Source organism: Phyllobates terribilis, unplaced genomic scaffold (genome assembly GCF_046119375.1).
Source record: "Phyllobates terribilis strain yellow unplaced genomic scaffold, ASM4611937v1 Scaffold_82__1_contigs__length_6685932, whole genome shotgun sequence".
Lineage (NCBI taxonomy): Eukaryota > Metazoa > Chordata > Amphibia > Anura > Dendrobatidae > Phyllobates > Phyllobates terribilis.
The window spans coordinates 1-54,508 of NW_027362842.1; the positions used below are offsets into that span (position 1 = coordinate 1).

General features: G+C 55.8%; 3 protein-coding genes across 3 annotated transcripts; 1 reads left to right on the forward strand and 2 right to left on the reverse strand.

Annotated features, from left to right (window-relative positions):
* Positions 1–14,793: 14,793 nt before the first annotated feature.
* On the reverse strand, positions 14,794–21,441 carry CCT7 (chaperonin containing TCP1 subunit 7). Its single transcript, XM_073662665.1, has 12 exons — positions 21,284–21,441; positions 18,676–18,829; positions 18,460–18,566; positions 18,257–18,382; positions 17,475–17,527; positions 17,230–17,401; positions 16,968–17,132; positions 16,701–16,889; positions 16,502–16,599; positions 15,899–16,031; positions 15,551–15,757; positions 14,794–15,372 (listed from the first exon to the last, which is right to left on the reverse strand). Exons 1-12 carry the CDS (start codon positions 21,395–21,397, stop codon positions 15,154–15,156), a joined length of 1,737 nt encoding a protein of 578 aa, XP_073518766.1. The 5' UTR covers positions 21,398–21,441; the 3' UTR covers positions 14,794–15,153.
* A 302-nt stretch (positions 21,442–21,743) lies between these two features.
* Positions 21,744–31,349, forward strand: PRADC1 (protease associated domain containing 1). Its single transcript, XM_073662666.1, has 5 exons — positions 21,744–21,922; positions 23,928–24,028; positions 24,340–24,449; positions 30,459–30,626; positions 31,007–31,349. The coding sequence occupies exons 1-5, from the start codon at positions 21,859–21,861 to the stop codon at positions 31,125–31,127; spliced, it is 564 nt and encodes a 187-aa protein (XP_073518767.1). The 5' UTR covers positions 21,744–21,858; the 3' UTR covers positions 31,128–31,349.
* Positions 31,350–31,479: 130 nt separating this feature from the next.
* GLOD5 (glyoxalase domain containing 5) lies at positions 31,480–36,787 on the reverse strand. The gene is made up of 4 exons (XM_073662667.1): positions 36,629–36,787; positions 36,304–36,453; positions 34,458–34,613; positions 31,480–32,009 (listed from the first exon to the last, which is right to left on the reverse strand). The coding sequence occupies exons 1-4, from the start codon at positions 36,665–36,667 to the stop codon at positions 31,872–31,874; spliced, it is 483 nt and encodes a 160-aa protein (XP_073518768.1). The 5' UTR covers positions 36,668–36,787; the 3' UTR covers positions 31,480–31,871.
* Positions 36,788–54,508: the final 17,721 nt, after the last annotated feature.

Consider the following 54,508-nt stretch of genomic DNA (forward strand, 5'->3'; position numbering starts at 1 on the left):
TCAGCCTCATCAGGAGCATGCCCAGGCGTTGTAGGGAGGTCATACAGGCACGTGGAGGCCACACACAATACTCAGCCTCATCAGGAGCATGCCCAGGCGTAGTAGGGAGGTCATACAGGCACGTGGAGGCCACACACAATACTCAGCCTCATCAGGAGCATGCCCAGGCGTTGTAGGGAGGTCATACAGGCACGTGGAGGCCACACACAATACTCAGCCTCATCAGGAGCATGCCCAGGCGTTGTAGGGAGGTCATACAGGCACGTGGAGGCCACACACAATACTCAGCCTCATCAGGAGCATGCCCAGGCGTTGTAGGGAGGTCATACAGGCACGTGGAGGCCACACACAATACTCAGCCTCATCAGGAGCATGCCCAGGCGTTGTAGGGAGGTCATACAGGCACGTGGAGGCCACACACAATACTCAGCCTCATCAGGAGCATGCCCAGGCGTTGTAGGGAGGTCATACAGGCACGTGGAGGCCACACACAATACTCAGCCTCATCAGGAGCATGCCCAGGCGTTGTAGGGAGGTCATACAGGCACGTGGAGGCCACACACAATACTCAGCCTCATCAGGAGCATGCCCAGGCGTTGTAGGGAGGTCATACAGGCACGTGGAGGCCACACACAATACTCAGCCTCATCAGGAGCATGCCCAGGCGTTGTAGGGAGGTCATACAGGCACGTGGAGGCCACACACAATACTCAGCCTCATCAGGAGCATGCCCAGGCGTTGTAGGGAGGTCATACAGGCACGTGGAGGCCACACACAATACTCAGCCTCATCAGGAGCATGCCCAGGCGTTGTAGGGAGGTCATACAGGCACGTGGAGGCCACACACAATACTGAGCCTCATCAGGAGCATGCCCAGGCGTTGTAGGGAGATCATACAGGCACGTGGAGGCCACACACAATACTGAGCCTCATCAGGAGCATGCCCAGGCGTTGTAGGGAGGTCATACAGGCACGTGGCGGCCACACACAATACTCAGCCTCATCAGGAGCATGCCCAGGCGTTGTAGGGAGGTCATACAGGCACGTGGAGGCCACACACAATACTGAGCCTCATCAGGAGCATGCCCAGGCGTTGTAGGGAGGTCATACAGGCACGTGGAGGCCAAACACAATACTGAGCCTCATCAGGAGCATGCCCAGGCGTTGTAGGGAGATCATACAGGCACGTGGAGGCCACACACAATACTGAGCCTCATCAGGAGCATGCCCAGGCGTTGTAGGGAGGTCATACAGGCACGTGGCGGCCACACACAATACTCAGCCTCATCAGGAGCATGCCCAGGCGTTGTAGGGAGGTCATACAGGCACGTGGAGGCCACACACAATACTGAGCCTCATCAGGAGCATGCCCAGGCGTTGTAGGGAGGTCATACAGGCACGTGGAGGCCACACACAATACTCAGCCTCATCAAGAGCATGCCCAGGCGTTGTAGGGAGGCCATACAGGCACGTGGAGGCCACACACAATACTCAGCCTTATCAGGAGCATGCCCAGGCGTTGTAGGGAGGTCATACAGGCACGTGGAGGCCACACACAATACTCAGCCTCATCAGGAGCATGCCCAGGCGTAGTAGGGAGGTCATACAGGCACGTGGAGGCCACACACAATACTCAGCCTCATCAGGAGCATGCCCAGGCGTTGTAGGGAGGTCATACAGGCACGTGGAGGCCACACACAATACTCAGCCTCATCAGGAGCATGCCCAGGCGTTGTAGGGAGGTCATACAGGCACGTGGAGGCCACACACAATACTCAGCCTCATCAGGAGCATGCCCAGGCGTTGTAGGGAGGTCATACAGGCACGTGGAGGCCACACACAATACTCAGCCTCATCAGGAGCATGCCCAGGCGTTGTAGGGAGGTTATACAGACACGTGGAGGCCACCCACAATACTCAGCCTCATCAGGAGCATGCCCAGGCGTTGTAGGGACGTCATACAGGCACGTGGAGGCAACACACAATACTCAGCCTCATCAGGAGCATGCCCAGGCGTTGTAGGAAGTCATACAGGCACGTGGAGGCCACACACAATACTCAGCCTCATCAGGAGCATGCCCAGGCGTTGTAGGGAGGTCATACAGGCACGTGGAGGCCACACACAATACTGAGCCTCATCAGGAGCATGCCCAGGCGTTGTAGGGAGGTCATACAGGCACGTGGAGGCCACACACAATACTCAGCCTCATCAGGAGCATGCCCAGGCATTGTAGGGAGGTCATACAGGCACGTGGAGGCCACACACAATACTCAGCCTCATCAGGAGCATGCCCAGGCGTTGTAGGGAGGTCATACAGGCACGTGGAGGCCACACACAATACTCAGCCTCATCAGGAGCATGCCCAGGCGTTGTAGGGAGGTCATACAGACACGTGGAGGCCACACACAATACTGAGCCTCATCAGGAGCATGCCCAGGCCTTGTAGGGAGGTCATAAAGGCACGTGGAGGCCACACACAATACTCAGCCTCATCAGGAGCATGCCCAGGCGTTGTAGGGAGGTCATACAGACACGTGGAGGCCACACACAATACTCAGCCTCATCAGGAGCATGCCCAGGCGTTGTAGGGAGGTCATACAGGCACGTGGAGGCCACACACAATACTGAGCCTCATCAGGAGCATGCCCAGGCGTTGTAGGAGGTCATACAGGCACGTGGCGGCCACACACAATACTGAGCCTCATCAGGAGCATGCCCAGGCGTTGTAGGGAGGTCATACAGGCACGTGGAGGCCACACACAATACTGAGCCTCATCAGGAGCATGCCCAGGCGTTGTAGGGAGATCATACAGGCACGTGGAGGCCACACACAATACTGAGCCTCATCAGGAGCTTGCCCAGGCGTTGTAGGGAGGTCATACAGGCACGTGGCGGCCACACACAATACTCAGCCTCATCAGGAGCATGCCCAGCCGTTGTAGGGAGGTCATACAGGTACGTGGAGGCCACACACAATACTCAGCCTCATCAGGAGCATGTCCAGGCGTTGTAGGGAGGTCATACAGGCACGTGGAGGCCACACACAATACTCAGCCTCATCAGGAGCATGCCCAGGCGTTGTAGGGAGGTCATACAGGCACGTGGAGGCCACACACAATACTCAGCCTCATCAGGAGCATGCCCAGGCGTTGTAGGGAGGTCATACAGGCACGTGGAGGCCACACACAATACTCAGCCTCATCAGGAGCATGCCCAGGCGTTGTAGGGAGGTCATACAGGCACGTGGAGGCCACACACAATACTCAGCCTCATCAGGAGCATGCCCAGGCGTTGTAGGGAGGTCATACAGGCACGTGGAGGCCACACACAATACTGAGCCTCATCAGGAGCATGCCCAGGCGTTGTAGGGAGGTCATACAGGCACGTGGAGGCCACACACAATACTCAGCCTCATCAGGAGCATGCCCAGGCGTTGTAGGGAGGCCATACAGGCACGTGGAGGCCACACACAATACTCAGCCTCATCAGGAGCATGCCCAGGCGTTGTAGGGAGGTCATACAGGCACGTGGAGGCCACACACAATACTGAGCCTCATCAGGAGCATGTCCAGGCGTTGTAGGGAGGTCATACAGGCACGTGGAGGCCACACACAATACTCAGCCTCATCAGGAGCATGCCCAGGCGTTGTAGGGAGGTCATACAGGCACGTGGAGGCCACACACAATACTCAGCCTCATCAGGAGCATGCCCAGGCGTTGTAGGGAGGTCATACAGGCACGTGGAGGCCACACACAATACTCAGCCTCATCAGGAGCATGCCCAGGCGTTGTAGGGAGGTCATACAGGCACGTGGAGGCCACACACAATACTCAGCCTCATCAGGAGCATGCCCAGATGTTGTAGGGAGGTCATACAGGCACGTGGAGGCCACACACAATACTCAGCCTCATCAGGAGCGTGCCCAGGCATTGTAGGGAGGTCATACAGGTACGTGGAGGCCACACACAATACTCAGCCTCATCAGGAGCATGCCCAGGCGTTGTAGGGAGGTCATACAGGCACGTGGAGGCCACACACAATACTCAGCCTCATCAGGAGCATGCCCAGGCGTTGTAGGGAGGTCATACAGGCACATGGAGGCCACACACAATACTCAGCCTCATCAGGAGCATGGCCAGGTGTTGTAGGGAGGTCATACAGGCACGTGGAGGCCACACACAATACTCAGCCTCATCAGGAGCATGCCCAGGCGTTGTAGGGAGGTCATACAGGCACGTGGAGGCCACACACAATACTCAGCCTCATCAGGAGCATGCCCAGGTGTTGTAGGGAGGTCATACAGGCTCGTGGAGGCCACACACAATACTGAGCCTCATCAGGAGCATGCCCAGGCGTTGTAGGGAGGTCATACAGGCACGTGGAGGCCACACACAATACTCAGCCTCATCAGGAGCATGCCCAGGTGTTGTAGGGAGGTCATACAGGCACGTGGAGGCCACACACAATACTGAGCCTCATCAGGAGCATGCCCAGGCGTTGTAGGGAGGTCATACAGGCATGTGGAGGCCACATACAATACTGAGCCTCATCAGGAGCATGCCCAGGCGTTGTAGGGAGGTCATACAGGCACGTGGAGGCCACACACAATACTCAGCCTCATCAGGAGCATGCCCAGGTGTTGTAGGGAGGTCATACAGGCACGTGGAGGCCACACACAATACTCAGCCTCATCAGGAGCATGCCCAGGTGTTGTAGGGAGGTCATACAGGCACGTGGAGGCCACACACAATACTCAGCCTCATCAGGAGCATGCCCAGGCGTTGTAGGGAGGTCATACAGGCACGTGGAGGCCACACACAATACTCAGCCTCATCAGGAGCATGCCCAGGCGTTGTAGGGAGGTCATACAGGCACGTGGAGGCCACACACAATACTCAGCCTCATCAGGAGCATGTCCAGGCATTGTAGGGAGATCATACAGGCACGTGGAGGCCACACACAATACTCAGCCTCATCAGGAGCATGCCCAGGCGTTGTAGGGAGGTCATACAGGCACGTGGAGGCCACACACAATACTCAGCCTCATCAGGAGCATGCCCAGGCGTTGTAGGGAGGTCATACAGGCACGTGGAGGCCACACACAATACTCAGCCTCATCAGGAGCATGGCCAGGTGTTGTAGGGAGGTCATACAGGCACGTGGAGGCCACACACAATACTCAGCCTCATCAGGAGCATGCCCAGGTGTTGTAGGGAGGTCATACAGGCTCGTGGAGGCCACACACAATACTCAGCCTCATCAGGAGCATGACCAGGCGTTGTAGGGAGGTCATACAGGCACGTGGAGGCCACACACAATACTCAGCCTCATCAGGAGCATGCCCAGGTGTTGTAGGGAGGTCATACAGGCTCGTGGAGGCCACACACAATACTGAGCCTCATCAGGAGCATGCCCAGGCGTTGTAGGGAGGTCATACAGGCACGTGGAGGCCACACACAATACTCAGCCTCATCAGGAGCATGCCCAGGTGTTGTAGGGAGGTCATACAGGCTCGTGGAGGCCACACACAATACTCAGCCTCATCAGGAGCATGCCCAGGCGTTGTAGGGAGGTCATACAGGCACGTGGAGGCCACACACAATACTCAGCCTCATCAGGAGCATGTCCAGGCATTGTAGGGAGATCATACAGGCACGTGGAGGCCACACACAATACTCAGCCTCATCAGGAGCATGCCCAGGCGTTGTAGGGAGGTCATACAGGCACGTGGAGGCCACACACAATACTCAGCCTCATCAGGAGCATGCCCAGGCGTTGTAGGGAGGTCATACAGGCACGTGGAGGCCACACACAATACTCAGCCTCATCAGGAGCATGGCCAGGTGTTGTAGGGAGGTCATACAGGCACGTGGAGGCCACACACAATACTCAGCCTCATCAGGAGCATGCCCAGGTGTTGTAGGGAGGTCATACAGGCACGTGGAGGCCACACACAATACTCAGCCTCATCAGGAGCATGACCAGGCGTTGTAGGGAGGTCATACAGGCACGTGGAGGCCACACACAATACTCAGCCTCATCAGGAGCATGCCCAGGCGTTGTAGGGAGGTCATACAGGCTCGTGGAGGCCACACACAATACTGAGCCTCATCAGGAGCATGCCCAGGCGTTGTAGGGAGGTCATACAGGCACGTGGAGGCCACACACAATACTCAGCCTCATCAGGAGCATGTCCAGGCATTGTAGGGAGGTCATACAGGCACGTGGAGGCCACACACAATACTCAGCCTCATCAGGAGCATGCCCAGGTGTTGTAGGGAGGTCATACAGGCTCGTGGAGGCCACACACAATACTGAGCCTCATCAGGAGCATGCCCAGGCGTTGTAGGGAGGTCATACAGGCACGTGGAGGCCACACACAATACTCAGCCTCATCAGGAGCATGCCCAGGTGTTGTAGGGAGGTCATACAGGCTCGTGGAGGCCACACACAATACTCAGCCTCATCAGGAGCATGCCCAGGCGTTGTAGGGAGGTCATACAGGCACGTGGAGGCCACACACAATACTGAGCCTCATCAGGAGCATGCCCAGGCGTTGTAGGGAGGTCATACAGGCACGTGGAGGCCACACACAATACTCAGCCTCATCAGTAGCATGCCCAGGCGTTGTAGGGAGGTCATACAGGCACGTGGAGGCCACACACAATACTCAGCCTCATCAGGAGCATGCCCAGGCGTTGTAGGGAGGTCATACAGGCACGTGGAGGCCACACACAATACTCAGCCTCATCAGGAGCATGCCCAGGCGTTGTAGGGAGGTCATACAGGCACGTGGAGGCCACACACAATACTCAGCCTCATCAGGAGCATGCCCAGGCGTTGTAGGGAGGTCATACAGGCACGTGGAGGCCACACACAATACTGAGCCTCATCAGGAGCATGCCCAGGCGTTGTAGGGAGGTCATACAGGCACGTGGAGGCCACACACAATACTCAGCCTCATCAGGAGCATGCCCAGGCGTTGTAGGGAGGCCATACAGGCACGTGGAGGTCACACACAATACTCAGCCTCATCAGGAGCATGCCCAGGCGTTGTAGGGAGGTCATACAGGCACGTGGAGGCCACACACAATACTCAGCCTCATCAGGAGCATGCTCAGGCGTTGTAGGGAGGTCATACAGGCACGTGGAGGCCACACACAATACTGAGCCTCATCAGGAGCATGTCCAGGCGTTGTAGGGAGGTTATACAGGCACGTGGAGGCCACACACAATACTCAGCCTCATCAGGAGCATGCCCAGGCGTTGTAGGGAGGTCATACAGGCACGTGGAGGCCACACACAATACTCAGCCTCATCAGGAGCATGCCCAGGCGTTGTAGGGAGGTCATACAGGCACGTGGAGGCCACACACAATACTCAGCCTCATCAGGAGCATGCCCAGATGTTGTAGGGAGGTCATACAGGCACGTGGAGGCCACACACAATACTCAGCCTCATCAGGAGCATGACCAGGCGTTGTAGGGAGGTCATACAGGCACGTGGAGGCCACACACAATACTCAGCCTCATCAGGAGCATGCCCAGGTGTTGTAGGGAGGTCATACAGGCACGTGGAGGCCACACACAATACTGAGCCTCATCAGGAGCATGCCCAGGCGTTGTAGGGAGGTCATACAGGCACGTGGAGGCCACACACAATACTCAGCCTCATCAGGAGCATGCCCAGGTGTTGTAGGGAGGTCATACAGGCTCGTGGAGGCCACACACAATACTGAGCCTCATCAGGAGCATGCCCAGGCGTTGTAGGGAGGTCATACAGGCACGTGGAGGCCACACACAATACTCAGCCTCATCAGGAGCATGCCCAGGTGTTGTAGGGAGGTCATACAGGCTCGTGGAGGCCACACACAATACTCAGCCTCATCAGGAGCATGCCCAGGCGTTGTAGGGAGGTCATACAGGCACGTGGAGGCCACACACAATACTGAGCCTCATCAGGAGCATGCCCAGGCGTTGTAGGGAGGTCATACAGGCACGTGGAGGCCACACACAATACTCAGCCTCATCAGTAGCATGCCCAGGCGTTGTAGGGAGGTCATACAGGCACGTGGAGGCCACACACAATACTCAGCCTCATCAGGAGCATGCCCAGGCGTTGTAGGGAGGTCATACAGGCACGTGGAGGCCACACACAATACTCAGCCTCATCAGGAGCATGCCCAGGCGTTGTAGGGAGGTCATACAGGCACGTGGAGGCCACACACAATACTCAGCCTCATCAGGAGCATGCCCAGGCGTTGTAGGGAGGTCATACAGGCACGTGGAGGCCACACACAATACTGAGCCTCATCAGGAGCATGCCCAGGCGTTGTAGGGAGGTCATACAGGCACGTGGAGGCCACACACAATACTCAGCCTCATCAGGAGCATGCCCAGGCGTTGTAGGGAGGCCATACAGGCACGTGGAGGCCACACACAATACTCAGCCTCATCAGGAGCATGCCCAGGCGTTGTAGGGAGGTCATACAGGCACGTGGAGGCCACACACAATACTCAGCCTCATCAGGAGCATGCCCAGGCGTTGTAGGGAGGTCATACAGGCACGTGGAGGCCACACACAATACTGAGCCTCATCAGGAGCATGTCCAGGCGTTGTAGGGAGGTTATACAGGCACGTGGAGGCCACACACAATACTCAGCCTCATCAGGAGCATGCCCAGGCGTTGTAGGGAGGTCATACAGGCACGTGGAGGCCACACACAATACTCAGCCTCATCAGGAGCATGCCCAGGCATTGTAGGGAGGTCATACAGGCACGTGGAGGCCACACACAATACTCAGCCTCATCAGGAGCATGCCCAGATGTTGTAGGGAGGTCATACAGGCACGTGGAGGCCACACACAATACTCAGCCTCATCAGGAGCGTGCCCAGGCGTTGTAGGGAGGTCATACAGGTACGTGGAGGCCACACACAATACTCAGCCTCATCAGGAGCATGCCCAGGCGTTGTAGGGAGGTCATACAGGCACGTGGAGGCCACACACAATACTCAGCCTCATCAGGAGCATGCCCAGGCGTTGTAGGGAGGTCATACAGGCACGTGGAGGCCACACACAATACTCAGCCTCATCAGGAGCATGCCCAGGCGTTGTAGGGAGGTCATACAGGCTCGTGGAGGCCACACACAATACTCAGCCTCATCAGGAGCATGCCCAGGAGTTGTAGGGAGGTCATACAGGCACGTGGAGGCCACACACAATACTCAGCCTCATCAGTAGCATGCCCAGGCGTTGTAGGGTGGTCATACAGGCACGTGGAGGCCACACACAATACTGAGCCTCATCAGGAGCATGCCCTGGTGTTGTAGGGAGGTCATACAGGCACGTGGAGGCCACACACAATACTCAGCCTCATCAGGAGCATGCCCAGGTGTTGTAGGGAGGTCATACAGGCTCGTGGAGGCCACACACAATACTGAGCCTCATCAGGAGCATGCCCAGGCGTTGTAGGGAGGTCATACAGGCACGTGGAGGCCACACACAATACTCAGCCTCATCAGGAGCATGCCCAGGCGTTGTAGGGAGGTCATACAGGCACGTGGAGGCCACACACAATACTCAGCCTCATCAAGAGCATGCCCGGGCGTTGTAGGGAGGTCATACAGGCACGTGGCGGCCACACACAATACTCAGCCTCATCAGGAGCATGCCCAGGCATTGTAGGGAGGTCATACAGGCACGTGGAGGCCACACACAATACTCAGCCTCATCAGGAGCATGCCCAGGCGTTGTAGGGTGGTCATACAGGCACGTGGAGGCCACACACAATACTGAGCCTCATCAGGAGCATGCCCAGGTGTTGTAGGGAGGTCATACAGGCACGTGGAGGCCACACACAATACTCAGCCTCATCAGGAGCATGCCCAGGTGTTGTAGGGAGGTCATACAGGCTCGTGGAGGCCACACACAATACTGAGCCTCATCAGGAGCATGCCCAGGCGTTGTAGGGTGGTCATACAGGCACGTGGAGGCCACACACAATACTCAGCCTCATCAGGAGCATGCCCAGGCGTTGTAGGGGGGTCATACAGGCACGTGGAGGCCACACACAATACTCAGCCTCATCAGGAGCATGCCCAGGCGTTGTAGGGAGGTCATACAGGCACGTGGAGGCCACACACAATACTCAGCCTCATCAGGAGCATGCCCAGGCGTTGTAGGGAGGTCATACAGGCACGTGGAGGCCACACACAATACTCAGCCTCATCAGGAGCATGCCCAGGCGTTGTAGGGAGGTCATACAGGCACGTGGAGGCCACACACAATACTGAGCCTCATCAGGAGCATGCCCAGGCGTTGTAGGGAGGTCATACAGGCACGTGGAGGCCACACACAATACTCAGCCTCATCAGGAGCATGCCCAGGCGTTGTAGGGAGGTCATACAGGCACGTGGAGGCCACACACAATACTCAGCCTCATCAGGAGCATGCCCAGGTGTTGTAGGGAGGTCATACAGGCACGTGGAGGCCACACACAATACTCAGCCTCATCAGGAGCATGCCCAGGTGTTGTAGGGAGGTCATACAGGCACGTGGAGGCCACACACAATACTCAGCCTCATCAGGAGCATGCCCAGGCGTTGTAGGGAGGTCATACAGGCACGTGGAGGCCACACACAATACTGAGCCTCATCAGGAGCATGCCCAGGTGTTGTAGGGAGGTCATACAGGCACGTGGAGGCCACACACAATACTCAGCCTCATCAGGAGCATGCCCAGGCGTTGTAGGGAGGTCATACAGGCACGTGGAGGCCACACACAATACTCAGCCTCATCAGGAGCATGCCCAGGTGTTGTAGGGAGGTCATACAGGCACGTGGAGGCCACACACAATACTCAGCCTCATCAGGAGCATGCCCAGGTGTTGTAGGGAGGTCATACAGGCACGTGGAGGCCACACACAATACTCAGCCTCATCAGGAGCATGCCCAGGCGTTGTAGGGAGGTTATACAGGCACGTGGAGGCCACACACAATACTCAGCCTCATCAGCAGCATGCCCAGGCGTTGTAGGGTGGTCATACAGGCACGTGGAGGCCACACACAATACTGAGCCTCATCAGGAGCATGCCCAGGCGTTGTAGGGAGGTCATACAGGCACGTGGAGGCCACACACAATACTCAGCCTCATCAGTAGCATGCCCAGGTGTTGTAGGGAGGTCATACAGGCTCGTGGAGGCCACACACAATACTGAGCCTCATCAGGAGCATGCCCAGGCGTTGTAGGGTGGTCATACAGGCACGTGGAGGCCACACACAATACTGAGCCTCATCAGGAGCATGCCCAGGCGTTGTAGGGAGGTCATACAGGCACGTGGAGGCCACACACAATACTCAGCCTCATCAGGAGCATGCCCAGGCGTTGGAGGGAGGTCATACAGGCACGTGGAGGCCACACACAATACTCAGCCTCATCAGGAGCATGCCCAGGCGTTGTAGGGAGGTCATACAGACACGTGGAGGCCACACACAATACTCAGCCTCATCAGGAGCATGCCCAGGCGTTGTAGGGAGGTCATACAGACACGTGGAGGCCACACACAATACTCAGCCTCATCAGGAGCATGTCCAGGCGTTGTAGGGAGGTCATACAGGCACGTGGAGGCCACACACAATACTGAGCCTCATCAGGAACATGCCCAGGCGTTGTAGGGAGGTCATACAGGCACGTGGAGGCCACACACAATACTCAGCCTCATCAGGAGCATGCCCAGGCGTTGTAGGGAGGTCATACAGGCACGTGGAGGCCACACACAATACTCAGCCTCATCAGGAGCATGCCCAGGCGTTGTAGGGAGGTCATACAGGCACGTGGAGGCCACACACAATACTCAGCCTCATCAGGAGCATGCCCAGGTGTTGTAGGGAGGTCATACAGGCACGTGGAGGCCACACACAATACTCAGCCTCATCAGGAGCATGCCCAGGCGTTGTAGGGAGGTCATACAGGCACGTGGAGGCCACACACAATACTGAGCCTCATCAGGAGCATGCCCAGGTGTTGTAGGGAGGTCATACAGGCACGTGGAGGCCACACACAATACTCAGCCTCATCAGGAGCATGCCCAGGTGTTGTAGGGAGGTCATACAGGCACGTGGAGGCCACACACAATACTCAGCCTCATCAGGAGCATGCCCAGGCGTTGTAGGGAGGTCATACAGGCACGTGGAGGCCACACACAATACTCAGCCTCATCAGGAGCATGCCCAGGCGTTGTAGGGAGGTCATACAGGCACGTGGAGGCCACACACAATACTCAGCCTCATTGTGACTTGTTTTAAGGACATTACATCACAGTTGGATCAGCCTGTAGTGTGTTTTTCCACTGTAATTTTGGGGGTGACTCCACATCCAGGCCTCCATTGGGTAATAAATGTGATTTCCATTGATGATCTTTGGGTGATTTTGTTGTCAGCACATTCAGCTTCTACAGAACAAAGTATTCACTGAGGAGATTTCACTCATTCTCATCTAGGAGGGGGGATTTCACTGTTCCCTTCAGCTTTTTGAGCAGTGTATATAGCAAAGTATTAGGATGAACTTTTGTAATTCACCAAATACTTATTTTCCACCAAAATTTGAAAAACAAAATCTTTCCAAATGAGACAATGTGATTTTCAGGATTTGTTTTCTCATTTTGTCTCTCATAGTCGAGGTCGACCCATGATGACAATTACAGACTGACCTCATCTTTATTAGTGGGAGAACTTGCACAATTGGGGGCTGACAATACTTTTTTCCCCCCACTGTATACATGTAGTAACCGCCCTCCTGCTACACAAAAGGGTTTCTATTAGGTTGGATGAAACCCGTTTTCCCTTTAATAATGCCCTTTAAATTCCACGTCATCAGCTGTAGCCCCCCAGAGCTGGAGGGTGGACAATCGGCCCCTATGAGAGGAGGTCCTGGATCTCCGGCAGGATCCACGGGTGTCACTGACATTTCCCTCAGACATGAAAACCAAGACCTCTTGAGCCTGAAGGGTGCTGTGAGCAAAATTCACGCTCTGCCCTGAGCAGGTAAGCGGGGGGAAGGCATAAGCCACGCTGAACTTCCATGGAATCGGGAGAGTCCACCATCAAGGGATCTTCCCTGGGATCCAGGGAGCAGAATGCTATTACTTTTCGATTTTGCCTGGTGGCAAATAGGTCGACCACTGGAAGACCCCACATCTGGGTTATGAGAAAATAAAAAAGAGTTGTTGATTCAATACCCCCTCTCCTTCCTTTAAAGGACAGCGGCTCAGGAAGTCTGCTTTGGTGTTTTCGCTTCCTTTTATATGTAGGGCAGTAAGGGAGCGTAGATGAGTTTCTGCAACAGCTTGTCTGCCCCTTTCGTTAGAGATTTTGATCGTGTGCCCCCCGTTGGTGGTTTATATAAGCCACGGCTACGCGGTGGTCCGAGAACACCCTGACGTCCTGGCACTGCAAGGATACAAGGCATTCACTTACTGCTTTATCTATCGCCAATAGCTCTTTGGTGTTAGAGGAGAATCTTTTCTCGCCCTCTGACCAGACCCCCTCGATTAGCTCTTCTCCTAGATGGACTCCCCAACCTGAGGGGCTTGCATCAGTGATTAACACCTGGGAGGGGCTCCCCAACCTGAGGGGCTTGCATCAGTGATTAACACCTGGGAGGGGCTCAGCCCCCGGGGCTTGCATCAGTGACTAACACCTGTGAGGGGCTCCCCAACCTGAGGGGCTTGCATCAGTGACTAACACCTGGGAGGGGCTCCCCAACCTGAGGGGCTTGCATCAGTGACTAACACCTGGGAGGGGCTCCCTAACCTGAGGGGCTTGCATCAGTGACTAACACCTGGGAGGGGCTTGCATCAGTGACCAACACCTGGGAGGGGCTCACCCCCGTGCACAGGTTTCTGTTATCCAACCACCACCCCCCAGAGATTGTGTCGAGCAGGGGGATGTTACTTTACCTTCCAGCTGTCCCCCTAGGGCTGACATTATATAATACATCCCACTGTAGTGATCTAGAATGGAATTGAGCCCATAAGACTGAGGGGAAACAGGATGTTAAGGTGCCCAGCAGGGGCAAGGCACTCCTGGCTTTACAGCAGTATGATTTTACCATTCAGCACAAAGAAGGTAGTGAACATGGCAACGCGGATGGGCTGTCCCGCCAGGGGGATGGGCTTGGGAGGACAATCTGTAAATCAACCTCCCATGCCACCTCTAAAAGTGGGAGGTGTTGTAGAGAACAATTAAAGTCCATAACTCACCCTCACATTGAACATATGGGATTATTTATAATTGGGTAAGTGACAAACTAAAATTATAACTGGGAGAAGTGAGCGGACACTCCAACCTCCATTGAAGCAGGGACAGTCTGCAGTGTCCAGGTAATTACAGTAGAGATCTGCTCTGAGAGCCAGACACTAAGCCTAGGATTCGTATACTCAGTGGCGGAGAAGCACACATCTGGGGCAAGAACTTCCTCTGTTCAAAGCACAGATTTTCTGGAGCCAGTGATGGACTGGAGGCACCGCTGCCTCCCCCTGCTCCTATCCTTGCCACTAGGGAGCAGACCACTGCAGAAAGAGGCGGGGGGACCTGCTGAGACCCCCACTGATTACAAGAACAGGGGTCCTTTGTGGACATTGGGCAAGCATGTGTACTCTGCTCTATTCACGGTGGTCAGACATGTGCCCATCCCTTGAGCGTTCGTGACCCCTGCTCCTGTAATGGTTGGGGGTCCCAGAAGTTGGGCCCCACTGATAACTACTTGCAGATGGGACACCGGCGCGGAGCTCGTTCCTCAGTGAAGGGCGTTTATTATCGAGAAGCTTCAGATCAGAGAAAATAAATACAGTAACAAAAAAGGTGGACGTCAGAAACCTCAGCGCCAAACTAGTGGATGATGGGAGTGAGGGTCCCGTCCTGCTGGGGGGGGGGGGGGGGTGTGAATAGGAAACAGCCGGCTCAGCCTCACAATGAAATGACGAGCGGCGATTCTAAACCACGGATCAGCCACCAGGGGAACTACAACTCCCAACATACGACAGCTTACAGGGAGGGCTAAGAGTTGTAGTTCCACAGCAGCCAGTGTGGTGGTCGCTGTCCTGGAGTACTCCCCCCATCCTCCTCTGCCGGTCACACACCTCTTGGTGAGGGCTAATGTTGGTGTGGTCGGCCCCGACCCCGGCCTCCTGGGGCCCCGTCTGCTGAGGAGCGCGGGTTCTTGATTGTCTCGTCTACGGACAAGATGAGGCAGGCGGCCTCGGAGGCTGCGGTCAGCGCGTTGATCCTCACGATGGACGGCTCCCAGACGCAGGCGTCAAAGTTATCGGCGATGTCTTCATTGTTCACGTCCACGCCGTACCACGTGCCACCCTGTGAACAGCCAGCAGACGCAGGGTTAACAGTAATCACTGGATCAGACGGAGCGGAGGACACGCGGTATGCAGGGGCAGGGGCGGCTGTATTATGGACAATCATCCCTCACAGGCACTGCATGGCGACCATAGTGAGGGGGACAGACCGGTCTGGGGGTGTCGTGGCTGCTGCTCACCTGGGCGTGCTTCGCTCTCAGCTTGTTCAGGATGTTGGTGGCATCGAAGCCGGCGTTATCGCAGAGCTGCCGAGGGATGATCTCCAGCGCCTTGGCGTAGGAGCCGATGAGCAGCTGCTGCTTGCCAGGAATGGTCCTGGAGTAATCGCGCAGGTACTTGGACAGCTCCATCTCAATGGCGCCTCCACCAGCGACCACAGAGTCGTTCTAGAGGGAGAGGAGAGCGGTTACAGCAGGTGGACGGCAGGGCGCGGACGCGACGGGGGAGAAGACGCGGCAGGGCGCGGACGCGACACGACAGGGCGCGGACACGACAGGGCGCGGACACGACAGGGCGCGGACACTCACCTTGATGGCTCTGCGCACAATCATGATGGCGTCGTGCAGAGATCGCTCCGTCTCCTCCATGAATTGCTCGGCTCCTCCTCGGAGGATGATGGTGCAGGTTTTAGCTTTCGGGCAGCCAGTGAAGAAGTTATATCTACGTGAAAATAATAAGTGAAGACAAAGGGACGAGCAGGACGGTAGACTCACTGCATGGCTGTAGTGAACCCAAGCAGGGTGCGGTGAGGATGGCAACAAACATGGTGGCTCACGTAGACTCACATTACAGGGTCTAGTTGGCCTCCAGCGGAGAAGCCCAGCCAAATCCAAATAAAACCGCGTCTGGCCGGTCCTGATCCGGGTGGTGTCACATATAGGCCGCCCTGACAGATGTGATGAGCTGCAGCTGCTCGGTCACCACGTGAGTGCCGGGAGCAGCGGCGCCGCCGCTCAGGAGGGCGCAGACATTATTTTATTTAAAGTTGTGTCCTGAATGGATTCAGCTGGTGTTCCCCTTTAAACAAGTACAGCAGTCTCCCTCTACACCTCCAGCACCCCCTGCTTGTTCGGTATCTCCTCCGGTGATTTCCATTCTGTCACATTTACACATTTTCTGGTAGCGCTCACCTTTCCCCACCCACCTGGGCCTCCTCAAACAGCGCGCACTGGCCCAGCACGTCGTCCATCAGAGCGTTCACACTGGTCTGAATGGATCCGCCGCAGGCCTGAGAGAGAAGCACCGGGGTGGGGGAGAGATGTTATACTGAGGCACAGAGGAAAGCCCCCACTAGCACAGCACCGCATGACCGCTGTAGTAGCCCCCTACCATCATGGTTCTCCTGAGGTCCTCCTCCGGGACTCTACCGGCACAGAACAGATCACGGTCAGCGAAGTACTGCGTGGCCACATCACCGATGGGGAGCTTGGAGAGGACGACTTTGGCTCCGGACTTGTAAATCTTATCCAGCTTGTCGTAGAGGATATTCCACTCTGCGTCCACGATGGCCTGGTACTCCTGTGATAGATGACAGACGTTGGTACCGTGGCCGCGAACGGCCTGCTGTCCCCCCCCCCCACCTCCTGCGGCCCTTACCTCCACATTGGTGACCCGGACTTCAGCGTTGTCCTTCTCGGCCTTCAGCTCCAGCTCCACATTCAGCAGGGCGATCCTGGGGGACGAGTACTTCTTGGGCTGCATCTCAAAGCCGGCGTAGGAGAAGGTCTTCTTGAACGCGACTCCGGCCACCAGACGAGAATCCTGAGGATATGGAGTGTTAGTGTCTGCGAGAGAGGCCCGTCCGCCCGCGGGGGAAGGAAGGGACGGAGCAGCCCGTCCGGGGTACGGCGCCACCCACCTCCAGAGCTCCTCCCTGGACCTTCTTAATGCCAATCATCTTCAGCTGCAGCAGGTCGTCTAACAAGGTCACCGCGTCCACAACCATCTTGGAGAAGAAGTCCTTCTGCAGAGCGATGAGCTTGGAGCTCAGGGCGGTGGCCGCGCACTTCTCCAGCAGGCGCCGCTGCTCTCTGTGGGGAAGATGGTGAATTTACAACATGGCAGACACCGGATCCCGGACCGCACAGACGGACGGACACTTACTCTTTGTCTTCCTTTTTCACGGTTACAGAAAGTTCCTTAATTTTACTGACGGCCTGAAAGCAAAACATGAAGATTACACTGAGACCTGGAGTCTGAGGGGCAACAGAAGAGCCAGAGCGCAGAAGCCGGCACTGATACCGGGGGGTATGCTGCATATAGCCCTGAGGACACGGCCCCGGCACTGGGGGGGGATAATAGTCCTGAGGACACGGCCCCGGCACTGGGGGGGGGATAATAGTCCTGAGGACACGGCCCCGGCACTGGGGGGGGATAATAGTCCTGAGGACACGGACCCGGCACTGGGAGGGGGGATATATAGTCCTGAGGACACGGCCCCGGCACTGGTGGGGGGGGATATATAGTCCTGAGGACACGGCCCCGGCACTGGTGGGGGGGATATATAGTCCTGAGGACACGGCCCCGGCACTGGTGGGGGGGATATATAGTCCTGAGGACACGGCCCCGGCACTGGTGGGGGGGATATATAGTCCTGAGGACACAGCCCCGGCACTGGTGGGGGGGATATATAGTCCTGAGGACACGGCACTGGGGGGGGGGATATATAGTCCTGAGGACACGGCCCCGGCACTGGGGGGGGGGATATATAGTCCTGAGGACACGGCCCCGGCACTGGGGGGGGGGGGAGATATATATAGTCCTGAGGACACGGCCCCGGCACTGGGGGGGATATATAGTCCTGAGGACACGGCCCCGGCACTGGGGGGGGGGGATAATAGTCCTGAGGACACGGCCCAGATCCTGGGGGAGGATCGGCGACTCACCAGCTGGGTGGCAGTGCGGTACGCTCGGATGATGACCTGGGGGTGCAGTCCTTCCTCCACGTAGGGCTTTACCTGCTTCATGAACTCGGCTGCCAGCAGCGTCACGGACGTGGTGCCGTCGCCCACCTGTTACGTGTAGAGGGGTCTCGTTAGAATCTTTGCCCACATGACGTACTAAGACCCCCAGCGCTGGTCTGCGTTACCTCGGCATCCTGGGACTTGGCGATGTCCACCAGGGTCTTGGCTGCAGGATGGACGACATCCAGGAGCTTCAGGATTGTGGCGCCATCATTGGAAATCGTGGCTTTACCTGCGATGTAGGAGATGGGGTGAGGGATATACGGAGACCCTCGGCTGCACAATGTCAGGGTCTACGTAGACCTGCTGGTGATGGTCAGACGGGCAGAGGGTGCACTCACCTCTGTCATCTACGATGAGCTTATCCATGCCCCGCGGGCCCAGGGTGGTGCGCACGGCCTCCGCGATCACCTGGCAGGCGTTGATGTTGCTGACGAGCTGCGGGACGCCCTGAGACGTGTCTGTGCCTTCCTTCAGGAGGATGACTGGAGTGGGCTGCGGGGGGAGACAACCGAGCGAGGGGTTAATGCCCGGTCACATGGTAAGAAGCAGACCACGCCCACAACCAGGGGGACAAATCAGCAGGAGCGGTGCCCACAGCCCGCAACGCACGCCACAGCCCGCAACGCACGCCACAGCCCGCAACGCACGCCACAGCCCGCAGTGGCAGCTTATTAGTAGTGTGAGTGGCGGTACTGTGTGTATAGTAACAGGAGTCCCTGTGCTGTCCCCTGCTGGACAAAAGCGCAGCTGACCCCCGGGCCGGTGTCTCCATGAATGTTGCGCCCCCTGCAGGACTCCACTGGGTGCTTTCCTGTGCAGTGATGTCGACACGTCCAGAGTCCGGGATCCACAACTGACAGAAATGACAATGTCTCGGCCCCCCACCCTGGCACATCTCCTCATTCTGCCAGCTCCTGCCCCAGGCTTGCCACTTCCGGGGGTCCGCTGTTTCCACGTGTGACACTGCTCCCTGTTCAGCGCTCTGTACATCGTACAATACAGCAGACCAGAAATATCCACTCGTGAAACCCCCAGACATAAGACGCCGTGCGCAGGGGCCGCCGACGTGCGCAGGGGCCCGAGGACGTGCGCATAACCCCTGAATGTAACAGATCAGCGCTCACCACCTGGACCACCGCCGCCGCTCCTCCGCCTCTCTCATGACATAAGCAACACCAGATGACCGCTGCTGCCAATCAGTGGCCGCCGTCACAGTTTTGCATGAGCTTAATAAGAAATACTGCCTGGAAGCCTCTTAGGCTATGTTCACACATGTTGGGTTTTTCAGCGGTTTTTGCTACAGATTTTCATGCACATTTTCGCAAAGCCTGTGAGAATCCAGAATCCTCCGTTCACACATCTTGTTTTGTTGTTGGGTATTCTGCGTCTTGGTTGGGTTTTTGGATAATAGAGCCGGTCACTTCTTTCAGCGTTTTTTCACCCGCAGGAAGTAAAGGGAGGTGATAGAAACGCTGCAAAATTTTCATCAGCGTTTTTTTCAGCATTTTTGATGGCAAAATAGAATGTTTTTTTTTTTTCCACAGAACTTTATCTACACGCATAAATAGAGACAGAAGGACAGTGAGAAAAAGCATCAAAAAACGCTGTAAAACCCAACATGTGTGAACATAGCCTAACATACCGCAGTCACTGAAGCCGTGCGCCCCTACCTGCGGTCAGTCCATGTGCCCGTCACCCCGTGCCATGCGACTTCAGGCTGATGAGGGGCTGCCATGACAGCTGGGGATCTAATAAAGACCCCCATCGTAGCCAAGCTGGTTCTCCTGTCATGGACAGATGGGGGCCGAGCGTCACAGGAGAGCGATACTGGACCCGATACAGAAGCACTAACGTACAAGTCGCATCGCAGGTGAAAACGCCAAAGTCGCCCGTCACAGCGGGGCCCGTCGCCCGTCACAGCGGGGCCCGTCGCCCGTCACAGCGGGGCCCGTCGCCCGTCACAGCGCACCGTCAGGACTGCAATAGAAACCGATCGAGACGTTGTATGGAGCAGACACTGCCGCCCGAGGGAAGAAAACACGTCCTCCCGCTCCCCGCCGCAGAGCGAAGACGGCGACAAAGAATAATTATTATTATACAAAGAATATTTACATTTCATTAAAAGTCAAAAGAAAAAAAAAAAAACCCTCCACTGTTATGTGTCAGCATTCACTGTGCAGTAAAGAAGGCGAGTGCGATCACCACGGCAACAGCCTGCAGATTATGTATCACTGAGGAGCTGCACTCCAGGAGTGGAGCACCCCTTTAAGCAGCGAGGGTCCAGGAGTGGAGCACCCCTTTAAGCAGCGAGGGTCCAGGAGTGGAGCACCCCTTTAAGCAGCGAGGGTCCAGGAGTGGAGCACCCCTATAAGCAGCAAGGGTCCAGGAGTGGAACACCCCTTTAAGCAGCGAGGGTCCAGGAGTGGAACACCCCTTTAAGCAGCCGCAGGAGAGGGGGGGGGTCCAGGAGTGGAGCACCCCTTTAAGCAGCGAGGGTCCAGGAGTGGAGCACCCCTTTTAGCAGCAGCAGAGGGGAGTGTCCAGGATCGGAGCACCCCTTTAAGCAGCAGGGGGGTGGGGGTAGAGTGTCCAGGAGTGGAGCACCCCTTTAAAAAGAGCAGACGGAGGGGGTCCAGGAGTGGAGCACCCCTTTAAGCAGCAGGGGGGTCCAGGAGTGGAGCACCCCTTTAAGCAGCAGGGGGGTCCAGGAGTGGAACACCCCTTTAAGCAGCCGCAGGAGAGGGGGGGGTCTAGGAGTGGAGCACCCCTTTAAGCAGCGGACACTAGGTGTCAGAGTGGCCCTCACCGCAGAGTGCAGACGGCGCCCTCAGCTCCGGACACTGCGGCCTCTCACATCCCCACGCCTGTCCCCCCGGCCCCGCACCCTCCTCCACTCCCCGGCAGTCGCGTCCCCGCGCAGGATGGCGGCGGATTGTCTCCACTCACCATCATCTTGTCTGCTGGGTGAGACCGCGAGCCGGCACCACCGCTCCCACAATGCACCGGAGAAACCTTCCGGAACCTTCCAACCGCCGCGGGGCGTAGCCGAGCGTGGACCATGGAGCGTGAGAGCGCAGGTCCCGCCTTACACGAGGGTGACGGAGCAGCTGATTGGGCAATCACTTTGTCTGTTAGTTCCTATTGGTCCACTGTCAGGAACATGCCGGATATCTCCGTTGCCATGGACATCGAAAGCCTGCGCCTCAAGCCTCGAGTTCACCTAATAGCAATTTCTAATTGGTTCATGAATTTTTTAAACCTTGATGGTGATTGGTCAGTACCAAACAGGGGCGGGACTGAAGTCTATTCGCAAAGCGTGCGCCCTATTCACTGTGGTACAGAGAAGGCGCCTCTGCGTCTCTATTAGGTGCAGTACGGTAAGCGACATGGACTGACGTCCCAACCGACCAATCAGAGTCCAACAAGCCTCCACCAACAAAGATCAGTGTGGGCGGAGCTCGGTCCTGCTGGATTCTGGCGGCGGCGAGGAGGCTCCTGATGGTCACTCAGTGCAGGGAGACATGAGAGGCTGGAGGAGCTGCCTGCTGACCCTGCTGCTGCTCTTACACCCCCTGCCGGCCTGGGGTGCGTATTACATGGTGGCGCAAAAGCTGTGTATCGCTCTGGGGGTGCAGTGTGGAGGTGCTGGTGCCCCCTCTGCTGGTCTGGAGTGGGTATTACAGGGGTGCAGTGTGGAGGTGCTGGTGCCCCCTCTGCTGGTCTGGAGTGGGTATTACAGGGGTGCAGTGTGGAGGTGCTGGTGCCCCCTCTGCTGATCTGGAGTAGGTATTACAGGGGTGCAGTGTGGAGGTGCTGGTGCCCCCTCTGCTGATCTGGAGTGGGTATTACAGGGGTGCAGTGTGGAGGTGCTGGTGCCCCCTCTGCTGATCTGGAGTGGGTATTACAGGGGTGCGGTGTGGAGGTGCTGGTGCCCCCTCTGCTGATCTGGAGTGGGTATTACAGGGGTGCGGTGTGGAGGTGCTGGTGCCCCCTCTGCTGATCTGGAGTGGGTATTACAGGGGTGCGGTGTGGAGGTGCTGGTGCCCCCTCTGCTGGTCTGGAGTGGGTATTACAGGGGTGCGGTGTGGAGGTGCTGGTGCCCCCTCTGCTGATCTGGAGTGGGTATTACAGGGGTGCGGTGTGGAGGTGCCGGTGCCCCCTCTGCTGATCTGGAGTGGGTATTACAGGGGTGCAGTGTGGAGGTGCTGGTGCCCCCTCTGCTGATCTGGAGTGGGTATTACAGGGGTGCAGTGTGGAGGTGCTGGTGCCCCCTCTGCTGCTCTGGAGTAGGTATTACAGGGGTGCGGTGTGGAGGTGCCGGTGCTCCCTCTGCTGGTCTGGAGTGGGTATTACAGGGGTGCAGTGTGGAGGTGCCGGTGCTCCCTCTGCTGGTCTGGAGTGGGTATTACAGGGGTGCGGTGTGGAGGTGCCGGTGCCCCCTCTGCTGATCTGGAGTGGGTATTACAGGGGTGCGGTGTGGAGGTGCTGGTGCCCCCTCTGCTGGTCTGGAGTGGGTATTACAGGGGTGCAGTGTGGAGGTGCCGGTGCCCCCTCTGCTGGTCTGGAGTGGGTATTACAGGGGTGCGGTGTGGAGGTGCCGGTGCCCCCTCTGCTGATCTGGAGTGGGTATTACAGGGGTGCGGTGTGGAGGTGCTGGTGCCCCCTCTGCTGCTCTGGAGTGGGTATTACAGGGGTGCGGTGTGGAGGTGCCGGTGCCCCCTCTGCTGATCTGGAGCGGGTATTACAGGGGTGCGGTGTGGAGGTGCCGGGTCCCCCTCTGCTGCTCTGGAGTGGGTATTACAGGGGTGCGGTGTGGAGGTGCTGGTGCCCCCTCTGCTGATCTGGAGTGGGTATTACAGGGGTGCAGTGTGGAGGTGCTGGTGCCCCCTCTGCTGATCTGGGGCAGGTATTACAGGGGTGCAGTGTGGAGGTGCCGGTGCCCCCTCTGCTGCTCTGGAGCAGGTATTACAGGGGTGCAGTGTGGAGGTGCTGGTGCCCCCTCTGCTGCTCTGGAGCAGGTATTACAGGGGTGCAGTGTGGAGGTGCTGGTGCCCCCTCTGCTGATCTGGAGCAGGTATTACAGGGGTGCAGTGTGGAGGTGCTGGTGCCCCCTCTGCTGATCTGGAGCAGGTATTACAGGGGTGCAGTGTGGAGGTGCTGGTGCCCCCTCTGCTGCTCTGGAGCAGGTATTACAGGGGTGCGGTGTGGAGGTGCCAGTGCCCCCTCTGCTGCTCTGGAGCAGGTATTACAGGGGTGCGGTGTGGAGGTGCCAGTGCCCCCTCTGCTGCTCTGGAGCAGGTATTACAGGGGTGCGGTGTGGAGGTGCCAGTGCCCCCTCTGCTGATCTGGAGCAGGTATTACAGGGGTGCGGTGTGGAGGTGCCAGTGCCCCCTCTGCTGATCTGGAGCAGGTATTACAGGGGTGCGGTGTGGAGGTGCTGGTGCCCCCTCTGCTGCTCTGGAGCAGGTATTACAGGGGTGCAGTGTGGAGGTGCCAGTGCCCCCTCTGCTGCTCTGGAGCAGGTATTACAGGGGTGCGGTGTGGGGGTTCTGGTGGGTTCGCGGTTAATCTTCGCCTTCCTCGCCCTCAGGTCTCCGGATCCAGGATTACTTGTATTTCCAGGTGCTGAGCCCGGGCGACATCCGCTACATCTTCACCGCCACCCCAGCCAAGGACTTTGGCGCAGCGTTTGTGAGTATTATATGTGCTGGAGCGGGCACATATAACCGCTATACACACGGCAGGAGGGAAGCGCAGGGTCTTAATAATTGGCTGAAATAATTGTCCAGGAGTCGGGTCGCCCTCCTGTTAGGATCTTTGGGCCCCACGTGGCCCTCGCTGAGTCGCTGCTCTCGTAATGTGGGTGTTTATTATTATTAATCACAGATTTGCCTTAAAGGGCCGGTATCCTAATAGTGGGGCGGCCTCACACCAGTCATGTCCATGTAAATGATCCTGGATCCGCCTCTTGTCTCATCTGATTGGACCCTCTGTTCTGCTAGAACCAGCGATACGACCAGATCCACTTGGTTCCTGCTGATCCCCCTGAGGCCTGCGGAGAACTCCACAATGGCGTCTTCATCCAGGGGCAGATCGCGCTGGTGGAGCGCGGGTAAGTGGGCGGCGTGTAAGAGGGGCCGCTCCCCTCTGTGACGGCAAAGGTGGGTGCTGCTTCCATGGAAACGGCAATCTGATACAAAGTAACTTATGAATGTACGAGGAAACGTTTAATCCCACATTTGTGAACGATGAGTGGGAGAATTGCTTATAGGACAATTCCTTATGGACAGGGGCGGAGCCAGGGCCGCGTGGGGGAGGGGCTGGAGGGGAGTGTGGCATCGAGATGGGGCCAGAGGGGAGGGCCGGGGCCAGAGGGGAGGGTGGCATAGACATGGGGCCAGAGGGGAGGGCCGGTGCCAGAGGGGAGGGCCGGGGCCAGAGGGGAGGGTGGCATAGACATGGGGCCAGAGGGGAGGGCCAGTGCCAGAGGGGAGGGTGGCATAGACATGGGGCCAGAGGGGAGGGCCGGGGCCAGAGGGGAGGGTGGCATAGACATGGGGCCAGAGGGGAGGGCCGGGGCCAGAGGGGAGGGTGGCATAGACATGGGGCCAGAGGGGAGGGCCGGGGCCAGAGGGGAGGGTGGCATAGACATGGGGCCAGAGGGGAGGGCCGGGGCCAGAGGGGAGGGTGGCATAGACATGGGGCCAGAGGGGAGGGCTGGTGCCAGAGGGGAGGGTGGCATAGACATGGGGCCAGAGGGGAGGGCCGGGGCCAGAGGGGAGGGTGGCATAGACATGGGGCCAGAGGGGAGGGCCGGGGCCAGAGGGGAGGGTGGCATAGACATGGGGCCAGAGGGGAGGGCCGGTGCCAGAGGGGAGGGTGGCATAGACATGGGGCCAGAGGGGAGGGCCGGGGCCACAGGGGAGGGTGGCATAGACATGGGGCCAGAGGGGAGGGCCAGTGCCAGAGGGGAGGGTGGCATAGACATGAGGCCAGAGGGGAGGGCTGGTGCCAGAGGGGAGGGTGGCATAGACATGGGGCCAGAGGGGAGGGCCGGGGCCAGAGGGGAGGGCCGGGGCCAGAGGGGAGGGTGACATAGACATGGGGCCAGAGGGGAGGGCCGGTGCCAGAGGGGAGGGTGGCATAGACATGGGGCCAGAGGGGAGGGTGGCATAGACATGGGGCCAGAGGGGAGGGCCGGTGCCAGAGGGGAGGGTGGCATAGACATGGGGCCAGAGGGGAGGGCCGGGGCCAGAGGGGAGGGTGGCATAGACATGGGGCCAGAGGGGAGGGCTGGTGCCAGAGGGGAGGGTGGCATAGACATGGGGCCAGAGGGGAGGGCCGGTGCCAGAGGGGAGGTTGGCATAGACATGGGGCCAGAGGGGAGGGCCAGTGCCAGAGGGGAGGGTGACATAGACATGGGGCCAGAGGGGAGGGCCGGTGCCAGAGGGGAGGGTGGCATAGACATGGGGCCAGAGGGGAGGGCCGGGGCCAGAGGGGAGGGTGGCATAGACATGGGGCCAGAGGGGAGGGCTGGTGCCAGAGGGGAGGGTGGCATAGACATGGGGCCAGAGGGGAGGGCCGGTGCCAGAGGGGAGGGTGGCATAGACATGGGGCCAGAGGGGAGGGCCGGGGCCAGAGGGGAGGGTGGCATAGACATGGGGCCAGAGGGGAGGGCCGGGGCCAGAGGGGAGAGTGGCATAGACATGGGGCCAGAGGGGAGGGCTGGTGCCAGAGGGGAGGGTGGCATAGACATGGGGCCAGAGGGGAGGGCTGGTGCCAGAGGGGAGGGTGGCATAGACATGGGGCCAGAGGGGAGGGCCGGTGCCAGAGGGGAGGGTGGCATAGACATGGGGCCAGAGGGGAGGGCCAGTGCCAGAGGGGAGGGTGGCATAGACATGGGGCCAGAGGGGAGGGTGGCATAGACATGGGGCCAGAGGGGAGGGCCAGTGCCAGAGGGGAGGGCCAGTGCCAGAGGGGAGGGTGGCATAGACATGGGGCCAGAGGGGAGGGCCAGTGCCAGAGGGGAGGGTGGCATAGACATGGGGCCAGAGGGTAGGGAGGGTAGCATAGACATGGGGCCAGAGGGGAGGGCTGGTGCCAGAGGGGAGGGTGGCATAGACATGGGGCCAGAGGGGAGGGCCAGTGCCAGAGGGGAGGGTGGCATAGACATGGGGCCAGAGGGTAGGGAGGGTGGCATAGACATGGGGCCAGAGGGGAGGGCTGGTGCCAGAGGGGAGGGTGGCATAGACATGGGGCCAGAGGGTAGGGAGGGTGGCATAGACATGGGGCCAGAGGGGAGGGCTGGTGCCAGAGGGGAGGGTGGCATAGACCTGGGGCCAGAGGGGAGGGAGGGTGGCATAGACATGGGGCCAGAGGGGAGGGCCGGGGCCAGAGTGGAGGGTGGCATAGACATGGGGCCAGAGGGGAGGGCCAGGGCCAGAGGGGAGGGTGGCATAGACATGGGGCCAGAGGGGAGGGCTGGTGCCAGAGGGGAGGGTGGCATAGACATGGGGCCAGAGGGGAGGGTGGCATAGACATGGGGCCAGAGGGGAGGGCTGGTGCCAGAGGGGAGGGTGGCATAGACATGGGGCCAGAGGGGAGGGCCGGGGCCAGAAGGGAGGGTGGCATAGACATGGGGCCAGAGGGGAGGGCCGGGGCCAGAGGGGAGGGTGGCATAGACATGGGGCCAGAGGGGAGGGCTGGTGCCAGAGGGGAGGGTGGCATAGACATGGGGCCAGAGGGGAGGGCTGGTGCCAGAGGGGAGGGTGGCATAGACATGGGGCCCGATAGGAGGGCCAGGGCCAGAGGGGAGGGTGGCATAGACATGGGGCCCGATAGGAGGGCCGGGGCCAGAGGGGAGGGTGGCATAGACATGGGGCCCGATAGGAGGGCCGGGGCCAGAGGGGAGGGTGGCATAGACATGGGGCCAGAGGGGAGGGCCGGGGCCAGAGGGGAGGGTGGCATAGACATGGGGCCAGAGGGGAGGGCCGGGGCCAGAGGGGAGGGTGGCATAGACATGGGGCCAGAGGGGAGGGCCGGGGCCAGAGGGGAGGGTGGCATAGACATGGGGCCAGAGGGGAGGGCCGGGGCCAGAGGGGAGGGTGGCATAGACATGGGGCCAGAGGGGAGGGCCGGGGCCAGAGGGGAGGGTGGCATAGACATGGGGCCAGAGGGGAGGGCCGGGGCCAGAGGGGAGGGTGGCATAGACATGGGGCCAGAGGGGAGGGCCGGGGCCAGAGGGGAGGGTGGCATAGACATGGGGCCAGAGGGGAGGGCCGGGGCCAGAGGGGAGGGTGGCATAGACATGGGGCCAGAGGGGAGGGCCGGGGCCAGAGGGGAGGGTGGCATAGACATGGGGCCAGAGGGGAGGGCCGGGGCCAGAGGGGAGGGTGGCATAGACATGGGGCCAGAGGGGAGGGCCGGGGCCAGAGGGGAGGGTGGCATAGACATGGGGCCAGAGGGGAGGGCCGGGGCCAGAGGGGAGGGTGGCATAGACATGGGGCCAGAGGGGAGGGCCGGGGCCAGAGGGGAGGGTGGCATAGACATGGGGCCAGAGGGGAGGGCCGGGGCCAGAGGGGAGGGTGGCATAGACATGGGGCCAGAGGGGAGGGCCGGGGCCAGAGGGGAGGGTGGCATAGACATGGGGCCAGAGGGGAGGGCCGGGGCCAGAGGGGAGGGTGGCATAGACATGGGGCCAGAGGGGAGGGCCGGGGCCAGAGGGGAGGGTGGCATAGACATGGGGCCAGAGGGGAGGGCCGGGGCCAGAGGGGAGGGTGGCATAGACATGGGGCCAGAGGGGAGGGCCGGGGCCAGAGGGGAGGGTGGCATAGACATGGGGCCAGAGGGGAGGGCCGGGGCCAGAGGGGAGGGTGGCATAGACATGGGGCCAGAGGGGAGGGTGGCATAGACATGGGGCCAGAGGGGAGGGCCGGGGCCAGAGGGGAGGGTGGCATAGACATGGGGCCAGAGGGGAGGGCCGGGGCCAGAGGGGAGGGTGGCATAGACATGGGGCCAGAGGGGAGGGCCGGTGGCATAGACATGGGGCCAGAGGGGAGGGTGGCATAGATATGGGGCCAGAGGGGAGGGCCGGTGGCATAGACATGGGGCCAGAGGGTAGGGCCGGTGCCAGAGGGGAGGGTGGCATAGACATGGGGCCGGAGGGTGGCATAGCCATGGGGCCAGAGGGGAGGGTGGCATAGCCATGGGGCCAGAGGGGAGGGTGGCATAACCATGGGGCCAGAGGGGAGGGTGGCATAGACATGGGGCCAGAGGGGAGGGCCGGCGCAGAGCCAGGGCTAGAGCTCCAGAGCCTGAGGGGAGGGCCGGGGCTATAAGGGAGGGCCTGTCCGGATGCGGGGCCAGAGGGGAGGGTGGCATAGACATGGGGCCAGAGGGGAGGGCCGGCGCGGAGCTGGGGCCAGAGCTATAAGGGAGGGCCTGTCCGGATGCGGGGCCAGAGGGGAGGGTGGCATAGCCATGGGGCCAGAGGGGAGGGCCGGTGCGGAGCCACGGCTAGAGCTCCAGAGCCTGAGGGGAGGGTGGCATAGAGATGGGGCCTGCACGGAGCCGGGGCCAGTGCAGAGCCAGGGCTAGAGCTCCAGAGCCTGAGTGGAGGGCTGGGGTTATAAGGGAGGGCCTGTCCGGATGCGGGGCCAGAGGGGAGGGCCGGGGCTCTAAGGGAGGGCCTGTCCGGATGCGGGGCCAGAGGGGAGGGCCGGCGCGGAGCCGGGGCCAGAGTGGAGGGCCGAGGCTATAAGGGAGGGCCTGTCCGGATGCGGGGCCAGAGGGGAGGGCCCGCGTGGAGCCGGGGCCAGAGTGGAGGGCCGAGGCTATAAGGGAGGGCCTGTCCGGATGCGGGGCCAGAGGGGAGGGCCGGCGCGGAGCCACGACTAGAGCTCCAGAGCCTGAGGGGAGGGTGGCATAGAGATGGGGCCAGCACGGAGCCGGGGCCAGCGCAGAGCCAGGGCTAGAGCTCCAGAGCCTGAGTGGAGGGCTGGGGTTATAAGGGAGGGCCTGTCCGGATGCGGGGCCAGAGGGGAGGGCCGGCGCCAGAGTGCAGGGCCGGGGCTATAAGGGAGGGCCTGTCCGGACGCGGGGCCAGAAGGGAGGGCCGGCGCGGAGCCGGGGCTATAAGGGAGGGCCTGTCCGGATGCGGGGCCAGAGTGGAGGGCCGGGGCTATAAGGGAGGGCCTGTCCGGATGCGGGGCCAGAGGGGAGGGCCGGCGCGGAGCCGGGGCCAGAGTGGAGGGCCGGGGTTATAAGGGAGGGCCTGTCCGGATGCGGGGCCAGAGGGGAGGGCCGGCGCGGAGCCGGGGCCAGAGGGGAGGGCCGGGGCTCTAAGGGAGGGCCTGTCCGGATGCGGGGCCAGAGGGGAGGGCCGGCGCGGAGCCACGGCTAGAGCTCCAGAGCCTGAGGGGAGGGTGGCATAGAGATGGGGCCAGCACGGAGCCGGGGCCAGCGCAGAGCCAGGGCTAGAGCTCCAGAGCCTGAGTGGAGGGCTGGGGTTATAAGGGAGGGCCTGTCCGGATGCGGGGCCAGAGGGGAGGGCCGGTGCGGAGCCGGGGCCAGAGTGGAGGGCCGGGGCTATAAGGGAGGGCCTGTCCGGATGCGGGGCCAGAGGGGAGGGCCGGGGCTATAAGGGAGGGCCTGTCCGGATGCGGGGCCAGAGGGGAGGGCCGGCGCGGAGCCGGGGCCAGAGTGGAGGGCCGGGGTTATAAGGGAGGGCCTGTCCGGATGCGGGGCCAGAGGGGAGGGCCGGTGCGGAGCCGGGGCCAGAGTGGAGGGCCGGGGCTATAAGGGAGGGTCTGTCCGGATGCCGGGCCAGAGGGGAGGGCCGGGGCTATAAGGGAGGGCCTGTCCGGATGCGGGGCCAGAGGGGAGGGCCGGCGCGGAGCCGGGGCCAGAGTGGAGGGCCGGGGTTATAAGGGAGGGCCTGTCCGGATGCGGGGCCAGATGGGAGGGCCGGCGCTGAGCCGGGGCCAGAGTGGAGGGCCTGTCCGGATGCTGGGCCAGAGGGGAGGGTGGTGCGGAGATGAGGCCAGAACCGTCCCAGCCCCGGTCACGCTGCTGAGCACCTGATGTTCCCGCGGTCACGGTCTCCTCTTTGTTCTTTTTACAGCGGCTGCTCCTTCTTATCCAAGACGCGGGTGATCCAGGAACATGGCGGACGAGCGGTCATCATCGCCGACAACGCGTCTGACAACGACAGCGTGTACGTGGAAATGATCCAAGACAACAGTGGACGGACGGCGGAGATCCCTGCGCTCTTCCTGCTGGGGAGAGACGGGTGCGTATTGGGACCATAACACCGTATGCCCGACCCCAAGAGGTGGTCGATAAATAAACCTCAATTATTAACCAGGGATCCCAGGAAAAGTATCCGGAAAGTCTGTTATTAGAAGCCACAACCAGGGATTTTAATAGATGTGTATCAGCCTGGCGGCAGTGTCCCTCAGGGGTAATGGGGTTTCGCCTGCAGTTGGCTTCCTCAGGGGTAATGGAAGGGATGGAAGAGTGAATCTTGACCTTGGTGTGGGTGAGTTTGTGGAGGGAGTCTGGATCTGGCGAGGATGTCTGTACTCTGCGAGCAGAAGGGTCAGGCTATGGCTGTGTAGCAAGTCGACGGTCCTGCCACTCTCGGGGGTCTCATGTCCGTCTCTCCTGCAGGTACATGATCCAGCGCTCCCTGGAGCAGCACGGCCTTCCCTGGGCGATCATCTCCATCCCGGTGAACGTCAGCAGCATCTCCACCTTTGAGCTCCGGCAGCCACCCTGGACATTCTGGTAGCCTTGGCTGCAGCGCCACCTTGTGGTGTCCTACCTGCTCGCCAGCAGATGGCGCTGATTAGTGTATTTCTATACATGAAGGTTTTTCGCTTTTGTGAAGCAGATTTTTGTATTTCTCGATTCCTCGTCTTCCTCCCAGGACTGAGCGTTGTATGAGAGCAAGTCTCCTAATTTATAATAAAATGAACGCCGCTGAAACACGGCGGCGGTTGTTTGTTCTCAAGCTTGCTGACTGTTTCCAGTAAGAACGTGCAGAATTATAATTGCAGCTCTGAAGTCAAACGTTTTACATATAACAGAGAGACGACAGGTTATAGCACCATCATGGCCGATGTGCGAATGTAACACTCAGATGACACCAACAATATTTTATTCAGTATCCCCCATGCGTCCCCCAGAGTGAAGAGGTGCTGCCCCCCAGAGGTCAGGTTGTGCATCCACTGACCACTATCCCATGACGAAGGGCGGCTCCGCTGTCTGGTGGAGGACGCGTCGTCACTCTCTACACACTGAGCGTCCACGTCTCCCCACGGTCAGTGAATATGATGCCCCCGTACACCGGCCGGAGCTGACATCCTGCTGACGGCCGATCCGCTGAGCGCAGCTCCGCCACCGATACACTGTACCACGCCGGTGCCTTCAGCTCGCAGAGGATGGTCCGGACTGGATACAACTGTAACAAACCCTCAGCTGTGAGAAGTCTGAACGAGTCCTCGGCGGGGGGCAGGGACCCCCTTAGTGGGTGTCAGGGACTCTTGACGTCGGCCGTATAGTTGGACACTTCTATTAGATTGTGATCAGGATCCCGGAAATACACAGACTTGATCTCCCCCACCGCGCCGGTCCGAGACACCGGACCCTCCTCCAGCGGGACCCCGCAGACCTGCAGGAAACAGGAAGGAAAGGTGAGATCTCCACATGACAAGTAACACAGCAGATAGGGGGTTAAACTCCGCCTGAGGTTTAACAATGGAAACCACGGCAACCGGGATCAATTCTAATTCTCAGTGAAACATTCTGACAAAACTGGTGCAACAAGTCCAGAGATCGCTGCCCCCGAGAGAGGGAGGTGCGGGGGGCTACAGAGACCCGACCTCAGCCACCTGTACTGGGGAGGGTACACCCTGAGACCCCCAGCCAGGGACGAGACCCCGGGGGAGGCAAACGTGGCCCTATAGAATATTAACCCAGGGATAAGAGTCTAATAAGAGACTCCTGGGGAGGCCGACATTAACCCCTTCTCTAATAAGAGACTCCTGGGGAGGCCGAGATTAACCCCTTCTCTAATAAGAGACTCCGGGGGAGGCCGACATTAACCCCTTCTCTAATAAGAGACTCCGGGGGAGGCCGACATTAACCCCTTCTCTAATAAGAGACTCCTCGGGAGGCCGACATTAACCCCTTCTCTAATAAGAGACTCCTGGGAAGGCCGAGATTAACCCCTTCTCTAATAAGAGACTCCAGGGGAGGCCGAGATTAACCCCTTCTCTGATAAGAGACTCCTGGGGAGGCCGAGATTAACCCCTTCTCTGATAAGAGACTCCTGGGGAGGCCGACATTAACCCCTTCTCTAATAAGAGACTCCTGGGGAGGCCGAGATTAACCCCTTCTCTAATAAGAGACTCCGGGGGAGGCCGACATTAACCCCTTCTCTAATAAGAGACTCCTCGGGAGGCCGACATTAACCCCTTCTCTAATAAGACTCCTGGGAAGGCCGACATTAACCCCTTCTCTAATAAGAGACTCCTGGGGAGGCCGACATTAACCCCTTCTCTAATAAGAGACTCCTGGGGAGGCCGAGATTAACCCCTTCTCTAATAAGAGACTCCGGGGGAGGCCGACATTAACCCCTTCTCTAATAAGAGACTCCTCGGGAGGCCGAGATTAACCCCTTCTCTAATAAGAGACTCCTGGGAAGGCCGAGATTAACCCCTTCTCTAATAAGAGACTCCAGGGGAGGCCGAGATTAACCCCTTCTCTGATAAGAGACTCCTGGGGAGGCCGAGATTAACCCCTTCTCTGATAAGAGACTCCTGGGGAGGCCGACATTAACCCCTTCTCTAATAAGAGACTCCTCGGGAGGCCGACATTAACCCCTTCTCTAATAAGACTCCTGGGAAGGCCGACATTAACCCCTTCTCTAATAAGAGACTCCAGGGGAGGCCGACATTAACCCCTTCTCTGATAAGAGACTCCTGGGGAGGCCGACATTAACCCTTTCTCTGATAAGAGACTCCTAGGGAGGCTGACATTAACCCCTTCTCTGATAAGAGACTCCTGGGGAGGCCGACATTAACCCCTTCTCTAATAAGAGACTCCTGGGCAGGCCGAGATTAACCCCTTCACTAATAAGAGACTCCGGGGGAGGCCGAGATTAACCCCTTCTCTAATAAGAGACTCCGGGGGAGGCCGAGATTAACACCTTCTCTAATAAGAGACTCCTGGGGAGGCCGACATTAACCCCTTCTCTAATAAGTGATTCCTGGGGAGGCCGACATTAACCCCTTCTCTAATAAGAGACTCCTAGGGAGGCTGACGTTAACCCCTTCTCTGATGGGGCCCGCCGGGGAGGCTGACGTTAACCCCTTCTTTGATGGGGACCGCCGGGGAGGCTGATGTTAACCCCTTCTCTGATGGGGACCGCCGGGGAGGCTGACGTTAACCCCTTCTCTGATGAAACTGCCGGGAGCTTGATAGTAAAGGGGTTTTCAGGCTGAGAAGTGACATCTAGTCTGTGACTGCTGAATCATGACAGTGCGTTTCATGTGCTGCCACCATTTCCCGTTATTCCCGTCTGAGCGGACGTCACGTGGCGCCGTGGATGAGATTAGCTCAGTACATTCTCCTAGAACATTGAGAGAAGCGGGATGAGAATGTATCCGGCCTGTGAGCGCACGTGTGTAATGGGGACACTGTGACCCCACACGTCACACACTGTCACGATTCAGCCGTCACACAGATGGACTATGACGTTTCTTCTTAGCCCGAAGACACCCTTTGACCCCGTCACTAATGAAGACCACCAGGAGATTACAGGGGTGCAGAGATCAGCCCCCCTAATGCTCAGCATGATCACAGCTCTGGGGGTCCTGACACCCGGAGAATCACTGCAGGATGGAGTCTGCAGCCCCCGGACTGCTCTTCACTAATCGGACCACCAGGCCCAGCCGATCAGTCAGGGATCTGAAGAGCGGCCATCGTCATAGCGAATGAGGGACGTGTCGCCTCACTGGCTGATAACAGCGAGTGTCATGTACAATTGCAGCTGTGGTCAGATAAGGAGAAGTCCGGACTCGTTAACCCTTTGTCGCTATATGGCCCGGTGACAAACCTGCAGATGTTGGAGGACGGCGCAGAGCGGGGTGTCGGTGATCAGACACAGGTCGGCGGAGCCCGGTTTGGGGTGTTTTGCTTTGGGCTCAAACTCGTTTCCGGCTTCATGGAGATTAATCTTCTGTATCCCGAACGTCAGCGCCTTCCTGTCACCCTGAGAAAGACACGCCGTCAGCCGAAATACCTGACGGGACCCGGCTGTGACACCCCGTATACGTCAGTAAAACCCCTGTACCCGGCAGTGACACCTAGTACCCGTCAGTGACGCACCTGTAACCAGCAGTGACCCCTCTGTACCCATCAGTAACACCCCTGTACCTGGCAGTGACGCCCCGTAACCGTCAGTGACGCCTCTGTACCCGTCAGTGACGTCCCAGTACACGGCAGTGACACTTTGTACCCGGCAGTGACACCTCAGTACCCGGTAGTGACGCCTCAGTACCCGGCAGTGATGCCTCTGTATCCGGCAGTGACACCCTCTAACCGTCAGTAACGCCTCTGTACCCGTCAGTGACGTCCCAGTACACGGCAGTGACACTTTGTACCCGGCAGTGACACCTCAGTACCCGGTAGTGACGCCTCAGTACCCGGCAGTGATGCCTCTGTAACCAGCAGTGACCCCTCTGTACCCGTCAGTGACGCACCTGTACCCAGCAGTGACCCCTCTGTACCCATCAGTAACACCCCTGTACCTGGCAGTGACGCCCCGTAACCGTCAGTGACGCCTCTGTACCCGTCAGTGACGTCCCAGTACACGGCAGTGACACTTTGTACCCGGCAGTGACACCTCAGTACCCGGTAGTGACGCCTCAGTACCCGGCAGTGATGCCTCTGTATCCGGCAGTGACACCCTCTAACCGTCAGTAACGCCTCTGTACCCGTCAGTGACGTCCCAGTACACGGCAGTGACACTTTGTACCCGGCAGTGACACCTCAGTACCCGGTAGTGACGCCTCAGTACCCGGCAGTGATGCCTCTGTAACCAGCAGTGACCCCTCTGTACCCGTCAGTGACGCACCTGTACCCAGCAGTGACCCCTCTGTACCCATCAGTAACACCCCTGTACCTGGCAGTGACGCCCCGTAACCGTCAGTGATGCCTCTGTACCCGTCAGTGACGTCCCAGTACACGGCAGTGACACTTTGTACCCGGCAGTGACACCTCAGTACCCGGTAGTGACGCCTCTGTACCCGTCAGTAATGCCTCTGTATCCGGCAGTGACACCCCGTGCCAATCAGTGACACCTCTGTACCCGTCAGTGACACCTGTGTACCCGGCAGTGACGCACCTGTACCCAGCAGTGACCCCTCTGTACCCATCAGTAACACCCCTGTACCTGGCAGTGACGCCCCGTAACCGTCAGTGATGCCTCTGTACCCGTCAGTGACGTCCCAGTACACGGCAGTGACACTTTGTACCCGGCAGTGACACCTCAGTACCCGGTAGTGACGCCTCTGTACCCGTCAGTAATGCCTCTGTATCCGGCAGTGACACCCCGTGCCAATCAGTGACACCTCTGTACCCGTCAGTGACACCTGTGTACCCGGCAGTGACGCACCTGTACCCAGCAGTGACCCCTCTGTACCCATCAGTAACACCCCTGTACCTGGCAGTGACGCCCCGTAACCGTCAGTGATGCCTCTGTACCCGTCAGTGACGTCCCAGTACACGGCAGTGACACTTTGTACCCGGCAGTGACACCTCAGTACCCGGTAGTGACGCCTCTGTACCCGTCACTAATGCCTCTGTATCCGGCAGTGACACCCCGTGCCAATCAGTGACACCTCTGTACCCGTCAGTGACACCTGTGTACCCGGCAGTGACGCCCCTGTACCCGGCAGTACCTTGAAGGTGACGACGTCCATCCCCAGCACCCGGGTGTAGAAGCCAAGCGTCTCCTCCAGGCTCCGCACCGTCAGCACCAGGTGATCCAGATGTTTTATACGGAACGGAACCGGAGAGTCCGAGTGAAAGCGGAGAAGCCGCGGGGGGAGCTGAAACACAAGAGTGGACCCTCCTGAAATCCTCGGTGCTGCTGGGACCCTGCTCCCCCCACTATGTAACCCTCCGTCTGTGATCCACTATGGGATGAGCATGCTCTTGTCCTGAAATCCTCTGTGCTGCTGGGGACACTGCTGAGGTGTATATATTGGGGGGGAGGGGTATTACCTGGGCTCTGGATAACAGCAGGCGGCACAGGGGCAGCATGGTCCAGGGTCTCAGGTGTCAGCTGCGGGGTCTCAGGTGTCAGCTGCGGTGTCTCGTTCTTTGTCCTTCTGAGTTGTAGACTTTTTACTTCCTGATAGAGGAGGAGGAGGAGGAGGAAGAGGAGGAGAAGCTGCCATCATCACCTCCTCCAGCCGGGCAAGAAAGGCAGAAAGGAGACACCGAGCAAAGGAGCAAGATACAGATAATGTCTCCCTGTATACAGCACCGCCCCAGACAGAGCCCCCATAATATACAGTGTCCCACCCAGAGTGCCCCCATAATATACAGCGTCCCACCCAGAGTGCCCCCATAATATACAGCGTCCCACCCAGAGTGCCCCCATAATATACAGCGTCCCACCCAGAGTGCCCCCATAATATACAGTGGTGTTTGCCCCTTCCTGATTTCTTCTTCTTTTGCCTCTCTGCTGGTCGGTTCCTATTGACTATACACTTGTACTGTTCGGGTCTATATGACCCGACCTATTAAAGTCTGTTCCTTTTGATATTCAGCTCCTGTAAGTGGATTATTTCACCACCAGTTGCTTTATGTAACCGTATGTGAACATGGTCGGTCAAAAACAAATGGAAAATAAAAATCAAAACTTCAGTTTTCTAAAGAAAGTAAAGTAAAAAGGGTCGTACCGGATGACTTCTTGCTATATTCAGGCGTTGTTACATTCTTCTCAGAAATAACTCACATTCGCTTCACATAAACATTTACTAGGACTTGTAATATTTGTCTATCATCTGCCCCATTGGTGGAATTATAATCTGATACCATCTGCGGAGTTTTGTCATCTCTGTCATGGAGCATCGCGCTCATCAGAATGACCGGTTTGGTTTTTTGGGGAATGTAAGAAATCACTGTCTTATCTCCAGTAAAGTAAAATGTTGAGCTATGAGCATCTCTTTCACAAGGACACCTTGCGGCATCCTTCAGGCTTTTTCTTAGTTCCCGGCATTGTAAGTTTTCATTTTAGTAACAGCTGCCACAGTTGATGCGATGGAAAAAAGTTGTCACTTGTCACATTTTGTCCTCTTGGTCCATACGTCAAATCTGGAAGGTCTCACATATCTCGATACTTTTCAGGTGTTTCTCCAGGCTTTGTCCCTGTATACACCTGAGTGTCTAGAGCGTATGAACTGCTGCTGTCGCAGTGTCTGTATCTTATCTACTTTGCTGGGTCACTCAGTATATATCGTGTGAACAGGCACCTATCTCACAATGCCACAAGTTGTTCATCCGCAGTGACATTTTCACCAGAATTGTATAATTTTGGAAGAATCTCTATCCGTTTTTCAAATCAAATGGGCTTTATTGGCAGGACTAAGTCCATGTTAGCATTGCCAAAGCAAGTAGTAAAGTAATGGGGGTATAGTGATAGGGACACATCCAGGGTGGGGTATCGGGGTCCATGACATATCAGGCTCCTCTTCGTCTGTGGCAGGCATTGTGCTGCTATGGCCGCTGCACTTTCCTCTTCCCCCAGTAGTATCGTCAGTTTGTCCTCCTCCTCCATGGAGGTGAAGTCTGGGAGGAGATCGGACAGCCTCATGAAGTGAGTGTCCCTCACTGCGGAGTATTTGGGGCACCTCAGCAAGAAGTGGACCTCATCCTCCACGGCCTCCTGGGGGCACTGCTGGCACAGTCTGCGCTCTGGGGGCATGTAGTTCTGTCGGGGCCGCCCGGATTCGATGAGTAGGCCGTGGGCGCTCAGTCTGTACCGGCTCAGGATCTGTCGCTCTTTGGGGTTTGCGAGTTTCTCTAGATATGGGGCCAGTCTGTATTCCCTCTGTAGGTTCTGGTATATCCTCAGTCTGTACCGGCTCAGGATCTGTCGCTCTTTGGGGTTTGCGAGTTTCTCTAGATTTGGGGCCAGTCTGTATTCCCTCTGTAGGTTCTGGTATATCCTCAGTCTGTTCCGGCTCAGGATCTGTCGCTCTTTGGGGTTTGCGAGTTTCTCTAGATATGGGGCCAGTCTGTATTCCCTCTGTAGGTTCTGGTATATCCTCAGTCTGTTCCGGCTCAGGATCTGTCGCTCTTTGGGGTTTGTGAGTTTCTCTAGATTTGGGGCCAGTCTGTATTCCCTCTGTAGGTTCTGGTATATCCTCAGTCTGTTCCGGCTCAGGATCTGTCGCTCTTTGGGGTTTGCGAGTTTCTCTAGATTTGGGGCCAGTCTGTATTCCCTCTGTAGGTTCTGGTATATCCTCAGTCTGTTCCGGCTCAGGATCTGTCGCTCTTTGGGGTTTGTGAGTTTCTCTAGATTTGGGGCCAGTCTGTATTCCCTCTGTAGGTTCTGGTATATCCTCAGTCTGTTCCGGCTCAGGATCTGTCGCTCTTTGGGGTTTGCAAATTTCTCTAGATTTGGGGCCAGTCTGTACTCCCTCTGTAGGTTCTGGTATATCCTCAGTCTGTTCCGGCTCAGGATCTGTCGCTCTTTGGGGTTTGCGAGTTTCTCTAGATATGGGGCCAGTCTGTATTCCCTCTGTAGGTTCTGGTATATCCTCAGTCTGTACCGGCTCAGGATCTGTCGCTCTTTGGGGTTTGTGAGTTTCTCTAGATTTGGGGCCAGTCTGTATTCCCTCTGTAGGTTCTGGTATATCCTCAGTCTGTTCCGGCTCAGGATCTGTCGCTCTTTGGGGTTTGCAAGTTTCTCTAGATTTGGGGCCAGTCTGTACTCCCTCTGTAGGTTCTGGTATATCCTCAGTCTGTTCCGGCTCAGGATGTCGCTCTTTGGGGTTTGCGAGTTTCTCTAGATATGGGGCTAGTCTGTATTCCCTTTGTAGGTTCTGGTATATCATCAGTCTGTACCGGCTCAGGATCTGTCGCTCTTTGGGGTTTGTGAGTTTCTCTAGATTTGGGGCCAGTCTGTATTCCCTCTGTAGGTTCTGGTATATCCTCAGTCTGTTCCGGCTCAGGATCTGTCGCTCTTTGGGGTTTGCAAGTTTCTCTAGATTTGGGGCCAGTCTGTAGTCCCTCTGTAGGTTCTGGTATATCCTCAGTCTGTTCCGGCTCAGGATCTGTCGCTCTTTGGGGTTTGCGAGTTTCTCTAGATATGGGGCTAGTCTGTATTCCTTCTGTAGGTTCTGGTATATCATCAGTCTGTACCGGCTCAGGATCTGTCGCTCTTTGGGGTTTGCGAGTTTCTCTAGATATAGGGCCAGTCTGTACTCCCTCTGTAGATTCTGGTATATCGTCAGTTTCTGTGATTTGTTAATGTCGTTCCTCCAGACACTGAGATATTCCTCTTTGCCTTTGTGTGCCATCTTCTGGATCTCCCCTTTTGTCAGGCCTTGCAGGTTGGTGGCCTGGTCAGGCTGGTTTGGGGTGATTTGTGTTGGGGGGCTTCGTTCTCCTTGGGCTTCCTGGTGTAGCGAGGCTTTGTGATGGTAGGAGCTGGGACTACTACTTTGTAGATGAGCCTTGAATGATAGCGCCTTCTCCTGGATCTCGAGGTGTTGCGGGAATCTGCCCAGCTCTGCTCGGCAGGCGCTGTTTGATCTGCTCCGATGGACTTGGAGGAGGTGTTTGCAGAACTCTAGGTGGAATATTTCAGTCGGTCCAGCGTCCCACTTTGACCAGTTTGGACATGAGACTGGACCCCAGACTTCGCTGCCGTACAGAAGGATTGGGGCAATGATGGTATCAAAGATTTTTAGCCAGACTGTTACAGGAGCCTTGAGATGGTACAGACGTCTTCTGATGGCATAGAAGGCTTTGCACGCTTTGTCTTTCAGCAACTGTATGGCTTGCTTAAAGCTCCCTGATTGGTTGAGTTCTAGGTCCAGATAGGTGTACTTGTTGGTTTCTGTAAGTGGGCAGTTGTCTATTATGAAGGGCGGGTGGCTTGCTGGTTTCTGCTTTCTTTTTTTGGAACACCATGATATTAGTTTTCTTCCGGTTGATTGGCAGTGCCCATGTGGTGCTGAAGGTCCTTTGGATTTTCAGATTATCCTGGAGGCCTTTCTCAGTGATAACAGCATCAGGTCCTCAGCATAAAGCAGAAATGTCCCCTCAGTGTCATGGAGGGTGAGTCCTGGTGCTGAGGAGGACTCCAGAGCCACGGCGAGCTCATTGATGTAAATGTTGAAGAGCGTTGGACTGAGGCTGCGGACCTGTCTCACACCTCGGCTTTGTTGGAAATAGGCCGTCCTCCTTCCATTGACCCTCACGCTGAAGCTGTCCTCAGTGTAGGAGCTTCGGATGACATTATATGTCTTGCCTCCTATTCCGTTCCCCAGCAGTTTTAGGAATAGTCCTGGGTGCCACACTGAGTCAAATGCCTTCTTGCAGTCCACAAAGCTGGCATAGATCCTCCCATGCTTTGTATGGTGGACGTGCTTCTAGATGAGCCTGTGCAGGGTGTAGATGTGGTTGGTGGTGCGGTGGTTTGGCATGAAGCCTGCTTGGCTTTTGCTGACGATGTTGTGTTGGGTGAGGATCCTCTTATTCAGGGCGCAGTTGAAGAGTTTCCCCAGGTCGGTGCTGACACATATCCCCCGGTAGTTTGCTGGGTCGTCCCCGTTTTTGTGTATTAGTCCTTGGTTCGAGTTTTTGGGAAAGTGTCCAGGCTGCAGTACAATATTCAATAGTTTTGCTATCGCGGCCTGGATGTCTGGCGGGCTGTATTTCAGTATTTCGGGGAGGATCCCATCTGGGCCGCTGACTTTTTTGCCTTTTATCAGTGTGATCCTTTCTGTTATTTCTGGTAATCGGTGTGTCCAGAGTGAATTTTTCCTCCATATCCTTGAGTTTTTTCACAAGCTCTTCTTGTGCCGGGTTCAGGTCTTCACTTGGGATGTCTTTGTGAAGTACTGGAGCCAGATGTTGCCGCTCTGGATGTTGGGATTGTTGCTTTTCCGGTTGGATCCTAGGTGGTTCCATAGTTCCCAGAAGCTGTTGTCTTCAAGGGCATCTTGGAGTTTGGTAGTAATGTGGTTTCGCTTTTTGAGGATGGCTTTGTAGTTTCGTTGTATGGTGAGGTAGGCTTCTCTCAGGGTGCGGTTGTTTGAGTCTCTGTGTTTTTTATTTGAGGCCATTCTTAGGGCCTTCCTTATAGCTTTGCATTTCTTGTCAAATCAGTTGTTGGGATTTTGCTTTACTCTGTCTCTTCTTGCTGCATCTTTTCAGGTCGGACATTTCTGCCAAGGCATAGACAATGTCGTTAAGGTCCCTTACTGCTCGGTGTGCTCCTTCTGGGTTAAGTTCGTACACGTTATTATGGAAGCATTTGGAGCTTATCCTTGATCTTTGGCCTGTTGATGGCATTTGTATATTTTGGGGCTGACATCTTGGACCATTTGAAGGATGGTCGGTCTGCTGCGGAGTTTGTGAGGGTGATTTGTTTGTGGATTTGATGTATAGCAGCAGTTGGTTGTGGTCTGGCATGTGTTTGTGGGGTGACTATAAAAGCGCCAATGCTTGTAGGGTCCATATCTGTGATGGCATAGTCTATCGCACAGCTGCCCACGTGGGAGTTTAGGGTGTGTCTCCCCAACGAGTCTCCCTTGGTGCGGCCATTAAGGATACGAAGTCCGAGGCTTCGGGATAGGTTCAGCACTTTTATTGACTGTGCCCTCATAGCTGTTCCTCTAGGTGTGCACTGGGTTGTCACTGTCTGTATCCGCTCCAAATATATAGACGTTTCCCTCAATGGTCAGGTAGTCTCTCTCCCTTCCAGTTCTTGCATTGAGGTCTCCGTAGATGAGAACTTTGCCCAAAGTTTGGAAGTGGGCAGATTCGCTCTGTAGGGTCTCAAAGCTGTCTGGGTTGAAGTATGGAGACTCTGGAGGAGCTACGTATGCTGCACAAAGGTAGATATCGGGCCGAGAGGTGAGGATGGAGCGGCTTATTCTTACCCAGATGTGGCTGTCTCCGCTCTATGTTCATGAAGCTCCTCTTTGTACCAGACTAGTATTCCTCCTGAGCTTCGCCCCTGTTTGGTGTTTTTGTTTTTCAGGGCAGGGACAGAGAGTTCCCTATATGTGGTGGGGACAACGGATTCATTATCTGCTTTAGTCCATGTTTCCAGGAGGATCTGTATATCAATGTTTTTCAGTCTGACTGAAGTCTGGGTTGTCCGTCTTACGTCCAAAGGCTGAGGTGTTCAGGCCCTGGATGTTCCAGCTACTAATGATCAGAGGTGGCATTGTATGGCTATATACCTTGTAATCAGCTGCCCTGCATAGGACAAATTGGATTGCTGACTGGTGGCCATGTTATAGGCAACTGGTCCAGTCGCCTGAGTTTTATGCAGAGAGCCGAGCAAGGTCTTTATCTCCTCCATGTCACTGCTCTGCTTTACTCTGTGTGGGGTGGGTGGTGTCTTCCATGGTTTGTGTCTCTCATGGCCTAATTTTGGGTACAGGTTCCAGTTTCCTGAGCATATTCAGTTTTAGGTCGATTTGTTGGTGGTGCTCTTTCTACAGGTTTTTGGTTCATGAGGGTATCATGTCCCGGGACTCTGCTGAGCACTAGGTGTTTGAGTTCTTTGGAGAGAAGGCTGACTCCTAGGTTGTTGAGATGTTTATAGTCATACAGGTGATGGAGGTTTATGGCGGGATGTTGTGCCAGAGTGATGTCTGGCGTCAAGGTGATCTTGGTTCCTAGCTCTCTGTTGACGTCTTGGGTGATATGTTTGGGGACATCTTTTCTTGGCAGCAGAGATGACAGGATGATCTTACAGCCAGGGAACCTGTCGTGTGGTCTTTGCGAGCTGGCACAATTGTCCTGCTACTATCTGGTGCTGGCCCTGGAGATTGTTGGTTCCTGTACGTATTATGATTAGTGTTGAGCATTCCGATACGGAGTTCCGATACTTTTAGAATATCGGAAGTTCCCATAATGCCTGCGCTCTGCAGTGTCTCTGAAGGATGACAAGCTGGATGGCAGCGCTCAGCTTACTGTACTTGTCATTTAGTGTAAAGGATTTATTAAAAAAAATAATAGTGTTTTCGTGCACCGTCTCTTTAAGAAAGCCGGCCGGCAATTCAGCAGCGGTACCCGACAATTTATAACAGACAGAATAGAGCTTCACACATAGATTAGATAGATAGAAACATGTCAGTCACATATATAAGAAGTACAGTGACAGTGTTGGTTACTGTACTTGTCATTTAGTGTAAAGGATTTATTAAAAAAAAAATTGGTGTATGGTTCCCCATAATATTAAGATCTAGCGGAGGTTAAGCAGACGGCTGGGGCAGATGTTTGAAGCCTGGGAAGGGGGTAATACCCACGGAGCTTCCCAGGCTACTAATATCAGCCCCCAGCTGAATACCTAGCCTTTACTAGCTATTAAAATGGGGGACCCCCCAAAAAAATGACGTGGGCTCCCCCCTATTTTAATAGCTAGCAAAGGCTAGGCAGACAGCTGGGGGCTGATATTAATAGCCCAGGAAGGGTGCCATGAATATTGGCCCCCTCCCAGGCCAGAAACACCAGCTGTCAGCCGCCCCAGAAATGGCGCATCCACATCAACCCCAGCCCTATTACCCCACTGCCACCGCTACAGGGCAGTGGGAAGAGCGAGGCTAAGTGCCAGAATTGGCGCATCCTATGCCCCAGCCGTCTGCTTAACCTCCGCTAGAGACTAAAATTATGGGGAACCCCACGCCAATTTTTTTTTAATAAATCCTTTATTTTAACACTAAATGACAAGTACAGTAACCAACACTGTCGCTGTACTTCATATATATGTGACTGACATGTTTCTATCTATCTAATCTATGTGTGAAGCTCTATTCTGTCGGTTATAAATTGTCGGTACCGGTGTATGCCGCTGATGAATTGTCGGGTACCGGTGTATGCCGCTGCTGAATTGTCGGGTACCGGTGTATGCCGCTGATGAATTGTCGGGTACCGGTGTATGCCGCTGATGAATTGTCGGGTACCGGTGTATGCCGCTGATGAATTGTCGGGTACCGGTGTATGCCGCCGCTGATGAATTGTCGGGTACCGGTGTATGCCGCTGATGAATTGTCGGGTACCGGTGTATGCGCTGATGAATTGTCGGGTACCGGTGTATGCGCTGATGAATTGTCGGGTACCGGTGTATGCCGCTGATGAATTGTCGGGTACCGGTGTATGCCGCTGATGAATTGTCGGGTACCGGTGTATGCCGCTGATGAATTGTCGGGTACCGGTGTATGCGCTGATGAATTGTCGGGTACCGGTGTATGCCGCTGATGAATTGTCGGGTACCGGTGTATGCCGCCGCTGATGAATTGTCGGGTACCGGTGTATGCGCTGATGAATTGTCGGGTACCGGTGTATGCCGCTGATGAATTGTCGGGTACCGGTGTATGCCGCTGATGAATTGTCGGGTACCGGTGTATGCCGCCGCTGATGAATTGTCGGGTACCGGTGTATGCCGCTGATGAATTGTCGGGTACCGGTGTATGCGCTGATGAATTGTCGGGTACCGGTGTATGCGCTGATGAATTGTCGGGTACCGGTGTATGCCGCTGATGAATTGTCGGGTACCGGTGTATGCGCTGATGAATTGTCGGGTACCGGTGTATGCCGCTGATGAATTGTCGGGTACCGGTGTATGCGCTGATGAATTGTCGGGTACCGGTGTATGCCGCTGATGAATTGTCGGGTACCGGTGTATGCCGCCGCTGATGAATTGTCGGGTACCGGTGTATGCCGCCGCTGATGAATTGTCGGGTACCGGTGTATGCCGCTGATGAATTGTCGGGTACCGGTGTATGCCGCTGATGAATTGTCGGGTACCGGTGTATGCGCTGATGAATTGTCGGGTACCGGTGTATGCCGCTGATGAATTGTCGGGTACCGGTGTATGCCGCTGATGAATTGTCGGTACCGGTGTATGCGCTGATGAATTGTCGGGTACCGGTGTATGCCGCTGATGAATTGTCGGTACCGGTGTATGCCGCTGATGAATTGTCGGTACCGGTGTATGCGCTGATGAATTGTCGGGTACCGGTGTATGCCGCTGATGAATTGTCGGGTACCGGTGTATGCCGCTGATGAATTGTCGGGTACCGGTGTATGCCGCTGATGAATTGTCGGGTACCGGTGTATGCGCTGATGAATTGTCGGGTACCGGTGTATGCGCTGATGATGAATTGTCGGGTACCGGTGTATGTCGCTGATGAATTGTCGGGTACCGGTGTATGCCGCTGATGAATTGTCGGGTACCGGTGTATGCGCTGATGATGAATTGTCGGGTACCGGTGTATGCGCTGATGAATTGTCGGGTACCGGTGTATGCCGCTGATGAATTGTCGGGTACCGGTGTATGCCGCTGATGAATTGTCAGGTACCGGTGTATGCGCTGATGAATTGTCGGGTACCGGTGTATGCGCTGATGAATTGTCGGTACCGGTGTATGCGCTGATGAATTGTCGGGTACCGGTGTATGCCGCTGATGAATTGTCGGGTACCGGTGTATGCCGCTGATGAATTGTCGGGTACCGGTGTATGCGCTGATGAATTGTCGGGTACCGGTGTATGCCGCTGATGAATTGTCGGGTACCGGTGTATGCCGCTGATGAATTGTCGGTACCGGTGTATGCGCTGATGAATTGTCGGGTACCGGTGTATGCCGCTGATGAATTGTCGGGTACCGATGTATGCCGCTGATGAATTGTCGGGTACCGATGTATGCCGCTGATGAATTGTCGGGTACCGGTGTATGCCGCTGATGAATTGTCGGGTACCGGTGTATGCCGCTGATGAATTCTCGGGTACCGGTGTATGCCGCTGATGAATTGTCGGGTACCGGTGTATGCCGCTGATGAATTGTCGGGTACCGGTGTATGCCGCTGATGAATTGTCGGTACCGGTGTATGCCGCTGATGAATTGTCGGGTACCGGTGTATGCGCTGATGAATTGTCGGGTACCGGTGTATGCCGCTGATGAATTGTCGGGTACCGATGTATGCCGCTGATGAATTGTCGGGTACCGGTGTATGCCGCTGATGAATTGTCGGGTACCGGTGTATGCCGCTGATGAATTCTCGGGTACCGGTGTATGCCGCTGCTGAATTGCCGGCTTTTCATGTTTCACTGTTCCCATCGATTTGGGCAACCACCTCCCCCAATACATTCTACATTATTCTTAGCTGTTTTCCTTCATGTAGAATTAACCTACAAGGAAAGAAAGGGTTTATTTTCATTCCGATATTTCTGTCCCATTGACTTGCATTGGTTTCCGGTATCGGAATCGGCGATATCTGATATTATCCAATCTGATCCGATATTTCCTGATATCGGAAGGTATCGCTCAGCACTAATTATGATGTGGTTTGGGTCAGTGAAATATGGACTATTGATTACGGATGTTGCTTGTTCTATGGTTGAGCAGTGGATTTTGGAAACCCTTTTATCTGAGAAGAGTCGCCTTGTGTTAAGGTATTTCCCGTTGGGAGTCTATAATCAGGACTGTATCTGGACATGGTGATTGGCTGCTTCCGTGTGGTCCCTTATTTGCGTTCTTCTTGCTGCTCTGTTGTGTTGTAGTCGCCTGCTGTTATTCTAGGCTTGGGGTTTTTATAATTTTTGGCTCTGGCCCACCCTGCATTTTTTGGTTATTTTCTGCTTTGCTCTCGATATTTAGGCAGTTATTTAAGTTATTGGTGTTGTGACTGTTGACTCATTTTGTCTGCACCGCTCTTCTCCCCTCTGTCCCCCTCCTGAGTTAGGGGTGGCTTCTGGCTCTTTAGCTTTGCGATCTCTCCTCTTACTTTTGCACTTTCTTGCTGCAGTTCATGGTTGATTTCCTGCACGACTTGAGTCCAGTACACACCTCGGTCTGGTTGTCTCCGCACCTGTGTGGTCATTTGTTTTTGAGTTGTTCCTTAAAAAGTATGAAGTCCCTCTCCAGCTGTGACAGGCAATCTCTGAGGGTCTCCATTGAGGGGGGTGCATCATTAGGGCTTTGGGCAGCAGGGGGGGGTCTCTGGTGGTCCTCTTTGTAGAGGTGGGCCCTTTGCTGCATGCTGGCCTTACTTCTTTATGTGTTTGAGCCTTGACCTCAATATGAGAAAATTTCTCCTCAAACGCCTGGAGGTTGTCCTCCTTGTCCTGGAGCTTGCCCTGGAGGTTGCCCTGGAGCTTGCCCTGGAGGTTGTCCTGGAGCTTGCCCTGGAGCTTGCCCTGGAGGTTGTCCTGGAGCTTGCCCTGGAGGTTGTCCTGGAGCTTGCCCTGGAGGTTGTCCTCCTTGCCCTGGAGGTTGTCCTCCTTGCCCTGGATGACTATTGTGCCAGAGTGGTGTAGATTAATGGTGAGTATGAAGTCGCCTTTTTCTGGGTCTTTCGCTCTGATTTGACGGCCCCTGTTGATGCCAATTTTAAAATGTTTTTATAGTGTTTGCACAGGGTTTATCACAAAATTCTCTAATAGCGGCTCATTATTATAGAATTATCAGATATTAGCAGACGATCAGAGCAGTCGGACTGTGGAACGCCGACCACAAGAGGTAGTGATGGCCGACACTATAACAGCTTTATACCAGGGCTCAATGATTCCCCCCCCCCCCCCCCCCGATACACATAACATGGTGGGTTACAGTGAAATTAGACAAAATGTTACACCTATAGTAGTACATTTAATAGGGTAATAGTAATTACATAACTAGTATCATAATTAGGTTTCATCCAGGGTTCTAGGACTGATCGCCTTTTCTCGGGGTCAAGAAGGAAGTTTTCCCCGTGATGCAAATTGTCTTGTTTTTTTTTGCCTTTTTCTGGATCAACAGATTTAGGCATAGGGATTTTAGTAATACCATAATTAGAATCACAAGAGTTATACAAAATATAAAAATAATCAAAATAATTATAAATGGGTTCATTTTTAATTGAAATAGTGCAGCAATAATAAAAATAGTAATAATACATTTGTGAGGCCGAGTCCTAGTAAGTTAGTGAAGTGTTAGGTTGAATAAAGACCTAGGTCCATCAAGTTCAACCTATGTTACTATGCCAATTTTCCTGCCTGGGCAGAAGGCTGCAACTTCCAAATTACATTTTTGTTTTTAGACTGAATTGCTCCCATCGGACTAGTTGTCAGGGTATCGCGCCAATTGCTCCCATCGGACTAGTTGTCAGGGTATCGCGCCAATTGCTCCCATCGGACTAGTTGTCTGGGTATCGCGCCAATTGCTCCCATCGGACTAGTTGTCTGGGTATCGCGCAAATTGCTCCCATCAGACTAGTTGTCTGGGTATCGCGCCAACTGCTCCCATCAGACTAGTTGTCTGGGTATCGCGCCAACTGCTCCCATCAGACTAGTTGTCTGGGTATCGCGCCAATTGCTCCCATCGGACTAGTTGTCAGGGTATCGCGCCAATTGCTCCCATCGGACTAGTTGTCTGGGTATCGCGCCAATTGCTCCCATCGGACTAGTTGTCTGGGTATCGCGTCAATTGCTCCCATCGGACTAGTTGTCTGGGTATCGCGCCAATTGCTCCCATCGGACTAGTTGTCTGGGTATCGCGTCAATTGCTCCCATCGGACTAGTTGTCTGGGTATCGCGCCAATTGCTCCCATCGGACTAGTTGTCAGGGTATCGCGCCAATTGCTCCCATCGGACTAGTTGTCTGGGTATCGCGCCAATTGCTCCCATCGGACTAGTTGTCTGGGTATCGCGTCAATTGCTCCCATCGGACTAGTTGTCTGGGTATCGCGCCAATTGCTCCCATCGGACTAGTTGTCTGGGTATCGCGTCAATTGCTCCCATCGGACTAGTTGTCTGGGTATCGCGTCAATTGCTCCCATCGGACTAGTTGTCTGGGTATCGCGCCTCATCAGATTCAACCTCAGAATCAGAACTCTCACAATCACTCTCTCCGACACTTATGTGCTCCTCATCTTCAGACACTTTATCTTAGCTGGATATCTTCTTCAGAATCTGAGGAGTGGCCAAGCTTTTACGATTCAGCTTCACTCAATGGACGTCTTCGCCACATTTTTATCCAACCATCCAAATAATGGACACTCATGGACTTTTACGGGGTAAAATCAGCATTGTGGAATAAAATATAGCACTATATGAACACACAACAATAATAATAATAAAATTGCAACAAACACTAACCAGTCTAGCAACAATAAGAGCTTAGATATTACAGCGAAACAGACCTGTACTCACAGCACATCCATCTACAGTAACTTGCAAACATATCGAGAGCACGGACCGGCAGGGACTGGAGAGATCGATAAACAATAGTAGATGCAATAAGCAATTAATAGGAACATCGTGGATTATTTATGTGACTGAAAATATGGCAGGAGATCTATATAAAACACGATCGGGTCATATTGACCTGAACAGTACATATCTAACAATTATTATTTCATACAGAAAGGGTTAAAAAAAAACAACACCACTCATAATAACAACCTATCCATAAAAAAAAAAAAAAACTTGCCTAACCCTGATTACCAGATCCTCATAATAAATAATCTGAAGCTTCACAAACTTTTTTTTCGGGTCAAATAGACCCAAACTGTACAGCAGGGTTAAAAAGTTTCAGATAACAAAACAAATGTAAATATTAGACACAGATAACACAAGTAACCAGAAAATGCTGTTTTTAAATGAAGGTCTTTATTATTAAGGGAAAAAGAAATCCAAACCTACAGGGTCCTGTGTAACAAAGTGATTGCCACTAAACCTATTAACTGGTCGGGCCCTTAGCAGCAACAACTGCAATCAAGCGTCTGCGATAACTGGCAATGAGTCTTTTACAATTCTCTGGAGGAATTTTGGCCGCTCATCTTTACATAATTGTTATAATTCAGTCACATTGGAGGGTTTCCGAGCATGAACCGCCTTCTTAACATCCGGCCACAGCATCTCAATTGGATTAAGGTCAGGACTTTGATTAGGCCACTCCAAAGTCTTCATCTTGTATTTCTGCAGCCATTCAGAGGTGGACTTGCTGGTGTGTTTTGGATCATATTCCTGCTGCATAACCTAAGTGCGCTTCAGCTTGAGGTCACGAACAGATGGCCGGACATTCTCCTTCAGGATTTTTTGGTAGACTGCAGAATTCATGGTTCCATTTACCACAGCAAGTCTTCCAGGTCCTGAAGCAGAAAAACAGCCCCAGACCATCACCACCATATTTTACTGTTGGTATGATGTTCCTTTTCTGAAATGCTGTTACATCTACGCCAGATATAATGAGACATACACCTTCCAAAAAGTTCAACTTTTGTCTTGTTAGTCCACAGATTATTCTCCTAACAGTCTTGTCGATCATCAAGATGTTTTCTGGCAAAACAGAGACGATCCTTTATGTTCTTTTTGCTCAGCATAGGTTTTTGTCTTGGAACTCTGCCATGCTGCCATTTTTTCACAGTCTCTTTCTTATGGTGGAGTCATGAACACTGACCTTAACTGAGGCAAGTGAGGCCTGCAGTTCTTTGGATGTTGTTGTGGGGTCTTTTGTGACCTCTTGGAAGACTCATCGCTGTGCTTTTGGGGTAATTTTGGTTGGCCGGCCACTCCTGGGAAGGTTCTCCACTGTTCCATGTTTTCACCATTTGTGGATAACGGCTCTCACTGTGGTTCACTGGAGTCACAAAGCTTTAGAAATGGCTTCATAACCTTTTCCAGACTGATAGATCTCAATTACTTTGTTTCTCATTTGTTCCTGAATTTCTTTGGATCGCAGCATGATGTCTAGTTCTTGAGGATCTTTTGGTCTACTTCACTTTGTCAGGCAGGTCCTATTTAAGTGATTTATTGACTGAGAACAGGTGTGGCAGTAATCAGGCCTGTGTGTGGCTGGGGAAATTGTACTCAGCTTCCCAAAGATGTGATAAACCACAGTTAATTTATGTTTTAAGGAGGAAGGGGGGCAAACACTTTCACACAGGACCCTGTAGGTTTGGATTTCTTTTTTCCTTAATAATAAAGACCTTCATGTAAAAACGGCACTTTGTGTTTCCTTGTCTTATCTTTGTCTAATATTTACATTTGTTTTGTGATCTGAAACATTTAAGTGACAAACATGCAAAAGAATAAGAAATCAGGAAAGAGGCAAACACTTTTTCACCCAACTGTATACAAGGCCCCACCCAGACAGAGTGCCCCATAATACACAGGGGCCCACCCCGATAGGATGCAATGTCCACACGTCACCATGTTCTGAGTGATGGGTCTGCGACATTTAACTTCTGGGTCTCCAAATTGGACATATGGTCTGAACTTGCCCTTTACGCCTTGTAGGTGGTGGCCTGCCCTGCGGAAAGTGTACTGACGAAATGGGTGTTTAGCACGGCCGGAGGTGTGATCATAGACAGACGCTTGTCCACAGCCAACATGGGCAAGCTAACAGGACTGTGGCCGAATCTAGACGTCTACCAGATGCACCCAGCCATTGTTAGACGCCTGTAGTTTATTTGTTCTTCTGTCATTCGCAATGTTTGTGGCCTCCACAAACTAAACACCAAAAAGAAAACCAGTGTTGGTTACTACCTCCTTCCCCTCCACCACCACCACCACCACCACCACCACCACCACCACCACCACCACCACGATTATTTTTTATTCTGTTATAAGTCATTTCCTTATCCCCATTTGTTTGCAGGGCAATTGTTCTGCTCTTACCCCCATTTTTCTTCCTTCTGAAGCCCCCCATAGCCCTATGACCATTTTACAGCTGTGAAGTTCGGGTCCCCATTGACTTATATGGGAATCGGGGTCAAGTTCTGGTAGCCAAACCAAACTTTGACGACAGTACAACCGAACACGACAAATCCGACCATCCACGAGTCCACTCATCCCTAATCTAGACTTCTAACCAGTACGGAGGGTTTGTTACACTGTAGCAATCAGCACAGAAGAGAAAGGCGATTGTATCAGTGCAGGTAACCAGGGCGGCTCAGCAGTGGGATGTGCTGCCCCCAGGTGGATCATGTTGGTACTGCAGGCTCCACCTCAGCAGCAGTTCGGTGGGACCTGCACTTGGTAAAACGGACCGACCCGTGGATGGGGGAGTTGTCACGCGCCATTACGGATGGGGGGGGGGGGGGGGGTTACGATATTTGCAGTAGAAAAGCAGCAGCGGCTCAGTGAAGACGTCACCCGCATTTTTTTGGAAGTCCCAGTTAAAATGCAGCCTCCTCTCCGAGCATCGGGTTACAATTAGTGATGAGCAGGCATGCTTACCGAGTATCTTCGGCGTTTGCTTTACTGGTGAGCAAGTAGGTCTTATTAACCCTTTCGGCGAGCACGCTCGGGTGCTCGCCGAGTATTTTGGCGTGCTCGGCCTTTCTTTTACTATCGCCGCGGCTGCAAGTGCCACAGGCAGAGACTGACTGTCGAACAGCCGTGACATTTGCAGCCACGACGACAGTAAAACAAAGGCCGAGCACGCCAAAATACTCGGCGAGCACCCGAACCTGCTCGCCGAAAGGGTTGATGAAAGCTACTCGCTCAACACTAGTGCTCACATATTATTTTCAAGTCCCTCCCTGCGTCTGCATGATTTATGACTGTTAGTTAATCCCTGCATGTGTTGAGGCTAAAGCCGTAAATCATGCAGTCGCAGGAACTCGAACAAATTATACGAGCATGCTGAAGAAACTTGGAAAGCATGCTCGGTTAAAGGGGTTAATCGAGCACACTCACTCATCGCTGGCTACAATATATCAGAGGTCAAAACCTCATTTTACTTGACCCAGAGCTCCAGATCTTCTGTATCCTGTGGTGCTCAAGAGAAACTAAACTCCGTGTATACAGCCACCACTAGGGGGAGCTCAACGCCCACAGACGTGTATCCAGCCGCCACTAGGGGGAGCTCAGCGCCCACAGACATGCATCCAGCCACTAGAGGGAGCTCAGCGCCCACAGACGTGCATCCAGCCACCACTAGAGGGAGCTCAGCGCCCACAGACGTGCATCCAGCCACCACTAGAGGGAGCTCAGTGCCCACAGGCGTGCATCCAGCCACTAGAGGGAGCTCAGCGCCCACAGACGTGCATCCAGCCACCACTAGAGGGAGCTCAGCGCCCACAGACGTGCATCCAGCCACCACTAGAGGGAGCTCAGTGCCCACAGGCGTGTATCCAGCCACCACTAGAGGGAGCTCAGCGCCCACAGACGTGCATCCAGCCACCACTAGGTGGAGCTCAGCGCCCACAGACGTGCATCCAGCCACCACTAGGTGGAGCTCAGCGCCCACAGACGTGTATCCAGCCGCCACTAGGGGGAGCTCAGCGCCCACAGACATGCATCCAGCCACTAGAGGGAGCTCAGCGCCCACAGACGTGCATCCAGCCACCACTAGAGGGAGCTCAGCGCCCACAGACGTGCATCCAGCCACCACTAGAGGGAGCTCAGTGCCCACAGGCGTGTATCCAGCCACCACTAGAGGGAGCTCAGCGCCCACAGACGTGCATCCAGCCACCACTAGGTGGAGCTCAGCGCCCACAGACGTGCATCCAGCCACCACTAGGTGGAGCTCAGCGCCCACAGACGTGCATCCAGCCGCCACTGGGGGGACCTCAGCGCCCACAGACGTGCATCCAGGCGCCACTGGGGGGAGCTCAGCGCCCACAGACGTGCATCCAGGCGCCACTAGGGGGAGCTCAGCGCCCACAGACGTGCATCCAGGCGCCACTAGGGGGAGCTCAGCGCCCACAGACGTGCATCCAGGCGCCACTAGGGGAAGCTCAGCGCCCACAGACGTGCATCCAGGCGCCACTAGGGGGAGCTCAGCGCCCACAGACGTGCATCCAGGCGCCACTAGGGGGAGCTCAGCGCCCACAGACGTGCATCCAGGCGCCACTAGGGGGAGCTCAGCGCCCACAGACGTGCATCCAGGCGCCACTAGGGGGAGCTCAGCGCCCACAGACGTGC

Coding starts and splice junctions, on each gene's coding strand:
- CCT7 (XM_073662665.1), bottom strand. CDS start 21,397: ATGGTCCACGCTCGGCTACGCCCCGCGGCGGTTGGAAGGTTCCGGAAG. Junction 16,600..16,700: donor ACCTCAGGAGAACCATGATG/GTAGGGGGCTAC, acceptor CTTCTCTCTCAG/GCCTGCGGCGGATCCATTCA. Junction 15,373..15,550: donor TGAGAGCGAAGCACGCCCAG/GTGAGCAGCAGC, acceptor GGCTGTTCACAG/GGTGGCACGTGGTACGGCGT.
- PRADC1 (XM_073662666.1), top strand. CDS start 21,859: ATGAGAGGCTGGAGGAGCTGCCTGCTGACCCTGCTGCTGCTCTTACAC. Junction 21,923..23,927: donor ACACCCCCTGCCGGCCTGGG/GTGCGTATTACA, acceptor CCTCGCCCTCAG/GTCTCCGGATCCAGGATTAC. Junction 24,450..30,458: donor ATCGCGCTGGTGGAGCGCGG/GTAAGTGGGCGG, acceptor TTCTTTTTACAG/CGGCTGCTCCTTCTTATCCA.
- GLOD5 (XM_073662667.1), bottom strand. CDS start 36,667: ATGCTGCCCCTGTGCCGCCTGCTGTTATCCAGAGCCCAG. Junction 36,454..36,628: donor TGCTGTTATCCAGAGCCCAG/GTAATACCCCTC, acceptor CTTGTGTTTCAG/CTCCCCCCGCGGCTTCTCCG. Junction 34,614..36,303: donor TGGACGTCGTCACCTTCAAG/GTACTGCCGGGT, acceptor TGTCTTTCTCAG/GGTGACAGGAAGGCGCTGAC.